The 72,089-nt window shown below is 34.4% G+C and overlaps 3 protein-coding genes and 1 long non-coding RNA gene across 7 annotated transcripts in view; all 4 read left to right on the forward strand.

Moving 5' to 3' along the window:
• The first annotated feature begins 5,849 nt into the window (after nucleotides 1-5,849).
• Nucleotides 5,850-51,328, forward strand: LOC127838476 (TNF receptor-associated factor 2-like). 2 transcript variants are annotated; one of them, XM_052366264.1, is made up of 8 exons: nucleotides 5,850-5,933; nucleotides 7,315-7,481; nucleotides 16,563-16,650; nucleotides 18,712-18,810; nucleotides 40,338-40,415; nucleotides 46,802-46,876; nucleotides 48,712-48,774; nucleotides 50,281-51,328. In XM_052366264.1, exons 2-8 carry the CDS (start codon nucleotides 7,318-7,320, stop codon nucleotides 51,277-51,279), a joined length of 1,566 nt encoding a protein of 521 aa, XP_052222224.1. In that variant the 5' UTR covers nucleotides 5,850-5,933; nucleotides 7,315-7,317; the 3' UTR covers nucleotides 51,280-51,328. The 2 variants fall into 2 exon arrangements, with proteins under 2 accessions (XP_052222224.1, XP_052222223.1); XM_052366263.1 differs by lacking the exon at nucleotides 5,850-5,933 and adding an exon at nucleotides 6,263-6,401.
• LOC127838487 (uncharacterized) lies at nucleotides 20,672-23,238 on the forward strand. The gene is made up of 3 exons (XR_008029825.1): nucleotides 20,672-20,894; nucleotides 21,211-21,391; nucleotides 21,749-23,238. It is a non-coding gene; the product is annotated as an uncharacterized LOC127838487 (long non-coding RNA).
• Nucleotides 51,329-55,348: 4,020 nt separating the features above from the next.
• On the forward strand, nucleotides 55,349-56,797 carry LOC127838485 (interferon-induced, double-stranded RNA-activated protein kinase-like). The gene is made up of 2 exons (XM_052366279.1): nucleotides 55,349-56,173; nucleotides 56,655-56,797. The coding sequence occupies exons 1-2, from the start codon at nucleotides 55,616-55,618 to the stop codon at nucleotides 56,757-56,759; spliced, it is 663 nt and encodes a 220-aa protein (XP_052222239.1). The 5' UTR covers nucleotides 55,349-55,615; the 3' UTR covers nucleotides 56,760-56,797.
• A 7,656-nt stretch (nucleotides 56,798-64,453) lies between these two features.
• LOC127838480 (uncharacterized) overlaps nucleotides 64,454-72,089 on the forward strand; it is a 15,054-nt gene continuing 7,418 nt past the window's right edge. For all 3 annotated transcript variants that reach the window (XM_052366273.1, XM_052366274.1, XM_052366275.1), the window contains exons 1-3: nucleotides 64,454-64,903; nucleotides 65,147-65,305; nucleotides 68,608-69,150. Coding sequence is in view for 2 of the 3 variants with exons in the window: in XM_052366274.1 (XP_052222234.1) it covers nucleotides 64,901-64,903; nucleotides 65,147-65,305; nucleotides 68,608-69,147 (702 nt within the window). In the remaining variant the exon portion in view is untranslated. The remainder of the gene's footprint in view (nucleotides 64,904-65,146; nucleotides 65,306-68,607; nucleotides 69,151-72,089) is intronic.

Here is a 72,089-nt window from a genome sequence, read left to right on the forward strand (position 1 = left end):
TTGAAATGCAATTTAGAAAAAAATTGCGTTTCACAATTGCCACGTGCAAAAACATGAAACTTTATATAACTTACGTGCTAAAGCGTCCAATCGTCAAGGATGAATATTTTTATCGTGAACTTGCTTAAACTGTAGTCGAATGATAACATTTAAAGTTTTAAATCAAAATCTTAACTCTTAACTTAGATATTCAAGTTTGAAAAGTGTTGCGTTCGAAAAGTCCCCAAGTGTACTTCTGTTTATGTTGAGTCAAGTGTATTGAACAATGTATAATTATAACTGTGTGTTTCAAGTTAAGACAGTGCCTCTATTGTGTAAGGGTATATAGCCCTGTGATTTTTATGCAATTTCGTTTTTCCTCACGAACACTAAATTCAGCTTCTGCCCGCGTTTACGAGGAAAAGTCAGTAAGACATATTTTATGTTATTGATTTATATTCTAATTTTTAGTCCGTTCTATTATTCTAAAGTCAGTTCTGGTCAATTAGTGTATTTTCTAATATTGAGCATGTGTATCCGTCGCATCGGTCCTCTTAATGAAAACATATAAGTAATTTAGGTGAAAATATTGAAAACAAACATGTTTAATACGTCAATCTACACTTAAATGTGTATTCTTGGACATTACAACAAATACTGCAAATGCAAAAATCTGTACTGTTTTGACAAAATACTGGCGAGACTAAGCTCCATTTAGTAATCAGAAGCAAATACACCGTTTCTCATAATATCGGCCCTTCTGATTGGTTGCTAATGTATGTTACTTTGCGCATGTTCTTTTTCTTTAAATAGGTTCTTAATGGAAAACGGAACTCTTGATCATGTTTCTCTTAAATTATGTAATGTTTCCACAAAGCGGCTTATAAAACATTTTATAAAAGGTCTACTAATAAACCAAAAAAACTAATACAACTATGTGTAATCATAATATTGGCCAGGAATAAACACGACCTACTTTCAAATGAAAATGAATCATTAAAAAGATCGTCGTGGTAGTTATTAACAAACATCAAATAAATTAAAACGTTTAAAAATGGAAAAAAAACATTTACTGCCCATCACTTCTTAAGGGCACAATACAGTGAGGATTGCCGATATTATGAGAATAAGGGATTGTCACTTCTAAAATCCAATCAGTCAGTTAAAAACATTAAGTTTTTTGGTGTGCGTTCTGGTATAAAGTACTTGAATTGTACTTCAAATAAACTACGTATAATGGAATTTGTTTTATGTTTTATTATACTGCTAATGTAGTTTAACCCGGGTTAACAGGTAATTAAAGGAAAAAAATAATACCGTAACAAAAGCTTTGCAATGTTGGTGTGGTCTATTGTTGTGGAAGGATAACCCGGAGAAAACCCACAGGTCTGGTGCGGTGACCACAAACCGAACTCACATGCTTCCGGATTGAGTCGATTGAGTTATCCGATAAATCGTCTTCTGAACCGGAGTGAATATGTATAAAGGGAGCCAGACAACTCGCCCCAAAGCCAACTCGCCCCAGGACAAGTCGCCCCGAAAATCTGGACAAGTCGCCCCAAATATGTTGGACAACTCGCCCCAATCGAAAGACAACTCGCCCCAATTTTGTTTCTTATATATAGTATTATAGAAATTGTGTTCATATAAAATTTGTTAAGTTTTATTTATCAATATACAAATATTCGTGACTATTGTTTTTAGGAAATGTAGTTGTATGATGTGTTTTTTTTCATTTCATATTGTTAAACTTTGTAATTCAATAATTGTTTACATACCGGATTGCTTTTAGTAATAAATTGTTACTAGCTTTTTTATGATTGTGTTTATTAAAATAAGCCCCATTTAGTTCGTCTTGTTTTGAAAACGTGTGAAATGTTAAACGTTTATTTTGACGGCATGCTTTCATTTTCTGTTCAAAGATTGTTTAATGAGACATTTTGTATGATAGTTTGGTTTAATTAAAGAATAATGGAATGTCTTTGTGTTAGTTATGTTTTGAAAACGTATGAATTGATGAAAATTAATTAAGCCGGCATGCTTTCATTGTCTGGTCAAAGATTTATTAATAAGACAAACGGTATGACAGTTTGGCGTGATTAAAGAATAAATAAGGTAACACGCTTAACCAGACAACAATGCTGTTTGCAAAGTAATTATAAGGGCTGACTATATATAAAGAGGGTATCTGAATGAGCCCAAAGTATGTGTTTGTTTGTGTCGGACAATACTATTTGTGACTTGGAATACGATTGCTATATAGTTGTGTGGGTTTCAGTGCATCTGCCATGTGTTCAAACATATATGTGCTTATTTGATGTCGGATACAATAATTTTCTAGTGTTAGTTAGTTTTGTGTTTGTGTTTCTGCAATGGCAGAAGTGGCAAATTGTATACATTGTGGAAAGACAGTTGGGCAGAGGCAACGTGCTGTTTCTTGCGATGCCTGCGAGCGATGGCAACACATAGGCTGTGATTCTGGTAAGTAAACTTATAATATAATTATTTGTTGTGTCTTACATTTTTTAGGTCAGGCAGCTTTTGTTTCCCCATAAATAATGAATCTAAATTGTTGGATACTTGCATATTATCGGGTAATCAACCAATGTCCGTTAATCCGGTGACACATAACAGATGTGTTTTACGACCTGATAACGATCATAAAACCTTTCAGATAGATGTCAGAAGTCACTGGACCGTTATCTTTGCGTTATTTGGGTGATGTATACCGCTTTAAACTATTGCTCATGGTGTAATATTGAATGTGTTTACAGTTTTTTTTACTTGTCAGTACAAATATATTTTTAACGTTTGTATAAATCCTTAGTATTGAACATTACTATCTGCTGATATGATTGAATATTATGATAAAATGTGCATTTTATATTTATGATAAGAATTTACATTAACCTTTTATTTAATATCCTCTATGTATATACATAAGTCGCATATTTTGAAAATAATTACTTTGTCAAAAAAGGCGTGAAAACTCGACACTAAATAAAGAAATATCGTATTGTTTGTTTAGTGTATGTGCTTGACATATTTTTAAAATAGCATTTTGTTGTGGTAATTCTGACGCTATTGGTTATTGAGATATCGCTGTTGACAAAAAGCCGTTCAGCTTGACATGTAAGGTTCGTTTGTCGGGATATGCTAAACTTTAAATTGAAATAGAACCAACATATTATCAAATAAGACGAATACTACCACCAATAATGTTTATTAATATTTTTTTCATAATTGATTGAGTTATTGTAAATATCGTACTCTATGTTGGCCTCTTCTTATTGAAAATGCGTGTATACTGCCAGTGTCATGCGAATATGGATCTTATTTCTTAATATCCACCTTCACACTTTATTATCGCCTCTAATTAAACTATCTCTATTTAAAGAACATATTACTGCGAACTTAATAGTACCCCATTATAATACCATTCTAGCTACCGCTACCATAGATCATATTTCAGTAAATAAGATTACTTAGGAATTATAAAATTTCGTATGCTGTGATTAGAAGATATAGAAATTTATTAACTGTACTGTGATATCCACATAAAATAATGACTTTACCTGTATTGCTAGGAATTTTACGCGTTTATAAATGCACAGAATACCTAGTGTATAACATTATTTATCGAGCGGACAGATGCATTAATCTGCGCTGGACCGCGCGTTGGGTATTTACTGTTTAGTAACATCTTAATACCATCATTTTTAAACTGATAACGGAATAATAAAAAAAATCGTTAAGACAGACAGACACACAATTTGATTGTCGAATACAATCAGTACATAGCCATATAAACATTATACATATTTCAATTAAAAAGCATGTCAAGGAAATGTGATTTATAGAATTTAGTTTACTTACGGAGAATGTTCTTAACATATTCGATGCGAGTTTAATATATGCGATCTAACTTTTAATAAACAATTATATATTAAGTTAATTTTTATTACTACTGATAAATAACAGTTAAGCTTTCCTATAAAAAGAACATTTAACATTTAAGGATTCTTATTTAAAGATACTGTGTACGTGCTTGAATTAAATCTTTTTCTGTATTAAAATGTTCTAATAAAGTATAAATTTCAGATTTGGCACGAATCTTTGTATATTGATAGATCTTCTATTAACCCCGGTAGTGTTTATTACCAATTATTGTCAGTTAGTGTAAATTATAACATCAATTAATATGTGTCATAAATAGGGCGTACCCGAGATACAAACATGAGCCGATGTTGTCTACAACAATAACGATTGCCACACTTTACCTTTAATTGAGAATTACAGACGTGTTAATCAATAAGTGTTTTCTATCAATTACTGTAATAGATAACATCAAACAGTAGGTGTCATACATATGGTGTACCCGAGATGTAAACATACAAGTCAGAAACGCGAGTCTTACACCCATATTGGCATTTTAAAATATACTTTTCACTGCTTAACTCTAATAACATGTATAACATATAAATAAAAATGTGTCATTTAAAGATACGTTTACACATGTGTATAATTGTTATAAAATATTCATCCCATATTGTCGTTGAATGTTCATACTATGAATTTGTTATTAAATCATAGGTATATCCCTGGCAGAATACAAAGCAGCAACAAGAGGCGGAAGAGAAATTCACTTTCTATGTGCAGAATGTTGCAGAAGCATTCCCACTATTCATAGTGTGCCTGAGGACGAAAGGGTATCACATGTTGACCCAGATTTAACACAGGTATTCGCTCATAACAAATGCTTTCCGTTTTCTGAATTTCAGTTATTTTTGTTGATATTGTATCACAAAGATTACTCAATCTTTCTGTTTATGTTGTTTGAACACATAAATGTTTCTCCTTTCTCAACGGCCTACTGAGGAAATGCAGTGGCATTTATGGACCAAATGCATGAACGTTGCTCATTTGATGTCTTTCTGATTGTTGGAAATGTTTCAACCCTTGTTTTTGAAAAGCTTGTTTGTGTGTGAAAGTTACTGTGTGTTTGTAATGTTTTACCATTATTATATTTTTTAAATGTTTGATAATATTCATCATTTACGGACCAAATGCCTGCCTGAAAGTTGCTAGATTGAATTGAAATAAATTATTGCTCATTTGTTGTTTTTTCTTCTGATTGTTAGAAATGTTTCAACCATTGTGTTTAAAAGCTTGTTTCTGTGTGAAAGTTTGTGTTTAATTATTACGGATGTTTGAAATGTTTGATAATATTCATCATGGCTCATTACAACCTGTGTTTGTAATGTTTTAAAAGTATTAAAGATGTTGGAAATGTTTGATAATATTTTGTGAAAGTTTGTGTTAATTATTACGGATGTTTGAAATGTTTGATATTATTCATCAAGGCTCATTACAAACTGTGTTTTAAAATTATTTTTAAAATGAGTTAATAAATGGAAATGTTTGATAATATTTTGAATTGTCTTTTCATTCATAAATCTGTGTTATTTATTTAATTTAATATGCTAAAATTGATGCTCTGTATGTTTTCAATAAAAACAAATGTTAGTATCGTGAGTCTGTAATTGTTATAAATTATGAATAAAATTATGAATATAACACATTTCTATCTTTATTTTTTCCCCCATGTATTATTCGTTTTGTGTATTCAGCATTCCTTTTAAAGTCAAAAATGTTATTTAATACATTTTTTTCACAAAGAGTATTATATATATGACAAAATATTTCGTTGCACGCTGTCATTTAATTTGGGGCGAGTTGTCTTTTATTTGGGGCGAGTTGTCTTTCGATTGGGGCGAGTTGTCCAATATATTTGGGGCGACTTGTCCAGATTTTCGGGGCGACTTGTCCTGGGGCGAGTTGGCTTTGGGGCGAGTTGTCTGGTAACCATGTATAAATCGTTTGCTGATCAAGAGTAGCAGCTTGGGTCATTTAAAAATTGTACAACAAACGGTTACATGAGGCGATAATTTAAAGTATGTTTACGTTATGAGTCCTAGTTGATCATTGTGACATGCCATCATTGTTTCCGATGTAATGATAACTTAGACTTGGGAAGAACCGGCGTTGTACTGGTACGATATAACGAGTCTCGCTCTGGGAAAAGCTGACGCTTAATGCAAGGGGACGTAATGCAATGTGCGGTTTATGACGCACGGTTTAGTGAATAAGTGTCTGGGATCCTACCATTTTGATTATGTATTGTAGAAACTCTACCTCATATGCAGGGGTAAAAAAAGATATGCTGATTTAAAATAAGACTAGGCTATCGAGTTTATTGTGAGCCTTTAGTTATAACTTATACACCGCAGTTTCAATACGTATTTTTAGTTGTATGTAACAACTAACAGCAGTAAGAACTGTACAGGAACTTATATTTGCCATACAGATTGTTTGTGTTAGTGATCATTAGAAAACCATCCGATTCTGCTAACGTACTTCAGGTAATGAATTTATTTATTCTGATTAGAAACTGAAAGAAAAGAAGCTGCTGTTCAGCCTGTTGTATTGTCCTTACATTTAGCAACTAATAATCATTTTTGGCATAACGCGAGTAATTAAGTTTCTTTACTATAGTGTTTACGTTTTTTATAATGCAAAACTGTTTGATAGAATTAAGAACATGATATTGAAGCGATATATGCGGAATGTTATGTTCGTAACATTTGAACCATATTAAACCTTGTTTGAAAGTAAAAAAAAATACTTTAAAATTAAACAAACAGATGTTTAAATCTATATGCCTATGACGACGCTGATCACGAATTCGTTGGAATTTTTAAAATATCTAAAGCCGTTCAAACGTTATCCGTTTTTAAAAAAATAACTAAAAAATACATATGTATCATATAATACAAAAAAATAATATTTTTTTTGTTTTTTAATAAAACATAAACAGTTTATAGTGTTGTTTAAAAGTTTGAAAAAACAAATGAAAAAAAAGAAAAAAGAAAAAAGTTATAATCAAAACATATTTTGCATTAAGCACCCTTTTCATAGACCGTCCCATTTACGTGCACAATTGAAATAATTAAGAATAAGCTGATTAAATAAATCACAATATAAGAGCATCAAATACAACGCTGAACATTACTGTATGCATATTTTTAACAATACAGAAGTTTTGTAACTGAAGTAAGTTCATATGAGCGTGAATGCTGAGGACCTATGGATAACCCATAAAGCTGAAAGCTTATTTTCAATGGGGTCCATAAAACACACACACTGAAAAAGCAAAGTGATTCAAAGATACATAACCATATGAACAAACAAACATTAACTATTAACAAAACTAAGACATAAATAACTCTTTTAGACTTTAATTCTATTTGACCAGTTTTGAACCATCTGTTTCAGAAAATGGCATCATGGACTGGATTATCTGGATATCCAAAAGAAATTGCCACTGGAAACTCTGTTGATAAAAAATTCATTTGCAACAGATGTGGCAATATTTTACGAGAACCAGTGCAAGCGACCTGTGGGGACAGGTTTTGTAGAGGATGTGTAGAGGTTTTGTTTCAGTAAGTGGAAGTCAGTTATATCGTCAATGTGTTATATGATATGTTTGACAGTAAGTGTGACTGTGTCAATGTACAACTTACGGAAAACAGTTAAACCCTAAGCTGTATCAACAAACGTGACCATAATGGGCATTCATCTGTTGTCAATCCTAATAATGTTTGAACAAATTATGCCATAAATTTGAAATATGAGACCAGAGTCACAAGAATATTGTATGTCTTATGATTATAATTATACATTTTTTGAACAGTTCAATTTAACTGTTGCGGTTATGAAGACAGGTAAAATGTAGAACAGTAATTTACAGTTGAACATACCGGTACACACAGCGCTCTTTTCTTCAAATGATTCCATCCATTACCGACCGTTGGTAACTGAGATAAAAGATACTTAAATTTGAGTACGCGGTAAAAACTTGGACTGAATGCAAACAATTGTTGGGTTTGTGACTGCGGTTTTGGTTTTGTGACTGAGGTTTTGGTTTTCAGACTTGGATTACTATGGGTAGGGTATTTGTGTACACACTTGAATTAAGATAGGGTGTGATAACATTTTTCAGTGAAACCGGTTTATAATTTAGAAATATCATTTGAGATAAAGTGCTCACAGGGTTGTTATGAGTTGTATATCTGTTGTCATGTGTCCTGATGAGTCTGCCCGTAAAAACTTGAATAAATATAGAGTGTTCCAACACATGACCAATTATTAATACAGTGACATGGATCCATAATTGAGAATAAGCATTTAAGCTCACATTCACGAGTGCTCACAGTGTATTGATCAGTCTGTGTCGTACAGCCTGTGTCATGTGTTTGCGATGTGGGTCATAAACTTGTTTCTTCTTACCATTTAAGAGAGGCGACAATAGAAGGTCACTTGAGTCAAAATACCTGAGCACTTAAGTTAAGAAACCATAATTATTAGGTATTCAATCTTGATTAAAATGTTTATCATGACAGTTTTCAATCCATGTTTCATGTTAGGGTCAAAAGGGGTAAAAAACTAGGTCACTAAGTCATAACCTAGAAAAAAAAATGTGTTAACACTCTAGAAACCACCATTTATGATTCAATCTTGATGAAACTAAGTCAAAATGCTAAGTTTTTATGCCATGTTGAATTTATGGTAGAGGGGTGGAATCCTAAAAAACATTGCAACATTGGTGTTAATGTTTAAATTGTCAACACCTTGGCCAAGGTTGAATTTAGGGTAAAGTGGAGGCAAAAGATACAAGTAGCTCACCAGGTAAAATCTTTAAGGAACCTTGTTATCAGGCCAGAAACATTTACATGTACCATTCAATCTTGATTAAATTTTGTCAAGATGGTAATCTTGACAATATTTAAGCCAATTTTCTAGATCCAACATGAAAGCTTTACAGTCTGAGTTTCTGAAATTGGTTTTCTGACATTGCTAGTTGTTTGATTCATGTATAGAACAAAATAGAATAAAACTGAAACACCTTACACATAACAAACATCATTACCATTGGTTGGTTTTACCAATCTCATTTTTCAACTAATGACATGTCTGTTCTGATTTTGGTTTTCCAAAATAGTTAACTTCCTCAGACACATTATCTCACAAAATTTGAATGGATAGCAGATTAAAATTGATAAACTAGAGATTAGCATGTATAATAAGTGATCATTGAAACTCCAGTATGTTTATCAGATGAGAAATTCTTGTTAACATCTGTTTGTATAGTTTTTGGCAAACGCTCATATTGCTTATACAACCCAGGACACACAAAACAAAGTTAAACATTCAAATGCCATTATAAGCTGTTTAAATGGTCCTATAGCAAATTATCAAAACACCGTTCTTTAAAACATTAAACTTTCATGCTCTAAACCAATTTATGAAATAATGTTTGTTTCTTATTATCTTTTTAAATAAATAAATCTGGAAATATGTTTTATGTAGAATATTAAGTTTCGGTAGACCACAAAAATTTGAGCGTAATGTTTGTATTTGTGTGGTGTCAGTTTTCTGTCTGCGGTTATCAGTACATCTTTTTGGTATTCATTTCTTTTCATGGTACCTCGCAATGTGAATTTGTAGTTCATCAATTCACTTCCTTCTTAAGCAAGTTATAATTGAATATTCAAATTGTTTTGTATCTCAGTAATGTTGTTCTTCGGGCAAATTAATCCTTGATTCACAAATAGACAGTTTTCCAATTTTTGCGCAGTAAAAAAAAAACAACCAAAAAACCAATGTTGACTACCTGTACTTGAGCGAGTGAAATACAACTTAAGAAGAAAAAACACACGGAAAAAATAATTTTGTTCATATGTATACTCATGATTTGGAATTAATTACTAAAGAATCTGTCAATAAGGTGGTTCTTATTTTCCACGGCATGCAAACCCATCCTGTATTCTAACATTGCTGTTAAACATTGAAGTATTCAGATTCATTAATTCAGATTTTGAAATTTCGATGACTTAAACTTTTGTGGTATTTCAAATACTTGGAACTAATTCAGGGGTCAGATTTACCTCCATTTTTGGGGGCCCCAATTCTGGCCCATTCTCTTAAAGCAAAACATATACATTTTTCCTCCCAATATTAACAGAAATCCTCTCTCAAAACTAAAAATAATTATCAGAATTTATTAAAACAAGTATTAAATGCTTTAAAATCAATCCATGTGTTTATTCTGAAAAGGGATATCTATTTGATGTTACTAAATATCATTTTAAATAAATAAAAAAGATTATGGAATTCCCCCCTTTGTAATTGTATTGTGCATACAAATGATTTCCTTAGGACCCATTCCCTGTCATGACCAGTTTATGAAACCATCAATGGATTCCCAAATGTAAAAATATCAGTGGAATCCCAGTTTTGGTATTTATAATGCGCATGTCATTTGCAATTTATATTCCTGGATAATCATTCACATAATGTGGAAAAAGCAGCACTGAACCAACCACAAATTTTCAACACTTGATTTTTAACGTATATCTACTTTTAGAAGCAAGCAATCTATTCAGGGAAAATAGTGTATTTTGGTGAAGTTCAATATAAAATTACGTCTTTTGTATTGCTTTGTCTCTTAGTTATAAGTCATCATAAGTCATCATTTGTTTGCAAATTGCTCTGAAATGGCCCTTCTGCTTCATGAACTGTAAACAAGCTACATAATTTCAAAACCTATTAAGATAAAAATATATTATTTGAAAAAAAACACTGACCTGAAACTTTTATATGAACAGTTAAAAGTTGCATTTTCATCAAAACATGAGATCTGATTGATATTGATTTTCCTTTCATACAAATATTTCTATTTATCCATATATCTGTTAACAGCTTACCAGTAATTTTTATTCCGTAAGAATTTATTTTTTTGATAATGGTTGTAGCTAACAAATTATTATTCAGAGTAAGTTTTTTGTGAAAATTTAAGAGCAGTAACTCTTCCTTTCATGTGCTACTTCAGACTACCTGTAAATGAGTTGTCTCCCATGTCATTTACACTGCTTATAACAATGCAGTTAAGAGCTGGTGAAATAAATGCTAGTAAAATTTCAGTTAGGTATTCGTTCAGTCTAGTGCATATTTAAGCTCTTTACTATGAATAATTAATTGATAAATAATAATAAGAAATAAAATAAACTGATAAGTTGATAAAGCAATTCAAGTGATTAAAAGTTTATAGTACACAGGTTTAAAAAAATATTATTATACACAAATAACATGTGCATCTCTTCAAGGTAGTTAAGCTTCCCATAAAGCTTCATTGAATTCCAGTCAGTAGTTGGGGGGACAAGAATTGCACTATATGTACAGTTTATAGAAAATTTCAAAGGGCCATAACTCTGTGAAAATTCATCCGACCAGAACCGGCTGATAATATGCACATCTCCTCTTGGTAGTGAAGCTTCCCATAAAGTTTAATTGAATTCCGGTCATTAATTGCTGAGAAATAGCCTGGACAAAAATTGTGCATTGACGGACACACGCACGGACAGTCGAAGCAGCGACTATATGCTCCCCCCAAAAAATTTTGGGGGAGCATAAAAACACCTGTTTTGTTCTAAGTCCCTGGCTACCTTGAAAATATTACTCACTACTCAAATTTTTATAGAGAACACTGAATATTGCTTTTTCATAATCTATATATAGAGAACATTATGTGAGTTTTGGATAAATATCAAGTGTATCATGCGAGGCTTAGAACCATGTTAGCGCGAGGCTTGCCGATTTCTATTTATCCTATTATTTCCTCCCTTTTTCCATTAATAATGATAAAATATCGCATTTTTTGACGATTTTATCTCTCCGTAGTGGACAAAACCATATTCTCCAATTTTTGGAAAACCCCAAATCTGATCTAAGACTAGCTATAGTATAAAGCTTAAGTTTATAAGATCGTTGTTTTATTTATCGATTTTCATCTGGTAATAAGATAAATAGACATTCAAGTAAACCAGCTCAAGTTGCAACATTTTTATTGTTTGTTTATAAGTTTTGTCGTTTAACGGCCTTAAAATGTTTCTTTGAATGCTGCTGTCCATACAAAAAAACAACAGTTATCTTAAAACAAATCATTTCCTTATTGAAACTTTCTCAAGTGTTCTGCAGTAAACTGTTAGGGTAACATATAATGATAAATAAAATATCCGAACCTGTTTGCAAACAAATCCTTTAGGCTTATTGTTCACAGTTACTTTTAAACACTGTCATATCTAATCCAACACTGGTTATAATTGCACAACACAGCTTTAACGGGTTATGAAACCGTCTGTAGTAGGTGTATAAATTGGGGAGCCTAGAAGTCATGGTTTACATTGGTTACGTGAACTACGTGAACTACCGGTAGTCTGACTGGGACCTTAGGTGACATCAGCAGTCTGGGCTGATGGTTTATTATAATCTCTGAAGACATTGCATAATTAAGCTGGGTACCATTTTTTAGCTGGGGCCATTGCATGAGTGATGTATTTATTTGCATGAGAGCTTTATTTGATTGTTTAAGCACCATTAAAGTTGAGTTTTTCACCACCTTGATACTTGTAGGGGGTTTCTTGTGGTATTTGGAACTGCATGTTTCAACAGTCAGTGCAATGTGGAATAGGTTGGTGTTGTTGTTGTTTATACAGTGCAAAAAAATTAAATGATAAATTTAATTTTAATGATTTTAATAGGTATGCAATTAGGTCATATTTCTAGAATTTTATCAACAAACTTGCAAAATTTGATCCACATTTGCCCCCCCCCCCCTTCCCCCCACCATACATCCCCCCCCACAAACACGCCCGAAAAACAAGAACACCACATTTCAAAAAGCAGGGCTTTTCACCCTTATAAAACTGGGGCCGCAATTTGGCCCCTTCCCAATTGAAAATAAGGTCATTTTTTCCCAAAATTGATAGAGGAATTTCCCTTATTGTAAAAAAAATATTTTTTTTTTATATTACATATTGGGCATCTCCCAAATTGAAAGCAATCAGCTTTAATATGATTCAGAATGCACCACAATGTGTCTTTTAATACTTCTGCACAATGAAAAAGACCCTGTTTCAAAAACTTTTTTAAACACAGTCTTCCCAAAATGAGCAGTTATCGCGCATGAAATTCCCAATTTGAAAGGCTTAAGGGCCTCTTCCCAATTTCCTGACGAAAAGCCCTGAAAAGTTATATTTTTTGTTCTGATTGATGTGGTAATTGGATACAACAGTTATTATATATATATAATTATGCTAGCCTTTTTTCACCAATTGGGAAAAGTACCAGTACCAGTTTAAAGGGATCTTTTCACGGTTTGGTAAATTTACAAAATTGAAAAAAAGTTGTTTCAGATTCGCAAATTTTCGTAATAGTTATGATATTTGTGAGGAAACAGTATTACTGAACATTTACCATATATTAAGTCCAATATAGTCATTATATGTATCTTTTGACGATTTGAAAACCTAAAAATTATAAATCGTTGCAACGCGAAACGATTGAATGATTTTGAGAGTTCTGTTGTTGTCGTTGAAATTTACGAAACTACGAAGATTGCTTATATAAGGTATAAAATACTTTAACTGTGTATACCCGGCGGAATAGCCGAGAGGGCTAATGCGTTTTTACTTCAGACTAACTCCAGGACTCCGTGGGTCACTGGTTCGAGCCCTGGTGCCGGCTACTTTTTTTTCCTTTTTTTAATTTTATTCTTGATTTTTTACTGGAGCTTTTAAGATCCAATGTTTACATTTATCAATATAAAGCATTTAATGACAAACTTCAAAATATGCCAAAATCTGTGAAAAGGCCCCTTTAATTGGGAAAAATGGGAGCGAAAAAACATGCAATTGGGAAAAAATGGGTCATGAAGTCTTCATATTGGTAAATTGGTGTATTTGATTTTTTTGCACCCAAGCCATATAGCTGCATAAGGAAATTAACTAAATGTTGCATTTGTTGTTGAAACCTTCAATTGGTAATTTGTTTGACCGCAATTTGGAAATTTGTAGTTTAGTTGGGAAAGTGCCATTTTCCGGTACTTCATAAAGCAGGAAAAAAATCGCTGAATTATGCATATTTGGTATGGATGGCATGTCCATTGGTGAGTGCAGGGCGATTCCTAGGCCAGGTGTTTAGTGGGGCCAAGGCCCCTGGAAGGTCTTTTTTACCAAAGTCGGACATTTATTTGTTTGATATTGTCCGTCTGTCACAAACCTTTCTGGGCTATATCTCAGAAAGTATGAAAGATTTCAACATGAAACTTTGGGGTTTATAATTATATATCAATGAGCAGAAGTGCAGTGCATAAAAACAATTATAACCTTACACTTTGTTATTTTACAGGCAATACCCTGTTCATCCATCTGCACCCATCAATAAACAAAATTTATTTGGTGCAGAATATCAACACAACAACTTTGCTTGAGTTTTTTCTTTTTTCAGAGCTAGATCAAGAAAAATGTTTTATTAAGATATGGCATTGTTTTTATTATAAACAAAATGTTGCCAGGCTGTTCTGTAAAAAAGTTGATAAAGAAGTCAAAGCCTTTTGTTAGATCGAATGTAAAACTTTGTTTTCCATTTTGTCTGTAATACTTATGTACACTACAGTTTTTCATATAATGTTATCTTAAATGATGTTGTCTTAAATGATGTTGTCTTAAAACATTAAACAATGACTGACTCCATCAGAGATATTTTTTTACTTTTCAGAAAATATAAGTTATACATTACTAAAAGTGTACTACATCTACATGTACAAATGAAGGTGTGATTTACAGTAAAGTGCACACGTTTTCCCCAGTTTCCCTCACTACTTGGCGGACACACCCATGGAGGGAGATTAAGAATGTCCCGCGATTCGCGGAGTTTGCATGATTGGTGCCGCCGAGGTTAAGGATCGGCAAATTGATAAGCCGACGCGGCGGCCCTCGGCGTTGGGCAATGCGGAGGAAACTCCGTGTTTAACGAGATAACGATCAATTTAACTTTGTTTGACTTCCTGATTTTCAAATAAAATAACATTCATTACAAGTACATATGTATATAAAATAATGACACTCAAAACAATGTATTACTGGTAATTATCATTTTGACCAGTCTCCAAATACGAGATTGCTCGCCCGCTAAGTTGTGTTTTCATAAAACGCTTTATCCATTACTCTGACAGTCTTTGTTTGTCGGACCATGTGGCCGCAATAAACGAAATCTAATTGATTATTTCGTGAGTTTGATTGGTCAATTATGGACCAAATCGGCAGAATGACATTCACACATGTTACTCCCTTTTGTCAAAACACCAGAGACAGCAGTCTACACAATAGGTCAGTAGACAAGCTTTGCGTGTTTTCATAACGCCAAACACTTAATCCAGTTCCGTCCAGATGTTCTCTTTAATCAGTATACAGTACAATAAGTGTTTCAATAATTACTCTACTAAAATACCTTAACCATAAAGATACAGCGTGTTTGAATTTAAATTAATTTGGAGGAAATATCAAATTATTCGCGATATAATTGTGTTAAAAAATACCAAAGAACCTTTTAACCGAAATCAACAGAATTCAGTGTTCTCTTCGCTACAAAGTTTGTATAAAAAAATCAATACACGCACACTTTCCAGGCATAAACCTTGAACTTGTACATTGCAGCATAATTTTCGCGCGCTTTTGTCGGGAAATATATGATGACTGTATATTTGAAGCATTTGTATGCGTCGTGTTAACATTAAAAATCGGAAGCGTGTTTCGGATTACAAACTATTATTCTCATTTGGAAATTTAACGGAACGTTTATTCTTGTGTTATATGTGTTATGAATTAAATATTAATTTGTCAAAACGCTTTAGGTGTCGTATATTCATTCATATTGTAGAGGTACCTGTGAATAAAAACATATATTAATTTGTTAAACAATTGTCTTTATTTTTATAAGCCACAGTATTTAAACAATTTTTAATTACAAAGTTTTTATTTTTGGCATGCACAGTAGCACACTGCTACCGCGATGTCGCGCGGCGGTGTCCTGATAAGAACGGAAATTGTCTGCATTTACCGACTAGTCTTAAGTAATAAGCGCCGCGGGTATGAGCTAACTCGGCGGAACACACAATAAAATTGAGCCGCACTCTGTGAAAAGGGGGTTTAATGCATGTGCGTAAAGTGTAGTCCCAGATTAGCCTGTGCAGTTCGCAGAGGCTAATCAGGGAGGACATTTTCCACCTAAACTGGATTTTTGCTAAGAAAATACTTTCTTTAAATGAAAAATATCATAAAAGTGGAAAATGTCGTCTCTGATTAGCCTGTGCCGACTGCACAGGCTTATCTGGGACAACACTTAACTCACTGCATTTAACCCCTTTTTCACAGAGCACGACCCAATTCTTTTAAAATACGCTCATGGACAATTACACCTGTCAAACTGATATCAAGCCTCGTAAATCTGCAAGTATTGCCCTGGGTGCAATTGTTGGGATGTACTAGGAAAAAAAATCTAGATCATCAATCACATTTTCTTGCATAAAAAAAAAAATAAACCAACAAATAACTTTCTTGCATAAAAAGAAGGATATCTATTAGTACCTGAATTTAAATCACTGATTGTAATCGTAAATGTTTCAGAGATGGGGCAGAACAAAAAGAGTGTCCTAGACCAAATTGTATGGATGAAGATGACAGCACTCAGAGGAGTGTTATCAGTAAAGCAGAGGTAATGATATAACATCAATATTTTTTTGTCATGAAATTCCCATGTTCAATCAAAAATTAGCATTTTAATTTATTTGCAATCATATATTTGCGTTATCAAACTGACATAAAATGACAAATTTCAGGTTAATTTACCTTAAACTAAAAAATTTGAGCCATGCTCTGTGAAAAGGGGGTTTAATGCATGTGCGTAAAGTGTTGTTTCAGACAAGACTCTGCAGTCCGCACAGGCTAATCAGGGACGACACTTTCCGCTTTTATGATATTCTTCGTTTGAAGAAAGTCTCTTCTCAAAAATCAAGTTTTTGTGGAAAGTGTCGTCCCTGATTAGCCTGGGCAGACTGCACAGGCTAATCTGGGACGACACTTTACGCACATGCATTAAACTCCCTTTTCACAGAGCACGGCATTTTATGACTTGAATGACAAATTTAAGGTTAATTGTTGTTAAACTAAATATATTTGTATACACTTAAAATTATCTTTTCATGACTTGAACTGGCAAGTGTGTCTTTTTGCATAGTGAGAAGAAGATAAATACACATGAACAAATGGCTCTATATTGTGCACTTTTTCAGGTTAATACTTAACCCTTTAACACTTAGATACGTATTTTTACGCATTTGTAGTCCTTTAGAAAGTTAAATTTAATTAAAGGCCTTTCTTACTAGATTCAAGTTTTAAAGGCTTCATTTCCAAATCTTAGATACTGGTGAGTAACAAACAGCATAAAACCTGAACAGACTGTGAGTTACTCGTAGGTTGTTCTGGTTTTATGCTGTTTGCACATAGTCATTTTCACTTTGCTTCTTATAGGTGGGAGGGTTAAAGGATTTTAATAATATTGATAAACATAACAAATATTGAAGTTAGAGTAGCAAATGTTGGAATCCTAAAATTCAGTAAGACACATGTATTTTGTGCTTAAACACAGTTTTGAAATCACAAGGAAACAATTACACACATGTTAGCAACCTACCAATTGACACAACTTTCTGAATGAGAATCTGCATCAAACTAACCTGAACACCTGTGAAATATGATGAGCAGCTGAGAAAAACTTTTACTGCGAAAAAAAAGTCGCCTATGCTTTTTTTATGCTCCTTACAACAGCTCCAATACAGTGCTCAAGCTAGGCCTAGATTGAAGGGCGCCCCGCCCTGCCCTTCCGAACCTCCCCCCTGCCCTTCCTAGGGCCCCCCTGTCCTTCCGAAACCTCCCCCTGCCCTTCCGAACCTCCCCCCTGAACCCCTAATAACATATAAATAAACATGTGACAGGAAGCATTCCAGAAACGCCAACGCGCTCGAAAGTGTCTTTTTGACAAAAAAGCCCCTCCCTGCCCTTTTCAAATCCCAGCTGGAGCACTGCACTATATATTTTGACTTCAAGACAGAAGTCAAATTTCAAATACAATATTTATTATTCATTATTCAGCAGACGTAAAACTTGAATGTTGTCGTACTAACTCATCATAGTTAACTGTATACATCAACGCTTGCTGCCATTGTTCTTATGCTGTATAGACCAATAACATCACATCTTTTCTATGATCCAGATTTTAGCGAGCATGTGTTGTTTAATATGTGAGTTACATTGGTAGTTTCAAACCAGTGTTGTGGAATATGGAAGCAACAACAAGCACTATGTTAAATAACTAAATTTCAATATCTGGGCACTCATTCTCATTCTCTGAACCCCAATTGTAAGGGGCTTGATATTTGGTTTGTAACATTGTATGTTGGCCCTCTACAAAGTTTGTGCAAATCATTCCCATGGAATCAAAATTGGCCCTTCATTAGGGGTTACTTGTTTCTTAATATTTATTATATTAATGAGTTAGAATTGTTCCAATACTGTCTCAGACCATATCAAAGCTGTGTCTTACAGAGTAAACACTTTTTATTCCATCCCTTTATTGCCCCTTTGAAAGTAAAAGTATATACAATTCACATACTTTAAATATTAACTCATTCTGAGTTCTACACTGATACTTCCTGGCACAAAGTTCCCAGTTTGTTTCACGTTACTTGCGTGACAACAGCATTTTGTTGTCTTACAGATTTTTCCTGACAATGCTATAAAGCGCGAGATCAACCGCATGAAAGTACATTGTATCAACAAAGACTGTAAATGGAATGGAAAGTTCAAGGAATATGAGGTAAGTCATATTTATAATTGTTTTAAGCTCACCTGAACACAATGTGCTTATGGTGAGCAATTGTGATCTCCTTTTGTCAGTCGTGCGGCGTCAATATTTGCCTTGTAAACACTCTGTAGGCCACATTTATTTTCCGATCTTCATGAAACTTGGTCCGAAGTTGAAATCTTCCCAATGATATCTTGGACCAGGTCAAAATGGGGTCTGGTTGGTTGAAAAACATGGCCGCCAGGGGGCGGGGCTTGTTTCCTAATATGGCTGTAGTAAAATCTTGTAAACAATCTAGGGATAACATTTATTGTCTTATCTTCATGAAACTAATTTAGAAGATTTGTTCAAATGATATCTTGGACAAGTTTGAAAATGGTTCAGGTCGGTTAAAAATATAGCCGCAAGAGGGTGGGGCTTTTTTCCTTATAGGACTATAGTTAAACCTTGTTAACACTCTAAAAGTTACATTTATAGTTCAATCTTGTTGAAACTTGGTTAGAACTTTTTTGTTCTATTGATAACTTCGGCTGCACAGAACAGGTCAGTTCCTTTGTATCTCAGGTGAGTAACTTTGGGCCTTTCAGGCCCTCATGTTTAATTTTTATGCCCCCCTTAGAAGAAGAAGGGGGTATATTGCTTTGCTCATGTCGGTCTGTCGGTCCGTCCACCAGGTGGTTGTCAGACGATAACTCAAGAACGCTTCCCTTCTCGAAATAAAATACGCTTTTTAACAAAATACACTTTAAGAAGTGCATTTATTCTGCGCTTTCTCCAAAAAAGTGTATTTTTTCTGCGTCTTTCGTTTTAAAAGTACACTTAAGTGCATTAAAGTGTATTTTTCGAAATTAGAGCGCGTTTTTTCATAATCTTTTGAATTGCCAAGTGTATTTTTTCTGTACTTTTATATGATTGAGTGCGTCTTTTCAATGGAAGTGTATTTTTAACTATATCTTTTCCAAGACAGTGTGTCTTTTCAATTTAAGCGTATTTAAGTGTATTAATAAGTGTATCTTTTCTGGGTCTTAACATATTTTATACTTTTCATACATTATATATTAGTAGTAAAAATTTTGTAGTATTTACAAAAACAACACAAATACAAGTGTTATGTATGACATTATCAAATGTTTATTGATTATTTGAAAACATCAAGAAAATAATACTATTCATAATAAATTTTTTAACAACAATGCTTAACAGCTTTAAAAAGCACAAGTTCAACTAAATCAGGCTGTGGGTCACATATTAAAAATATTGAACGTGTCAAAAATATTATGTGGGCTTCTGGCAAGCCCACATAATATTTTTGACACTTTCAATATTTTTAATATTTAAATTATATTTTCTCAAATTTCTTATACTGATATTTAACCCAAATAAAATTAATATCTACCACATTGTCTACTAAACACATTTTTTAAAGGCAATTAAAATAATATTTATAATAGAATTATAATTTTCTAACACCTTTCAGTATGTCAAATTGAAATATTCACAAATAAATATAATATGCTAAGGGTTATGTGCATGTATTGTAATTTGTGATTTCATAAACAATAAACAGATTGTCATTTCTCAGTAATGATATTCAATTTAAGGTCACAAAGAGAAGAATTGTTATCAGTGATGTGTATTATTCCATTAATATTTTGGTGCTGAAATTTGCCTTTATCAGTAGATATATCTCAAGCTGACACAACAGATAAAAGATCAGCTCTCCCCCAATTAAATCAAATATGCATCATAAACACTAATCTCTTACCAGTGATGCAGCAATGCCTAACAAAGGGGTGCATATCATCTGCATACTTTTGATTGGTTGATAGTTTTTGTTTTGAAAAGAAGCCACTTTTGATTGGTTAAGGGCACAGGAAGTAAATTTGTTTAAACAAGCAGGTGTCAGCAACTGATAATGAGCTACATTTTTAGACATGATTTAGCAAATTAAGATTTTAAATTGTACTTGTAGTGTCAAATGTCTTGAAATACTGTCAGCATGAAGTATTGTGTGATGAAAACAAAGTGTATTTACTACAATGTAGTAAATCAAAGGAGGTCCAAAGTGGCTGGATACTGAAGAACAGTTGTAACAGGTTTGTATTTTTATTTCTGCATCCCTTTTTTAATTAAGTTCATTGAATTAATTATGATCATTATCATGTTTATGTATTGTCTCTGGTATAAGGATAAGTAAATGCATTGTAATTTTAAGGAAAACTAACACCAATTGAAACAAAAATAGATAAATATACAAATTAAAAAGTGTTAATGTTGTGTACAGTGAATTATTATGGCTGTGTTTTATGGTTATTGTCATCTTAAACTTTATTTATAGCTAAGTCTGGTCATTATTGAATGGACTTCTTTCCCTCATATTTCAATGAGAACTTTTATATTTTGATTTTAAAGGTAAAACTCTTGCCCCAAGGAAAGAATGTGCATTATCACCTGCTAAAAAAGGAAGAAACAGGGGGATACTGACTGATGTATGGACTTTAACACCAGGTTTTTACCCTTCAAGAGTTGGCCAACTAGAGTGAAGCAGGAGAGTGGGCTGTGCTTGACTAAGAAAAGCTGGATTTGTTGAGAGGTAAAACTATACAGGTTATTGCATTTAAAATGCATCACACTTCCAGCCAGTCCAGACAGCCAAATGAGACCACGCATCTTAGTTCATTTTCAAACTGTATTGTCTACAAAACGCTATTTCTTTGATGATAAGAGTTTAGTCACATGTGATCACAGGATTAAAAAATTGCAAAAATAAACAAACAAAAACAACAAGCAAACAAACTTGCATTGATTTAAATTTCTAATTATAATCGCAACAAGATTACCATTACAGCAATATTTCATAGTTAAGTGAAACAAAAACCTTACAATTTAACAAGTATGAAGAATGCCTCGCCCTTTTTATAGTGTGTGATATCATGTTTATCTTTTGCAGATCAATACGCATTCAAGATCCTTAAGAAGAGAAGGACACAAGCAACATCAGTGGTAGATGTCACTCCAGCCCCTGCTTTTCCGGTCTCGCCTGCTGCTTTCCAGGTCCCTCCAGCTGCCAAGATCAGGTCTAGGCACTGGCTGCAATCCAGGTCCCCCTGGCGGTTGCGGTCGTGTTCTCAAATGGCTGCTGTACTGGACTACTGGTTCCACCACCATATTCGGTCAAGGTCTCTCCAAATGCTGAAGTCCAGGTTCCTCCGGCCACTGCGGTTCAGGTACCCCCAACAGCTGTGACCTAGTTCTCTGCAGCAGCTGCGATCTAAATATATTGACCCACTGCGGAACACTGCGGTTAATCGTTTTTTCCATACAATCTTCCACAAATGCCTCATTTTATAATGAAGTGTACAATTCTTATGTTCATATTTGTTTGTGTTATAAAGATGATTTTCCTGCACATTGTGTTTTTTTTCCCTTAAAACTGCATGGGGCTATTACTTTTTTACTGAAACATATCAGCACAAAATTGTAAAAGACTTTAACATACTTTAATACAAAAAAGTGTTTAAACCCACAGGAAACCACCTTGCAAAAAACCCACAAAAACTTACTGAGCAGGTTATTGTGTGCCAAAACCTAGCGAGTGTGCGTTTCATTGTCCATATGCTTATAAATTTAATAATTAGAATGAATTATCTTTAATGTATTTTTTTTAGATATATAAACTCAAGAAACTTACATAATTTTTGCGCCACATTACAAGTTTATTTGAATTTGTGTCACTCCTAAGATTTTCCCACGGCCTCCGAATGTCTCTCTTACCCTCTGAAAGTGTTTGTGTTTAGAAATTATTTATAACGTTATTTTTAATAAATAAATCTATTTCAGACTATAAAATACTGTTCTAGCTGTTGATATGTCCCCTTTATAGTTAAAACTGAGATAACTTGTGAGTAAATAGTTGTAAATGGTTGTATATATTTCCAAGTTTGGAAAGTTATGTAGATCTCAAATGTGCTTTCATGTCCATAGTGCTTATATATTTAATAATAAGAACGAATTATCTTTGATGTCATTTTAGGTTTTTTCATATAAACTCGAAAAACTTACATAATTTGTGCGCCACATTACAAGTTTGGCAAGAAAAAATCTTTAACAATATTAAAAACCATGTGAGGATTGAGAAAGATTTAAAAAAAACTATTTTGCTATTTGACAATTTGGTAAGCCTACATGTATGTCTTTGTCTTTCAACATATTTTATTTGCCATTGTTATTTATTGTGATATTGTTTGAAAAAATTGTATATTGACATGTTTTTTTTCAATGCATTCTTTGTATGGAACAATGTAAACCAAAAAGTATAGGGACAGGGGGAAGCAGTTGCAGAGGAAAGCGGAAAAGCTTTTAAGCACCCATAGAATGGCCTTAACTACTTGTTTATTTTAAAATGATTTATGTGAATAAATGTGTTTATTTCAAAGTTTATTTGCTGTTGTTCTCTCAGATCATATTTAAACTGGCCACTTTTCATATCCAAATGAATGTTTTTTTTAATAGACATTTTCAAATATACACTTAAGTGCACTTTATACACTAAAAATACACTTGAGCGTTTTTTTTTCTTCAAAAAATACACTAGAGCATATTTAAAAAAAATACACTTGAGCGTATTTTTTTCCCCAAATTTTTCAAAAAATACACTAGAGCGTATTTTTTTCAAAAATACACAAGAGCGTATTTAAGTGTATTTTTTCATGTTTTCCTAAGTAAATTAAAACGCTTAAAATACGCTTCAAGTGTACTTTTTGGGGAACAAAAAAAAACGGTAAGCGAATTAATACACTTAAATACACTTAAGCGTATTAATTCACTTAAAAACACTAAAGTACACTTTAAAATACACACAAAAGTGCATTTATACACTCAAAAAGTGTATTATTTGAACAGAAAAATGCACTTGTTTAGTTAAATGCGCTTTAAAGCGCATGTTATTGGCACCATATTTTTTTCAGCAAAAAATACGGTGCCAATAACATGCGCTTTAATGCGCATTAAAAGCGCATTTAATGCGCATTAAATGCGCATTTAGTGCACTTTTTCGAGAAGGGTTGGGCCTAGGATCATGAAACTTCATAGGTACATTGATCATGACTCGCTGATGACCCCTATTGATTTTGAGGTCACTAGGTCAAAGGTCAAGGTCACAGTGACCAGAAATAGTAAAATGTTTTTTGAATGATAACCCAAGAACGCAAACGCCTAGGATCATGAAACTTCATGGGTAGATTGATCATGACTTGCAGATGACCCCTATTGATTTTGAGGTCACTAGGTCAAAGGTCAAGGTCACGGTGCCCGAAATAGTAAAATGGTTTCCGGATGATAACTCAAGAACGCATACGCCTAGGATCATGAAACTTCATGGGTAGATTGATCATGACTCGCAGATGACCCCTATAGATTTTGAGGTCACTAGGTCAAAGGTCAAGGTCACGGTGACCCGAAATAGTAAAATGGTTTTCGGATGATAACTCAAGAACGCATATGCCTAGGATCATGAAACTTCATAGCTACATTGATCATGACTTGCAGTTGACCCCTATTGATTTTGAGGTCACAAGGTCAAAGGTCAAGGTCACAGTGACCCGAAATAGTAAAATGATTTTCGGATGATAACTCAAGAACGCTTTTGCCTAGGATCATGACACTTCATAGGTACATTGATCGTGACCCGCAGATGACCCCTATTGATTTTCAGGTCACTAGGTCAAAGGTCAAGGTCACAGTGACAAAAATCGTATTCACACAATGGCTGCCACTACAACGGACAGCCCATATGGGGGGCATGCATGTTTTACAAACAGCCCTTGTTCATTTTAAGAAAAACAACAACACTGAAGCATGTTGAAAACCATGTTGTAACAGAGTAAACTTGGTGCATTAATGCAGAGCTCCAGATAAGGTTTTGGGTCAATTAGTTTTCACTACAAGATTTTTTTCGCAATTAGTTTTTTCCGAAATTCATCATTTTCAAATAGTTTTTAACCAGGTTTTCCGAAGGAAAAAACTGGTTATTAGATTGGCGAATGCGGGCGGGCTGGCTGGCTGGCTGGCGGGCTGGCTGGCTGGCGGGCTGGCGGAATAAGCTTGTCCGAGCCATAACTATGTCGTTCATTGTCAGATTTTAAAATCATTTGGCACATTTGTTCACCATCATTGGACGGTGTGTCGCGCGAAATAATTACGTCGATATCTCCAAGGTCAAGGTCACACTTTGAGTTCAAAGGTCAAAAATGGCCATAAATGACCTTGTCCTGGCCATAACTATGTCATTCATTGTGAGATTTTAAAATCATTTGGCACATTTGTTCACCATCATGGGACGGTGTGTCCCACGAAAGAATCACGTCAATATCTCCAATGTCAAGGTCGCCACGACTAAAAATAGATTTAAAAAAAAAAAAAATACTTACAAAGGGGGTTAATTTTTTTTGGTCATTTCAAAAGTTCAGTTTGAGTTTTCTCCCTTTATCAGATTTTTTTTTCACAATGAAAACCTGGTTTTGTGACAATTTTGTCCCTTGTTTTTTCTTACAATGACATTTATATAATAACAAACTAAACTTTTAACTCCATTAACCTTTGCATGAGCTACTGTGTGCATACCGGTCCCTTTCTGGATTAAAAAACCCTCTCTCGCCCAGACAGACGCCACATTGTGTTTAATACAAGAAGAACATTTCAAATGAATATCTGCATCCGAGCCTTCAATATTTAACCAGGGAAAGTCATTTTTCCATGCCGAGATCTGTTATTGAGTGGTACCGCAATGTTTGGGTTTGAAGATCGTCAATTCCACCTCATCAACCGCTTTTGACACTATATAAGATAATAGACTGCCAACAATAGACTTTGGACTTTGTTCTCGCCACGAAATGAAACTATGTATACTTGGCGCTGTCGCAGAATTAAGTTTCTTTTGAACTTGTCCACGCTTTGCAGCCGCCATGTTTAATTTTGTAAACAGAAGAGTGGAAACGGAAATGCGAATATTATTGGTTACAATCAACTAATTTACCAATCCAGTATCGGAAATCTCGTTATCATTTAATTTTTGCAGCACAAAACTCGGAAATTCTATACGATCAAACGGCCGGTCATAATTCGGATCCGTCTGTCTCAATTCGTTTTGATACGATGGATTTTGATTTTCTTTTCGTTTTTCTTTAAAAACAAATCTTAATAACGATAAAACGATGCTTATCTCCAGGAGCTCTGCATTAATGAGTGTATTTGTTACTTTATAACACAGTTATCTTTAACGTTGTAAAATCAAAGTTGAAAAGTGATATTTTGAAGAACTTTTCAGGTCTCAATTAATCTTGTTCTTTGATAAAAAATAATAGATTATTTTTTTCTCAATTCAGTATTTTACTTTAAATATTCTGTCCATTTTTAATGCAAAGGTACAGTCTTCATTGGGTCACAATGTTTTTAAACCTTTGTTGTGGGGATCGCATGATGGTCATTCTGAATAAATAGCCGATATTGCAATATTAAAAAGTATGAAAAAGTTATTTCCTACAGTTAATCAGTTCATGTAAAAAATGTCATGACAAACATAATTTATTATTGAAAAACCTTAACAAAGAACAGTTAAGTGTTATAAAACTTGAACTTTACATTGACTTGCTTTACCTGCAATGAAGAGATCAACCAGTTTGATCAAAGGGAAACTGAAACCTACATGTAGTAGCAAAAGTCCAACTCCCAGCTTTATAACCCTCTGTCCAGACAGTAAGCATGTACTCATACATGTTCAAAGCATTCAAGAAGTAATAAGTTGTAACTTAAGAACATGAGTGGAATGTATTTCTTTTTAACCCTTTAACCCTTATAAACACACTTTGATGCATTTGTATTCCCTTAGAAAATCTTATTAAATGTAAAATCTTATTAACTAGCATCAAGTTAGAAGGCTTTATTTCCAACCTTAAAATACTGATGAGCAGCAAACAGCACAAAACCTGAACAGACTGTGAGTTACTCCCAGGCTGTTCTGGGTTTATGCTTGTTGCAAAAGCCATTGTCATTTTGCTTCTAATGGTGAATGGGTTAACAGTAAAACCCCGAGTAATTATTTTGCACGTGCAGAATTGCCATGCACTATCAATTTCTCCTTTTAGTAAAGACAGTGTGGCAAGTTAAATAACTACAGTCTTTTGCCATGTTTCCATAGTCCCAATGTTTGTTCACCACTATCAATCCCCAATCACATGAAGCCACATCCCAGGCAAAGCAAATAATGCCCAGAAGGTGTAACTTTCTTTTCGGGAGCATTTTATCAGCAGGCCAGACTGCACTGAGTACTTACTGGTGTTAGTTGTTGAATGAAAATATCAGCTGTTCCGTGTTCATTTTATAAATCATCAATTGAAATTTTGTTAACTTGTTGGTAAATATATAATTCTGCTTTAACTGGAATTTCACTAAGAAGAGACTTCCTTTAAACAAAAAATTCCATAAAAGTGGAAAGTGTGCAGGCTGCGCAGTCTAATCTGGGACAGCAATTTATGCACAGGCATAAACCCTGTTTTCCCAGAGCGAGGCAATTTGTTAAATGATAAAGTCCTAATAATTGATGTTTATTAGACTATTACAGCTTTTAACAACACTTAGGGAGTGACTCACACACTTTTAGTAAGAATGCAAAGTCAATTCTGAATTTGAAAAAAACCTTTGATAAAACCCGCAGAGTTGTCTTTGTATCTGGCAGTATAAGTTGTTATCTTTGTACCTTTGTATCTGATGGTGGATCTAAAAACAATTTTTGTCTTTATCACATGAAGCACTTAATTCTGTTGATTTGCGCATAATTTGTGCAGCATGTGTTTAGCTCCATTAAGGAGTGTGTGTTTTGTTCAAATTTGGGACCATTAAAGGGATCTATTTCCAATGGAAAAAAGGCATCTAATTTTCCCAAAAGGGACCTTAAAATTCCAAATTGAAAGTTTCCAACAAATTATTATTTTATAATAAATCTCAATATTGAGTTAATAATTACCTTTATATCCAGCTTTATAAAATGAACATTAATATAATATTGAATACACTTTCATTCTCAATTTTAAAGTATTTGTAAGCAACAAAACAACAACACTCATTCCCAAATTTTGGTCTGAACAAAGCAATTTTTCCCAATCCAAAGTGACCTGGCCCCATTCCCAAACTGGTGAAAAAAACACTTTATTGACTTGGCAGGCATGAACTCACTGAATGTATTTACTAACAGATTCATGCAGAATTGCATCCGCTTTATGATAAAAAAAGCAAGCAAAATTTGTGTTAGTTAGCCCAGATTCAGAGAGCAGTTAAGTCCAGAGTGGTTTATTACAGTTATGAGGCCTCACATATGGGAGTTACCTGTTCTAATTGTTATCCGCCGCCATAGGCGGAGGGATATTGTTTTTGCGTTGTCCGTCTTTCTGTCCGTCCGTCCGGCTCTTTTGTGTCCGAAGCCATATATTGGAAGTGCTTTGGTGGATTTCATTGAATCTTGGTATGAGTATATATATGGATAGGAGGATGATGCACGCCAAATGGCATTGTACACCATCTGTTAATAACGGAGTTATGGCCCTTTGTATCTTGATAAAATGCTTTTTTGAGTGTCAAATATAACACTTTTGTGTCCAGAAGCATATTGGCGTGCGATATCAATTCAACGAATTTGCTTGTTTGTATTGCAAGAATGTCTTTTTAAGTCAACATAATACATTTAAATGAAAAATTCTAGGATTTGTGTGCATCTTTTTTATTGAATTATACACTTCATGTATTTGCTATACATTTGGCAAACAAACATTTGATAAAGACATTGAAAAGGATATTAAAGTGGACTTAAATTGTTGATGCCTTTGTTGTTAATTGCATTATACTCAGGCAATAAGTAATAAGAATTGCGTCTTACTTCGAACTACACAACAAATACTTCGAAGTACACAACAAAATGGGAGATACCATCATAATACCGTTTCATGAATCCTTTCCAACTCAGAAGCAAAGTGAAAATGGCTATGTGCAACCAGCATAAAACCAGAACAGCGTGCGAGTAACTCACAGTCTGTTCAGGTTTTATGCTGTTTGCAGCTCATCAGTATCTAAGGTTTGGAGACGAAGCCCATACAACAATAATCTAGTAAGAAAGGTCTTAACTTTCTTAGGGACTACAAATGCTTCAAAATAGTATCTAAGTGGTAAAGGGATAACAGATGTACATTGTATAATGGCCTGTTGTGGTAAGCTTTCATTTTAGTAGGCTAAGCTGTTCCTACCTCTTGAAAAAGCCAAGTATGCCTTGTTGTTCATGAAAAAAGTTCCATTTCTTTAAAATTTTTGTTTAGAAGTATTCATGATGAGAAATCAATAATACCAAACCTCTTTTGGATAGAAATGTTATTTCTGTTTAAATGGCAAGGATATGTTATCTAGCAAGCTATAGCCCACAATTAATTGTTTAAGAGGTGTTTGCATTAATTTGGTGATTTTTTCCTAAAAAAAAGCTTTTATCAACCAAGAATACATTTGAAAATTAAAATAATAAGATAGAGTTACCAGGATTGTTTTTCTTTGCAGTAAAACATTACATACACTTTGCATTAAATGTGCTTCAAAGGCTAAAATGATGGTCATTTTACCATGAACTAGTCCAATTACTTATTTGACCATGACAGTTCATGGCCAGGTTACCCTGTTCGACCATGTTTTGTTAATCAGGCACCAAAGGATTTTTATCACCTACTTATTATAGTCGATAAAAAAGGAAATACCATGAAAAAACATGGGTAACCTTGATCACTTTAACCATGTTCTACCATGTTCTCGCGTGTTAATTCATGGTTGTTTAGTGACCATGATTAGCCTTGATAAACTGTGCGTACCATTTCACAATATATGGTATATCATGGTTAGATGGGCATGAATGATCATAATTATAATAAGTTGATGGGCATTTTGATAAATAAATCTTTTATACTGCATTGTTTGCATTAATTCAGAAATTCTTTTAATTCTTTCCTAAACGGCTCGATACACGTTAATCGGAGGATACACAAACTTTCACTCCAATACCTCTATCAAAATTGAAATAATTGAACCCTTTCCCCCATAAGAAGCAAAGTGAAAATGGCTTTTGCACTCAGCATAAAACCAGAACAGCCTGCGAGTAACTCTCAGTCTGTTCAGGTTTTAACTTTTATGCTGTTTGCTGCTCATCAGTATCTAAGGGTAGGAAATGAAGCCTTTAAAACTTGAATTTAGTAAGAAAGGTATTTAATTAACTCTAACTTTCTATGGGACTACAAAATTAATGCTTCAAAATACCTATCTTAGTGGTAAAGGGTTAAATAAAATAGCAAGCTAGGACTATATGCTGTCAATAAACTTGCTATATCATAAGTGCCATCAAGATAATTAATGATATCTCTTAGACTGATTACATTTTGCATAAAAATGCAGGTTAAGTGTGAAACAGTCAAATCTCACTTAACAATGTTAAACAGATAAAACAGTTTGAACTCAACCCTTGATTTCTCAAGCGAACAAGTAAAAACTTTATTTCATATGTCAGTGGCTTCAAACTGTAATTTATGTCCTATGTCTGGCCAGGTTTTAATTAATTAAATTAATAATTAATATGTGCATTGCCAGACTTGACTTCAAATTAGCTATAATCTAAATGTTGATTTCGATTAAATTGTGAGTTAAAATGCTCAAGGAATCCATTCTTTGATCATGTTAATCATCCCTTTGGCCCAGTTCATAATCAGGGCGGGGAATAGGTGTATCCTTGCGCGCAGTACTTCATGATTACATTGTTGTAAGCTGTTAACCCTTTGAGCGCTGGAACCGGATTTTGAAGGCTTTTGCAAACAGTTTGGATCCAGATGAGACGCCACAGAACGTGGCGTCTCATCAGGATCCAAACTGTTTGCTATTCTGATAGTATTCTTTGGAAAAAAAATCAAAGAAAATGCTAATTTTATAAATTTAGCAGAAACATTTTTGCAGACGACAAATTTCCCAGCATGCAAAGGGTTAAATTCAGTGGTAGTCTTGTTGAAGTGGCAAACAAAAAGTGGGCAAAATGAGATGGTTGAGTGTTTACATACAATATCTGAGTGATCTAGAGATTAAAGTCAAGAAGATAAAATAGTTTCATGCCCAACTCACAAAATGTCATAGTGGCGTTAATTCCTTTATTTTTACCAATGCAGGAGTCCACAGTTATATCTGGGACCCTTTGTTGAGAACAAATTTATATGACATGTCAAAGAAATTAATTGATCATACAGAGACTCAAAATAACTCAGGATTTAAAAGTAAATCACTTTAAATTCATGTATGTAATAATTCAATTCAATTAAATTCATTTTATGCCTTAAACTTATTTTAGTACTATTGCATTTTATATATTCAGCACAATATAATATATAACAACTTGCTAGATGTTGATTAATGCCGTTTTTGTGGCTATTTAAATTGATCTTTTCCCCAGAGTTTGCATTTGTGAATATTGTCTTTGCTAAATGCATGTAGTTACGAAAAAACAAGTTCAATATTGACAATTTTAAACATCATTAATGTTATTCTCCAATAACTGTTTTAAGTTTAAAAATTATCAACAATTTTGAAATTTATATATATATTTATATATCAGTAAAATAACCACAACACATAATTATTATTCAAACACGTTGATTTGTTAAAACTTAACCCTTTCCCACTCAGAGCCAAAGTTAAAATGGCTACCGTATTTTACCATGTATAGCGCGCTCCCATGTATAACGCGCATGCGATTTTTTAAAGCCAAAATGGAGAAAAAAAAGAATTCAAGACCAAAAACCTGAAAATTGGGCCGAAAATGGCCGCCGTTCTTATATTGCGCAATCATTTAATCTAAGTTTTTCGGGCGCTTAATATTTTGTTTTAAAGTAGGGAGCGTTTATACGATCAGGAGCATGGGTTGCAGGGCACTATATTTTCAACAATTTTTAAGATTATTCTCTCAAGAACACCGTACATGTCCTTATTGCTGCGCACTGTGCGTGTTTTTTCAAGACCCCTGCGTGTTAAATTCGACCACTATTACCTATTCCTCTTATTTGAACAGTGTAACATTTTTATTACCTGCCGCTCACAAAATCGTATGACATAGTCTTCTGCAGACCCGCAACATCGCAATGTCCAATTTTACGCAAATCGTCCGTGGATCCCATTTTATTTTTCATCGACTTAAAATATTTCCCCATTAAGAGATGCTCCCATTAAATCCATTTTGACCCGGTATTTCGCGCCTTCACTGCGTCTAGTTAATTAATTTATGGTGAGACAAACAATACACCCGAACGCTCAATTCCATACAGTTGGCGTTATCAGCGTAAAGCAATTAGACAAATATCATTTGTTTGTCTCTATTGAAAGAAAATAAAACGAGTCTATATCTCTATTGTTGGTTTGTAACCTACGTAGTATACTCGCACGGTAGCATATTAATGCAGAGATCAGAAAATCATTGATAAATGTATTCGTCGTTTCAATGCTTAGGGCTGAGTAATTTCGGCAAATCGGAATTCAACTTACGTAAAACACTTGCTCAATAAACAGTTAAACTCCACCTCCGTTCTCTGCAAAAGGTTTGAAGGCGGAGCTTTGCATGTGCTATTATTTAATTGGACGATTGCCATTGAGGAACAAACACAGGATTGGTTCGGCATGTTTATTGCTAGACAAAGGAAGCCAATTTTGTCGGCGAGAAACTTGTCGCTTTATTGCTTCAGACAGGAAGCGGCTTTCCTTTGATGACGGCAAACTGTCAATTCACATAGAGTGTCAATTTTCGGAATTGCTAACATTAAACTTTGGATTAAATTATCAAAATAAAGCAAAAGCGAAGTTGAGAAATATGATGGAAATAATTAGCGTCATTTCAAATAAGACGAGTTTTTATGACAACAAAAACTTTAACAAACAATACCACGACGACGCGGGGATCGATATACTTCGATTTTTTTAAATGAACAATCAATGAAGAAGTGTGAAAACACCAACAAAGACATTTTTTTCATCTTTTAATTTTTGTCAAAACTGTTACTACCCCGTTCATTCCTACCGTTTCCCGCTATTTGTTGTTTCGACAACGGCCCCTTCAGTCTATAACATTATAGGGTGTAGTTTTCTGCAATAAAAAAATGGCGGCAATTGTGAAGATTTACGATCACGAAATGGATTTTTTGCAATTCAGCAACCAGGAAAGCGTTGTGTCAATGTATTACGCGCACTGAATTTTTATTTTGAAATTTGAAGGTAAAAAACTGCGCGCTATGCATGGTAAAATACGGTATGTGCAATTAACAGCATAAAATCAGAACAGCCTGCGAGTAACTCGCAGTCTTTCTTGTTTAATGCTGTTTGCTGCTCATCAATATCGAAGGTTTGGAGAAGAAGTCTTAAAAACTTTAATCTAGTTAGAAAGGTCTTAAATTAAATATAACTTTTTAAGGCACTGCAAATGTGTGAAAATAAGTATCTTAAAGTGGTAAAGGGTTAATCATTATAGTTTCTCATTATGGAATTCGGACTTTGCCAAAGAACACCTGTTGCTTTATAAGTCTGTAGCCTTACACAAGGTTATTTCGCAATAAGAATGTGAAACCAACACAAAGGGTTCTGGTTATTAGTCTTGAGATTATGCATTGGCCTGGCAGTATCTGGGTTCAAACCTGTAAACAGCACAAAACTCATGGAAACAAACCCAAACACTATTGCACAATTGTTGCATCCACAGAGTATAACCAAATAATTATGTTGAAATTTAATATGCACTCATTTTCACAAATATTATTAGATGCTTTTTCAACCAGTTTTTAGGATTTGAATTCGAATTAAAAATAAGTTTTAACTTCCTTTTTAGTGATTTGACGCATCATCTTTCAACTCATGTGCACTTTGAGTATCTAAAACACTGAGTGCCTTTGCTGTGGTATTTAACCCATTTATGCCTAGTGGACTCTCCCATCCTTCTGAATTGGGTCAATTTATTTCCAAAATTAGGGATGTATAGTATATTTATTTCTATATTTAGAATATTTCTTACAGAAATTCCTTTAAGTAAACAACGCAGACCCTGATGAGACGCCGCATCATGCGGCGTCCCATCTGGGTCTACGCTGTTTGCCAAGGCCTTTTTTTCCAGACGCTAGGTATAAATGGGTTAAACTTCATCTGCGAAAAGAGATTATGAAATGTTCACAGTGATGCTTTTTCATCATTTGGGGAATTTTTGATGTTCATGGGACTGCAGGCTCAATACATTTAGCCCAATAAGTGCAAAAGGGTACCATGTGACATTTAATTTCAATATCACATGGTACCTTTTGCACTGAACGGGCGATTTATTCCAATGATAATTTCTTCAGCTTAGAAATTGTTTCGGAAACATCTTAAAAGCTCTCTTAATCCTATGGCCCACTTTGTTTTAGAATAATTTCCAAATAGATATAAATGTTTCATAAAGCACAAGTTAAAGCAGTGTTTTCCATAAAAAATAATTAAAAATAGTAGCACAGTAACCAATAATAAATGTGAGTGTATTATTACCCAATTCATCATTTCAAGTATTTGATTCTACTAAAAAATAAACTTTAAAGAAATAATTTTCAAGCCATTAATTCAATATGGCATGAAATATTTCTTAGGATAAAAACAAACGTTTAATCAAATATGCCCTATTTATCAGACTCACAGCCCTGCACTAAATTTGCTTGATTAAATAATACCAGTGTTCTCTGGAAGCACCTGCAGCAGTTGATGATTTCACCTGTTACATTCAATATAATGGCCGACTACTTTTCCTTCCCAAAAATTCAATTGAAATGATGCAATAATTGAGTCATCGGCTACTTTGAAAATATAACTGGCTACTCAATTTTTTCTGGAGAACATTGTAATACTAGGACGTTTATTATCATTTGACAAAAGAAGTAAGGCGTACCTATGTGACCCTTAAGACTAAAAGGAATTCATGACTTGTTCATCAAGAAACAAGTCAAAGTTAAAAGACGTCTTCTCTCTATCATAATTTTGTGCAAACATCTTGTTTACCATACAGTGTGTTTGCATAATGGAGTGAATGTTTTAACCTGAACATCATCCATTGTGGTTTGGTATGCCCATTTCCTGACACTTATCATAGAGAGCTTTTGTTTCATGACCTTATGGGTACATGACAGATATTGTTACATGACGGTAATTGAATGGGAGGTTCTCTCATCTGTTGAAGCCATCCTTCGGTATCTCTATATTGTTTTCAATTGTGACCCCTTACTGCTATTAAGTGTTGAGGCCTAAATAAATCAGTGGTGTCATTTTACGTAACAACATAACTTTGAACCTGAACATGATCTGTTGTGTTTTCTAGGGCTTTTGTTTGGGTGGTGTAGCTAAACATGCTCCTGACACTTATAAACTTGGCTTTTTGCTTTTATGAGGACAATGGTTACATGATGGTAGGTGAGTGGGATATTCTTTCATCTATCCAAACCAGACACAGTACCATATTTATTTCCTGTTCAATGTTGACCCATTTGCTTTCCAGAGGTTAATAGCTACTTGACAGTTATAAGTGGGATATTATCATCTATTGAAAAAAATTCTTTTAGGGCAATATATTTCCTGTTCAGAGTCACTCCTTAGTACTTACAGTTCAGTGTTGAGGCCTAAAATACTAAATACATCATGTGATTTTACATCACAACATATGCACCAATCAAATGCAGCTGCATCCATGGGTGAAAGGTCAGATTTGTCTGCTATATATATTATCGTTTGTCATGAGCTCAAACTTTATTAGGAAGGATTGAAAGGAATAAGAATCATGGGCTGTCTACACCCCAAGGTACGATCAAATAAAATTTTATGAAAAAGAAAACATAAATAATCTGCCAGTGGAAGTGACAATTTGCTTTGGTGATGAAATTTCTTGTGTGTCATGAATAATGATTCATAATTGATTTTAAACTTATAGAGAATTAACAAGTTATGTATGTAAAGCATTTGGTGTAAATTGGTGAATGTAATAATTGAACACATACTATTGGATTTCATCTTTTTACAGTCACTATTATAAAATACAAATGTATTGATGTATGGTAGTAAAGGATTGTGTGCAAGTTGACTTCTAAGACATTAGTTCATTATTTTCCATATGTAGTTTGTATCAATTTTATGTATCATGATCATAATGCTGTAACCTTTAATGCAATCAATTATTTATAAAATGTCCATATATTTTTTGCTCCGAATTCTTATTATAGTAGTTTTTTTACTCAATATTCTTATAATAATAGCATTTAATCTATACAAGTAAGAAATTCAACTTGTTGTGCGTTTAAGGAATTATGTACTAATTGGAAAACAAACTTTTGTGAATTTATTCCGTGTCCAAGTTTAAGCCAAGTATATTAACCAGCCAAAAGACCCCAGAAGATATAGAATAAATAATTGCCATTCATTTATTCTGAAATGAAATACATGTAAGCTAGGATCTTCACCAGACTTACTAGGTTTATGTGTTCACACAAAATGGAAGTCAAGTTGGATAACTTGAGAAAGCATTATGGAATCCCTTGAGATCAGCATATATTTGTGCTCATGACCTTGTTTAGCAAGTGTTGTTTTTTATCACAGAGGTTATTGTTTGATGATAGTTAAATGAAAAAAAATACTTAGACAGAAACATGATCTATTCTGTATTCAATATGACTAGGTTTATCTGAGGATATAAAAAATAATTCCTTGTATATATCTTAATTTAAGGGCATCTCAGAAAATATGCACAGCAAAACATTCAGATAAAAGTGAACAAAATCTTTCACGTAAAATCCATCAAATAAAAATTATTGATACTTATTGTTTTTTCTTCATCATTAATTTCCTGTTTAAAAATGTGCAATCAGGGGTGTGATTTTTCCGCGGATTGGTTTGTCCGGGGTCATTTCCGAGAATTGCGTAAATTTGGAAAAAATGGTTCGACCAATGCCGCGTGCGTATTTCATAAGTGGCCCGAAAAATCCGCGTCCAGCTAAAACTATCCTCATATTAAATACATTGATTTTGATTACAATTAACACTGGTGACTTTGCATATGTTAAATGTGATTTTATAAAGGTTTTCATATATAAATCTTGTTTATAAGTTTAAGATGGTGTTTATTGTCCCCAACCGGTGAAACCAGAGGGTACTTATGGTTTGCACTCCGTCTGTCTGTCAGTCTGTCTGTCAGTCAGTCCGTCACACTGACGCGATAACTTTATAAGTTTTTCATATTTTTTCATGAAACTTAAAACATGGATAGATGGCAATATCATGAGATTATGCACGTCATTTCATTTTGTTCCTACGTCAAAAATTCAACAAATTAATAAAAAAAAATTGTTTACTGACAATGGTGGAGTTTCACCGGTAGGGGACCATATTGCTTGGCAATCTCTTGTTTTATGTCTGTTTTAAGGTTTGTCATTGCGTCATCTGCACGCTTCCCGTAGTCAAAATCATTATACAGAATTTTCCTCCCCTCAGACTTAACCTCAAATTCACACCCCTGGCAATAGAGATCATGGTCTTGTCACTATGTACATATATCCAAGTCACAACCTTTGTCACCGAGCCTTCCCCCAATCAAATGCAGCCCAGACAGATTACGTCTAACTATTTCTTCTTGGGAGCATTTCATGATTAGGCCAGACAACTCTGAGTACCTCCTGGTGTAAGTTATTGAAAATGTTGAAGATAATATCAGCGGCTTTGGGTCGTGTTTATAAATCAACAATTAAACTTGTGTTAAATTGTTGGATAATATGTTATGTAAGTATTATTATTTGATTGACGTTTATGGATATTCAGGATTGCAAAATATAGTATTAATATATAAGTATTATTATTTGATTGACGTTTATGGATATTCAGGATTGCAAAATATAGTATTAATATATAAGTATTATTATTTGATTGACGTTTATGGATATTCAGGATTGCAAAATATAGTATTAATATATAAGTATTATTATTTGATTGACGTTTATGGATATTCAGGATTGCAAAATATAGTATTAATATATAAGTATTATTATTTGATTGACGTTTATGGATATTCAGGATTGCAAATTATAGTATTAATATATAAGTATTATTATTTGATTGACGTTTATGGATATTCAGGATTGCAAAATATAGTATTAATATATAAGTATTATTATTTGATTGACGTTTATGGATATTCAGGATTGCAAAATATAGTATTAATATATGTAGCACAATAATATAGTTTTATAGTAATGAATTATTTGATTTGAAAGATTCATAAATTGTGTATATGCTTGGTATAAAGTTTGTCTTGTAAAGTTATAATGAATGGTTATGTTTATAATTGAGTTATGAGTTGTACTGATATTTAAGCTGATTTAAAGTTGAGCTGTCTTTATGCCCCATAAAATAAACATATAGCAGATGTGTCACATGTAACACCAGTCTGGCTACCTAAGGTCAGCTTGTTTTTGACTTCAGTAGAGTTTTGCAGAGACAAAGTGGAATATGAGGGCATCCATGCCGCATGGTCATATGTCTTTTTATTTCATGAAGATAAAAAAGGCAAAAATTTAATATTAATTGTAGAAAATGTATTTGTCACAACCATTACTTCTACCCTTCCCCCATCCCCCTCCCTCAACTTTATGACCAAGGCTGAATGGGTGTTCATAAAATATCGTCTGGTAATAGCTATTGTATGGGGCGGGGAAGATTTAAGAGTTTAAGCTTACATATGTGTGTCAGTGCTCCAGCTAGGATTAAAAAAGGGCAGGGGGGCTTTTTTGTCAAAAGGGCACTTTCGACGCGAAGTATTTTGTCAAAAGGGCACTTTCGACGCGCAGTATTTTGTGAAAAGGGCACGTTCGAGCGCGCGGGTGTTTCTGGAATACTTCCTATTGCATGTTAATTTATTTGTTACAAATAATTGTTTTATTCCCATTATTATTAAACCATTCAAATATAATGTCTACAATGAGGATTAAACTAATAACAATGTAATGAGAGATTTATGAATAATCATATGTAAAAAAAAAACAAAACAAAACAAAAAAATTTGAGGGGGGGGGGGGGGGGGTCAGGGCCGAGGTTCGGAGGGGGGGGGGGGGGGTCATGGCCGAGGTTCGGGAGGGCAGGGCGCGGCGCCCTTCGATTAAGGCCTAGCTGGAGCACTGATGGTTGATTTGAAATATGATTGTGTTCTGAGCTGGAGTAAACTGTTTATGTAAATTATCTTGCGTGGAGGTTAATTTGTTCTTGTAATGTTATTTTCTGATTATTTGTAAACTTATTGAGAATTTAAAGGTTATGTTAGTGAATCATTTCGTATATATTGGTGACTGCAATAAATAAATAAGTACTTTAGGGGTACATATTTTTAGCTCATCTGAGCACAGAGCTTATTGTGATCGCCTTTTGTTTGTCGTGCGTTGTGCATCGTGCGGCGTCAACATTGGACTTGTTAACTCTCTAGAGGCCACATTTATTGTCCAATGTTCATGATTTGGTCAGGCAAAGTAATGTAACTCTGACTGGCATTTTGACGGAATTATGGGCCCTTTATACTTAGAAAATTGAAAATTTGGTTAAGTTTTGTGTTTTGGTCCACTTTACCCCTATAGTATCATAGATATTGCTTTCATACTTGGAACTATCGCAAACTATCATAAGGGGACAGTAAAGGACAAGTTGCATAACTCTGGTTGTCATTTTTACGGAATTATGGCCCTTTTTTGACTTAGTAACTTTGAATATATGGTTAAATTTTGTGTTTAGATCCACTTTACTTCTAAAAGTATCAAGGCTATTGCTTTCAAACTTCAAATACTTTCATTCTATCATGAGGGTACTGTACCTGGCAAGTTGAATTTTACCTTGACCTTTGAATGACCTTGACTGTCAAGGTCAAATTATTAAATTTTGCTAAAATTGCCATAACTTTATTACTTATGATTAGATTTGATTGATACTTTGACAAAACAACTCTTACCTGACACCACAATAGACTCCACCCAAACCATCCCCTAAGCCCCCCCTTCCGAAAAAAAAGTTTGTTTTTTTAAAGATCATGTAATAAATGACCACCACAATCTCACACTATACCCCAACCCCCCCCCCCCCCCCCCCCCCCCCAAAAAATTTTTTTTTCCCTCTCCACTCCACCCCTCCCTCCTTTGTGATTGAAATTGAGATAGGTCCCTTCACCTATAAAAAGAAAAATAGATGAGCGGTCTGCACCCGCAAGGCAGTGCTCTTGTTAAGTTGTTAAAACTGCAATCTGGCTTTTAACACCCTGGGTGGCCATGACATCAACCTTAAATTGAACACATGAAATTTGGAAGACAACCTAATGCGATATTAATCATGCCAATTAACAGTAGATCAGTTGAAAACAAATAGTGATATAAGATAACAGCTCATATTTGTTGATTTATCTCTTGCAGAGCCATTTCCCCGTCTGTGAGTTTAGAATGGCCTTGTGTGCTGCCTGTGGAAGTGAAGTCAAGATGAATGAGATGGAGGTATTTATATGTCCACATTTGAGCCTTATTTTGAGAAAACTGGGCTTAAAACATTTGTGTAAAGTGTCATCCCAGATGAGCCTATGCAGTCTGCACAGGCTAATAAGGGAAACACTTTCTGCTTTTAAGGAATGTTTTGTTTCAATGAGGTCTCTTCTGAACAAAAATCCAGAGTAGACAGAAGGTGTTTTCCCTGATAAGCCAGTGCAGAATGCACAGGCTAACCTGGAACAACACTTTGCACACAGACATTCAGCCCAGTTATTCCAGAACTAGGCTAATATTTATCCAAGTTTTCAACTTGGTTTAAAATCTTGGTTATTAATTGGGCTATGGGGGGCAGGGGGTTTCCAGTGAATAATTTAAGTTTTCATGAAATGATCATCATACAACTTTAAATACAGCCAGGTTTTTTTTATCTGATTTTGGGGAAAGAGCCTGGCCTTTTTTGAGGGGAAAAAAATTGCCCGAAATGCAGGATTTTGGGGAGAAAAAATCACATGAAACACCAGATTTTGGGGGAAAATAAGGAAAGTCTTAAATAATCAATTAAGCATATTTTACTGTTTCAAGTTCAACAAATTCAAGGAAATTTAATTATGCAATATTTTTTCTATTTTCTACACTGGATCAGGTTAACTTATATATTTAAAGGTTTTTTTTTGGAGGGGAAAATGAAATCTAGGGGAAAATTTACCAGCTGAGGGGAACAAAAAATCGGAGGGGAAAGGGCCGATTTTAGGCAGGTTACAAAGAAGGAAAAAAACAACCTGATACAGCAATCTTGCATTGTCATCAAATTTTACATTAAATACAGCAGCCTTGCATTGAAACCCAGCTTGGAATTGCCTTTAGGTGTGTTTGGTCAAGGTCACTCATTAAAAAAGAAAAACAGTTTCTGCTGAATAACTTAAGTTTGATGGAGATATTGCGCTAATATGTTCTGTTTGGGTAGCTAACATTAAGCTGGGGATTGCTTTTTGATGCAGATGGGTCAAGGTGAAAGACAAGTTGTAACTTAAAACGGAATAATAGCTTGCATGTGGTTTCTGGTCAATAACTTTATTTGCACAAGAAAATCTTTATCAAACTTAGGTTATAGCAAGCTGATGACAGATATTTTATTGGGCGGGTATATGCTGTTCCCAGGGGCAAAAAAAAATATTTGCATTTTAAAACTCAATAATATAACAATTTGTAAAGGTTTCCACATGGCTAATGATTGTATGATTATGCAAATTTATGCAAATTTTTGATGATTTACTCTTTGCTGAATGTCACTATATTGTTAGATTTTTTTACTAAGGTGAAATACTGTTTAAAAACCCGTGTACATCGCGCAACAATATATAATGCGCACCCGGTTTTTAAACGCCAATATGGAGAAAAAAAGATTTAAAAGCAAGAAAATTGCAGCCAGTTTACTATTATGCAATCAAATAATCCGCCGTATCCACATTAAAACTACTCCTTCAAGAATATGGGGGCCCTTAAAAAATATTGTTTCTAATGCCACTAAACCTAGTGTACACAGTTACTGGACATTAAATACCTTGTTCAAACATAGCTTTACCAGCTATCTGTTGTGTGGACAACAGCCAACAGTGTTAACAAAATATTCTCTATTCTTTATGTGTGATAAATGGCTGTGTATTGCGTTTAAATCAGAACGTATGTAATAGTTTGTAAAATCTTGAAATGAGGATAAATCAGAAGTGATGTTGGTAAAATAAATACTCTTTGGGCTGTTCTTTCACGAAATGATACTTCAGTGAAATGGTTTCCTTCCAATGTTGATTGCAAAAAACAAAGTAATAGACTAGCAAAGTAATTTCTATTCTGTAAATCAGTTTTGTAATTAGTAAAATAGTTTAAAACTTAAATGAACTTTCGGACCAGCAAGATTCTAAAAGTATTAAGAAATTTGATAAAGGTAAGAAAATAAATTAATGCATAGAAGATTTGTCAAGACTGCTTTTTATCCCCCGCCAGAGGCGGATGGATATTGTTTTGGCGTTGTCCGTCCGTCCGTCCGGCCGGCACTTTCGTGTCCGGAGCCATATCTTGGAAGTGCTTTGGCGGATTTCATTGAAACTTCGTATGAGTATATATATGCATAAGAGGATGATGCACACCAAATGGCATTGTTCACCATCTGTTAAAAACAGAGTTATGGCCCTTTGTATCTTGAAAAAATGCTTTTTACTATAGGCACTTTTGTGTCCTGAGCCATATCTTGGAAGTACTTTGGCGGATTTCATTGAAACTTGGTATGAGTATATATATGCAAAAGAGGATGATGCACGCCAAATGGCATTGTACACCATCTGTTAAAAACAGAGTTATGGCCCTTTGTATCTTGAAAAAATGCTTTTTACTATAGGCACTTTTGTATCCGGAGCCATATCTTGGAAGTACTTTGGCATATTTCATTGAAACTTCGTATGAGTATAAATAAGCATAAGAGGATGATTCACGCCAAATGGCATTGTACACCATCTGTTAAAACCAGAGTTATGGCCCTTTGTATCTTGAAAAAATGCTTTTTACTATAGGCACTTTTGTGTCCGGAGCCATATCTTTTTTGACATAACAGATGTTGTGTTCACTCTGCAACACTCTGAAAATTGAGTGTATGTAAACATTGAATGTTTTTGTGGAAAACGCACGACTTATTAATTCACCTAAATAAATTTTGAAGGCTCAAGAACCTTCCTCTGTCTTAGTTTTGAGTTATTGTCCTCCGTCCGTCCGTCCATCTGTCAGTATGTACATCCGTCCGATTTGCACCCATCCTCAAACAAAGCATATGTTGCGGGGGATATCAATTCTACGAATTAGCTTGTTTGTGATTAATGTATTTGAAACAAACATAGCAATATTTGATTCATAAATGTTAACTCTATTATAGTGTTATTTCATGATTAAATTGTGATCATAACATTTTTTATATTCAACAATTTGAATATAATAATCACACTTATTAGTCTCCTACCGGTTTCACCGGAGGGGACTTATGGTTTTGTCTCCGTCCGTCCGTCACACTTTTCTGGATCCTGCGATAACTTTAAAAGTTCTTCATATTTTTTCATGAAACTTGGAACATGGATAGATGGCAATATGGACATTATGCAAGTCATTTCATTTCGTTCCTACGTCTAAAATTCTGGTTGCTATGGCAACAAATAGACTAGAAATACTGCTGAAAATGGTGGTTTTTCTGGATCCTGCGATAACTTTTAAAGTTCTTAATATTTTTTCATGAAACTTGAAACATGGATAGATGGCAATATGGACATTATGCACGTCATTTCATTTTGTTCTGACATAAAAAATTCTGGTTGCTATATGGCAACAAATAGACTAGAAATACTGCTGAAAATGGTGGTTTTCTGGATCCTTCAATAACTTTTAACGTTCTTAATATTTTTTCATGAAACTTGAAACATGGATAGATGGCAATATGGACATTATGCACGTCATAATGCATAATCACTGTTTGCGGTTTGTAAAATAATAAAGTATTTCTATTTCTTTTCATGGGTCATTCGAAAGCAAAACAATATTGGTATTAAATTCTGCAAACAAGCAACTTGAGTCGCTTATAAACATCTTGTTTTTAAATATTGTATCACTTCAATTAGAAAAGAGCTAATTGTACTTTATCAGTTTTGTTTAGGTAAAATCTATTTCAATGGACAATACAAATACCTGAAAACTTAATGACAAGTTGGGTGTTATGTGAGCAATGTAGTGTATTGTGAGTGTTATCAATGAATGCTGTGTCAAATCAAGTCAAGTTTAACTACCAACGTCAGAGTTTTATGCACATCACAGTTAATCGTTTTACATTTAATTGAAATAAATATTTTACAATGTTTTCATTGCATTAATGATTTTGAATCAAGTTAAACATCACTAATACCTTTTTCAGGAGCATTGTAAAATATGGCTTATACCTTAATAGCTCTGTATCCAGGAGAGAAGTAAATTTTTTAAATCCACAAAATTCCTATTTTTTAAAGTGCCTCTTCATTTAAAATGAATTTTGTATCATGTTGGTTTATTCTAAGTATCAACACAAATTTTGCCATAATTCAAGTAAAAATCAAAGTACAAATATTCACAAATACTATTAAAATGGAATATTTCCCCTTAAATAATATTTTGTTTAAAAATTTGTTTGGAGAAACATAAGTTTGTCCTGGCTTGTATTAAACAGCTTTGTAAGAAATCTTTTTTTTTTTTAAACTTTTATCAGTAGCCACTGTTTGCAGCACAATATAACTCAAAAATTAAAATCAGTCAACATTTATTGGCTAGAACTTGCAGCTGTATGAGAAACTTTGTTCAGCCTGTCACTCCAGGATTTGTGTAGTGAAGTCAATAAGCATTTCTATGTGCATTTAATACTTTCCTCCATAAGAAGCAAATTGAAAATGGCTTTTGCAAACAACATAAAACCAGAACAGCCTGCCAGTTACTTGCAGTCAGTTCAGGTTGTAAGCTGTTTGCTGCTCATCAGTATCTAAGGGTTGGAAATGAAGCCTTTAAAATTTAAATCAAGAAAGGTCTTAAATTAAATATATACTTTCCAAGGGACTACAAATGAATACCTATCTAAGAGCACTGGAAAATGCTGACAAAAATATCTTTTTACAGAAAAAAGGTGTATTTTTCTGGGGGTTTCCAGTATATTTACACTCAGGTGTATATAAAATGTATTTCTCCTATTGAAGAATACATTTCAACATAAAATAAGTATGCTTTACAGCATTTTAAGTGTGAAATAAGTCGATGTGTGATGTGTGGGTTCCTTAATTAAAAGATGCGGAAAAGGACAGAAAAAAATAATAAAATGTATTTAATGCACACTTAATGTGCATTTAATACAGTGCTTATACCACTAACTTTAATGCTCATTAAATACACCTTTTTAAAGAATTTTAGTTTTACTACCAGCTTTTGTGCCCCTTTATTGACAAATCATAGATATGACTTCATGGTTAGCTTTTTACATCATCCATTAGTCTTAGAATCAGTGGAACTTATGTATTGCAAATGTTGTTTGTCTACAATGGAAATAAAGAAAACTACTAAACACTCATGGATACTTCATGCAAACCAGTTTTCAATATATATTTTGTGTATGTATATATTAATTTACTTTGTAAACAACAGAAATGTCATGTAAAATGTTATTGGAACAGACTATAATTTCATTGACATAATTCCATATCAAATGAGGTTGTCTCTTAAAATAGAGTTAGTGCTATATTTAGCCTTGGGATTTTCCTAAGTACATTGTATGTGTTTTTATTTAAAGTGTATGCTTTATTGAATAATTCTTAATTCTGGACATAAAAATGTTATAAGAAATGTTCTGCATTGTATTGTTGCATCCTGGAGTATTGAACTATACAGAAAATGAATGTTCTTAACAAATCTATTCTATCTTTAGAATTTCCTGGTTTTCCCTTGGTTTTCCCAGGTTATTTATACAGTCCAAAAATAGCAAATGGAAATTTTACCTTCCTGTCTTGTATGGCCTATTTTACTCAACCATGAGAAATGTTTAGACAGAAAATTTTGCAAAATAAAATCTTGTAAGGGGAAATAAACCTGGCAAACTTGACTTGAGTATGATTTTGCTTGTTGAAAATATGGTTTTACATTGAGTCTCTCAAACATAATAAAAGGCATACAATAAAATGTTGGTTGTTCCCACTTGCTTGACCCTAATTCTGTGTACTGTCCCTTAAATTATTTTTGTTTAAGTTACAGTTAGCGGGAAAAAAATCGACCAATCTACCCTAATATTTTTTAGATTTAAGTGGAATCAAACATCTTATATTTTTGGTCAAACTGCTAAAAACATTGTATTTACATTGAATCCTAGAAGACAGGTGCCAAAAGATTGTTAATTACAGTCAATAATGATCTGAAAAATTAGTAAGCAAATCACACATGTCCCCCACCATCACCACCAACACTTATACACTGAAGTTACAGTTTACAGCAGATATTTATAATTTATCAAACATTTCTTCTTTACAAACATATTCAGGACACCTCATGTTTCCTTATAGATGGAACCGGACATGCATGACAGTGGATAGCTGGCTCATTTTTGGGAAAAAACAACCACACAACTAATACAAACACGGAATTTTTTCATAAACATACATGCAAGATCAACATATTGTTCATTTAAATTAAAAAGAAGACGTTAATTGGTTTTACAAATGACAAATGAAGCAGACAAATTAGCATCCTTCTGTTCATTTCCTGGCCATGTCACCCAGCCTAAACTTGACCTTAATTGCATTTTTGTTGGATTAATAAATATCTTGTTTTGACTTATATTAATTCTGTTTTTGTTTCAGAGACATCTTAGAGATGTCTGCCCTAAAGCCCAGCTACCTTGCAGTGACTGTGGGAACTTGATAACAAGAGAGGACGTAAGTGAAACATTGCCATTGAATATCACTTTTATAAGATATACTGTAAAATCATTTTCATTCATGGGACATTAATGTTTTTAGTTGATTTTTGTGGTTGACCCATACAGGAATTTAACACAAACACATCACAAAATGACAAACGCAAATTCCCTTTTTTTTTCAGAATCAGAAATCTACGAATATAAGCGTCCAATAAAAAGACATTTGTTTTGAAAAACGACAACATGTCATGCAAACTAATATAAATTATTTTACTGTATATTATCAAAAACATTTAACTGCTATGGAAATAATAAGTAAACAGAAGTATGTATGCATATTATTTATTAAGAACTATCCATTTACATGTATCAGGGCTTTATTTCCTGACTTTGTGAAGCGGCCCTGGCCCCCTTATTTTGTGAAAAAATGAGTCGCGAACTTTTCAAAATTGTGAAAAAATGAGTTGCAATCTTTTCAAAATTGTGACAAATTGAGTCGCGAAACTTTTCAAAATTGTGAAAAATTGAGTCGCGAACTTCTTAAAATTGTGAAAAACCGAGTCGTGAAATTATTAAAATTGTGAAAAATGGCCCATTTTGTAAAAATTCACGGCCATGTTAGGTTTGTGAATTGTCCTTTTCAAAATTGTGAAATGTCCTTCCACGGCCACTCATAAAGAAGGAAAAAAAGCCCTGTGTATAGAAAAACACATGTGACTGATATGCTGAGAGGCTCATACAGTAACTGTATGCAGTACACAATGTATATGGTCGGATTCTGTATTGGCATGAAGTTTTATGGGGGTTTTTTAATGTCTTTTCCATGGATTTCTGATTTTGGATTTGAGAAAAGAAGGAATTTGCATTGGTCATTTTCCAATGTGTTTGTGTTAGATACATGGATTAGTCAATCCCTGAAATCAGTGAAAATTAATATCCTACAAATAACAATTATTTTTCAGGTTTATCTTTTTTATTTCTACAAGCTACTGAAGTTTTACTTGAAAGTAATTTAAAAATAATATATATTGGCTTGTATATATATCACTGCCGTTATTCACACGTGCCACCTCTTTTTTGAGATGCATTAATAAATGATCTAATATTACTTCCGAGGTGGCGCTCAGACCCGGATGTTTTGAAATTAAACGGATAATTTTACAGGGTGATTAGGTTTTATATGTTTGTTCAACATATTTCGCACTATTTTTTAAAATCGGCCAATGTAGTGCGATTCAGCGAAGATTAATTCATCCAAAAATGTACAGAAACATACATTCTCAACCCATTTAAAAATGTGAGAACCTTTATACATGTAAGTTGTGGCATGGTGGAGTTTTGGCTCATTTATTAATGGTTAATGCATCTCAAAAAAGAGGTGGCGCGTGATTAAGCCGTATTTATAATTTTCCCAAGTTCATCGAAGTGCATGAATAAACAAATGTATAGTGTTTTGTCACAGTAAAGCAAAAGCACGAAAAATGGGTCAAAATGACTTGAATTACAGATCTATTTAACCATTTAATATTTTATTAACATGATTTGATAATTGATAGATGTCTGACACTTTTGTTTATATGTTAATGGAAATATTCATTTTTATTATAAAATGTAAATGCACATTAAGTGTGTGATTGTGATTTACCAAGTATATGAGGATTTACCAAAATGATTATATGACAATGCCCCATCCTGTTTAGTGTGTGATTGTGATTTACGAGGTAAATGAGGATTTACCAAAATGATTATATGACAATGTCCCATCCTGTTTAGTGTGTGATTGTGATTTACGAGGTATATGAGAATTTACCAAAATGATTATATGATAATATCCCATCCTGTTTTTTCCAGTGGGAACAACACCAGGTCTCCCATAGAAGCGTTTTGTGCCCAGCCTGTCCTTCTGGGACTACTGTAAGTGTGACATAATTTATTAATGCTTTACCACTGATACACACTTTAATGTGTCTGTTCCTTAGAAAATCAAATTAAATTTATGACCTTTCTTACTTGATTCAAGTTTTAAAAGCTTCATTTCCAACCAAAAGATACTGATGAGCAGCAAACACCATAAAACCTGAACAGCCTGCGAGTTATAACTTGCAGGCTGTTCTGGTTTTATCATGGTTGCACTTAGCCATCTTCATTTTGTTTTTAGTGGGAAAGAGTTAAGCGACTGATTTAAGCCCTCTTATTTGACACCCTCAAAATTTGTGATTTTGTTAGCTTGCCTGAGAATTAGGTTTACCCTTTCCCACTCAGAGGCAAAGTGAAAATGGCTATGTGCAATCTAATAGATTATCTTTATCTGTGATCGTTTGTATCGGGTGACCAACTGAGAAATCACTTAACCCTTTACCACTTGGTTACGTATTTTGACGCATTTGTAGTCCCTCAGAAAGTTAAATTTAATTAAAGGCCTTTCTTAGTTTTAAAGGTTTCAGTTCCAATGATTAGATACTGATAGCAGCAAACAGCATAAAATCTGAACAGATTGTGAGTTACTCGCAGGCTGTTCTGGTTTTGTGCTGTTTGCACATAGCCATTTACTTAGCTTCTAAGTGGGAAAGGGTTATTGCTGTCAGCTGAGAGAAAGCTGATAAGAGATTATATTGTGAACCAATAACCTGACTGGAATACCCCTATGGATAGGTCTGACATTCCTTGAACTAGGCCTTAAAGGGTCAGCCATTTGTTATTTACTACAAACCTTTTAATCTGTTGATTCTTTTACAGTATGCTTGAAATTTGGGTGCATGGTGATCCATATATTTAATTGAAAATAATTGCTTATTAAGCAAAATATCAAGCTTTATATGAGACTCGAAACTTGGATCTCCTCCAAATAAAAACACTTTTGTCCTTAGCTTCTTGGTAACTATATGAAATCAATGATTAAGATTGTTAACTCTATAGAAGTCATATTTATGTCCAATATTGTATAACCAGCTCAGAACATTTGTTTTATTAATGATATCTGAGGTGAAACTATGTCAGATCTGGCCAAAATATAGGTTACCAGGCAGAATTGAAGAAAAAACTTTGGAACATGTCACATTTTAAGCCTTTTTCAGAACCTATGTCCCAATAATATCTTGAAAGATTATAAATGGCTGCATGGTTTCAAAAACTAGGTCACTAGGGGAAATAAAAAAGCTCATGAACTAGTTTAGAGTCACATTGTTTAGCAGAATCCTTATGAACCTTCCTAATAACAATTTAATAGGTATGGTTAGCTATCTAGGTCATTATGGCCCTCATTATTTTACCATAAGTATTTGCGTAAAACTCACTTTGCCTTTGAGATGAAAGGATGTGCAAAATTGTGCGTACTGCATGATGGTAAGCCTTTCTTTTCATACAAATATCACCTATCATTGTGTTTAAGTATCAAGTTAAAAAACCTATTGACATTTTCAGGTTGATAGGGAAGCTTTTCACGACCATTTCAACAGGGAGAGGCACAGCACATACGTGTTCCACGCTTTACATAGCAGTTCTACTGAAATACAGCGCGTGGCGACTGAGCTTGCTTTAATCAAGGATGATATCTTGGCAAGAGTTCAGTTACTGGATGAAAGGATTGTAGCTATTAACGCAGGAGGTGGCTCTAGTTCTGGTGTCCTGAATCCAGACCAGCGTGTGAGACAACTATTCGAGCAGATGTCCAAAAGCTTGAATGACCGAGTAGACACGAAAACAGGCACATTTGAAGGCATAGCGAATACCTTACACAGAGAACTGGACAAGGTCATCTCAGCTATAGAAAAGCTAGAAAATCACCGTAGAAACATGAAAGATGTGGTTGACTCTAGCGCACAGAGGATTAATGCTTTGGAGCAGACATTGAGGGTTAGGGAGTCAAAGATTATCGAGTTAGAGCAGAAGTTGATGGACAATAATCCCTTGGTGACCTATAATGGGGTGTTCATATGGAAGTTCACGGACTTCTTACGAAAACAGCAGGAAGCACAACAAGGGAGAAATGTAAGCCACTACTCCACTCCATTCTTTACGAGCAGGTTCGGCTATAAAATGTGTGCGAGACTGTACCCAAATGGAGATGGAATGGGCAAAGGCACTCACTTGTCGGTGTTTTTCGTTGTTATGAAGGGGGAGTATGATGCTCTGCAGGAATGGCCCTTTAAACAGCGGGTTACATTTTGCCTGCTGAACCAAGAAAGGGGAAGCCATGTAGTGGATTCCTTCCGACCTGACCCAACCAGTTCCTCGTTTCGTCGTCCACAAAACAATATGAACATTGCCTCCGGATGCCCTCTGTTTGTGAGACTGGATGCACTCGTAAGCCCTGGAAATGGACTGTTAAAAGATGATACCGTCTTCTTGAAGATTATTGTGGATAGTACAGACATCCGTGATCCTTCATCCCCATTGGATAGTACGGCAGCAAAGGCCTAGTATAACTATCATCACCTTTTTAATGGAACAGTTTTACTTTATAATTTTCTTTTCTTTCTTTTTTTATAGTTAACTTCTGTGCTTATTGTTCATCAGTTGTGTGTATATTGGAATTATATTGTGTAAATAACATAAATAAAGACTTTTCTGGATCAAGAAGATTCAACTAAAGTAATTATCCCAATCCAGAAGAAACTGGATGCAATGAAGCACATTGAAGGGAAAATATTTTGAATATATGATTTTGCAAACAGGACTTTTACCTGGTATGATTTTTTCAATCAGCACTTTCACTTGGTTTTTATGTGACAGTGTTGTTGTTGGTGTTGATCATGCTGATGAGAGCATTCATGATTGGGTGTTTTCTGACTATCATCTTAGATATATGGATTACTATGGCTGGAAAATATGCGTCATCGATTCCTTTAATTCCATATCAATGCGACTACTGATTAAATACTGTGCTTAAGGTCCAGACGTGATGTAGTGGCAGTAAATCATGCGACTACAAGAAATAAATATTTGAGGGATAATTCGTAAATACTTAAACATTTATCATCATTTGTACATAGGCATTTATTATATATATTATTACAAGTGTTGAATTTGAGAATTTGCTTCAAAGTGACTGACTCCCTCAAACTGAATTGGGCAATCTGATTTAAGATTTCAAACAAGCAATTGAGCGTGCATAAGATGCAGCTGAGGAAAAGGCAAAACATACACTGGAAGAAGGTTTGAACACAATAAATGAAGCTTTGGAGGATGGTGTTGGAATAATGAAATAACTGAAAAGATGACTGGGGCTACTAAGCAGATTGGTACAAGTGATTGGAAAGACATACAAGAAGCTGATAATGAAATACGGAAAAGATGACTGAGGCTACTAAGCAGATTGAACAGAAGAATGATGCAAGGGCTCAGACACTATATGACAGGGCAGAATATTGTAAACAACAAATAGGAGATCAGACTGAAAATGCTGAACATACAATAATGATGAAGACATGCATCTCAACAACACAAATAAACACTCTGATGAAAAGCTGTTTTCAACTTATAGAAGACCACACTAGAGATAGCATGGAGTGCATTCGCCAGAGAGTTGCTGACAAGGCAAAAGAAGACTACAAAAGAGGCGTAGAATGTGAGTTAACTGTATAATTAAGCTCATGTGTATGTTTTAAGCTGTCCTGGGTACAACATGCTGATGGTGAGCTTATGTGATCACCTTTTGTCTTTCTTGTTTTGCAGAATAGGCGGTGTCATATCGATTATCAGGTTGACAGCTCATTTATTGGCAAAGAAACGTTAACGAGTTCAAAAGAATAGCAAAAACAATATTAAAAGCTATTGACAAAAGCATCATGATGATATGATGTTTATAATTTAAACACCAAACTATTAATAAGTAAAGTGTGTTTCCATATATATTGTAACAGAGTTGCCATGAAGTTGTACTCACATACTGGTTGTGATAAAATGAAAGGCATTAAGTTAATGTGGTGGGTTATTTATATGCAACATACATGTATGGGTTTTTAGCTCACCTGATTGCTCAGGTGAGCATTTGTGACCGGTCTTTGTCCGTCGTCTGTCTTTCCGTTGTCCGTCTGTCCACATTTGTTCGTAAACACTCTAGATGCCACATTTATTGTCCGATCTTCATGAAACTTGGTCAGAAGATTTGTCCCAATGATATCTCGATCGAGTTCTAAACTGGGTCATGCTGGGTCAAAAACTAGGTCACATGGTAAAAAAAAGAAAAACATTGTAAACACGGTAGAAGTCACATTTCATGCCCAATCTTCATGTAACTTTGTCAAAATGTTTGCCTTAATGATACACTACGCGTTCCGCGATTTTTGCCTAAATCACCGACACTTGGTGGTCATTATTTATTTTGGGTGAAAAATCATCGCGATCTCGCGCGTTTCATCACGCTAGGCCGAGCATGATCACCGTGTATGCTATAAATATCATCTTCGCGGTGATTCACCGCGATTCACCCCGTTCACGGTCAACGCAGTGAAGAACGATTTTCCTACGTTACATGTACATGTCTAATCTTCACAAAGATTATAGCAATATGGGATTATTAGCATTGTTGGCAGATATAAGAGAGTAGCCTTTTTAAAATTTCAACATTTATTTCACACCCATGTCCCTGACAGGTTATTTTTGCGGTGAATCGTTTGATTTGGTGGCATTCTGTTTCATTTCGGACCCCATGCAATTTTTCAGATCATAATCTCTTTGCTTTAGTACTCGAACTTGTTAGTTTCTGACCACGTGTGCTACTAAACACTACGCGTCCCGCGATTTTTGCCTAAATCACCGACACTCGGTGGTCATTATTTATTTTGGGTGAAAAATCATCGCGATCTCGCGCGTTTCATCACGCTAGGTCGAGCATGATCACCGTGTTTTAAGAGGTCAATCCATTTTTAGGTCAAAGGTCACAGAAGATTATAACATGAAATTATAAAGATTTAGTTGTCCGTTTTAGTTCCTGTTATACCCATAATAATATTATAAGCAGATTTTCAATTATGATAAAAGTTATATTACAGTACTGCCATTATTAAATGCATTTAATCATTGAATTTTAAGCCATTTAAGACAACTGCATTAATGTAAAAAAATTATGAAGAAACATATGGAGTTGCACGAGTTTACCTGACAATTAAAATGTCACGATGACTCAACTTAGAAAAATGGTTTTCGGATGATAACTCAAGAATGCTTACGCCTAGGATCATGAAATTTCATAGGTACATTGATCATCACTGGCAGATGACCCCTATTGATTTTCAGGTAACTAGGTCAAAGGTCAAGGTCACAGTGACTCGAAACAGTAAAATGGTTTCCTGATGATAACTCAAGAATAATTAGGAACATTTTGAACAAACCAAAGGAGTTGCACACGCTAACCTGACCATTCAAACATTTAACGTCTTTACTTTTCCACAAATAGATCACATGACAACAACAAAAGCAAAATAATCACAAGAGGTTAAATAACAACAACAAATATTGGGAAATAGTAGACCAGGTTGCATGTCATAAGTCGCTCATCACAGGCTAGACTGTACATACTGAGTTTGGGAATAGACATTAAATATACGTCATGCTTGTTTTTGTGTGGGATGGAAGAGCATTAATGATCTTTTCTTGCATGTGTTATTATGGATAGTGTGGTCAAGGTGTACAATGATACTAAAACTGAAAACAATATAAACTACTAGAAATGTATTCTTAGTACATTGATACCTCTACAATCCAATTTGTCCCACAACTGCACAAATGTCTTTAAATTATGAACAAACATATGGAGTTGCACAAGTTAACCTGACAATTACTATGTTACTGTAGAAGTATCCCTCTATTTGAGTAACGCTTCTCGCAATTGAAAAAAAATTATCGTTTGGTTAAAGGGATTGTCACATAACTCTTCTTATGTAAACAAAAAAAACTTAAAAAAAATATCAAGGTGCATAATTTCACATGGTGGGTTATATTTTAAGAATAGTTCATCCATCTATCAGCTGTACTCTTTGAGTTACTCACAACACAATTTTAAATGTGATTTCTTTGCTAAACAGGGCCGTAAGTCTGGGTATGTTGAAAAAGACATATCAAACTATGCATGTGGGTAAAATTACACAATGATAAATATTTATGTAAAGTGTTAGTCCTCTTGTAGCAAGCAATACTGTTTATTTTACACTGCACATATTTTAAAATGTCATTTTTGTATAAATATGAGACACTACTACAATTATGATGAAAACAACAGAAACAACATATAGAAGTGCGCATTAGCTCACATGCCTGGTTACTGTACTTGTTAAGTTGCAGGAATACATGTTGAGTTATATACAACAGAAAAGTCACGCAGATGGATGGAAAAGTGCATATCTATGAACCCCCATATTAAGCCCAAGAAGTGTTAATTTAGTGTTCATGTATGTTTTTATTTGACACTTTATACTTGTTTGAAGCATTACATAATATCACTGACTATTCCTTGGTATGTGCATGTATTAATTGTTTATTTCAGCCAGTGCAGAGAAGTGACCCAGATTTCGGAGCTGACCAACTCGCAGCCCTCAGGCCTAGAGGGGCTGTCAGTGGAGCTGGAAACTGTCCTGGGGGGAATTAAAACCCTGCAGATCAGTCAGGAGGCCAGCATTCAGTCATTGCAGAGAACATACAATGAACATAGAGAAGTTATGATAGAGCAAATGTGTGCAATTTAAATACTTATATAGATAAATGTGATAATAATTCTGTGGGAACATCAGGCAGAAATGAGCAATATTTAAAAGAAGAGATGTGTAGGAATGTTGTTTCTATCTTGAATGAATTCGATAATATTACTGCGAAGGAACTTAACAAGGTGAAAGATGAAGTTATAAGCATAAAAGGGTCAGTTACAAGTTCTATTCATAAATGCACCAGTGTTCACAATGACTTGTCACAATTCCATGAAATTGTTCAGAAAATTGGAGATCATAAGCAGCTCTGCCTTATAGCCAGCATAAAATGTAAACTTGGTCAGAAGATTCATCCCAATAAAAAGGAGGATAAAGACGATGATGAAGTTATGGTGGACTGGTTGGTTAATACAAACATTCGTCTTCCTGATGAAATTTCGAAAATTCTGAGAGGAATTACTTCTGCACTGGCATACATTCATGATAAGAAATACATTCATAGAGACCTTAAACCGTCAAATATATTCTGTGCACTTGACAACTCTGTCAAGCTATGTGACTTTGGTTTGGCAAAGATAATGGCGAAGGACCATGTGGGAAGTTTGAACGCAGGGAGGGTGGCTAAAAGTCATTCTGCAGAAGTTGGCACCTTGTTTAATATGAGTCCAGAACAGGTATGTGGGACCAGAATTGCATGCAACATTTAAGGGGTTCTGCATTTAAACTAAAACTACTTTTACTGTTTATTTAAGACTGAATTTGATTTGATATTACAAATTCAAGTTATTAAACTGCTGTTTCGAAATATTTATACATCATTTTGATTGAACAAATATATGTAAATTAACTGAAACTTGAACCTTGTTACGCTGTTCAGTTCATTTAAATAAAAATGTGTAGATAAAAGTTAACTGACGTCTCTAGTTTGGAGACTGTTTCATTATACTGTTGTTAGTTATGTTATGCGAGTCATTGCCAGTTGCATTATTGTTTTGAAACGCAAAATGTGAAAGGCGTACTTTTAAGTTGTAACCAAACACCAAATCATATGACAATAATTGAAAATTTCACTTTTTAAACAAGTGCACGTGACGTTTTTTTTCTAACTAGATAGTATAGTACACAAAAGAATTTACCAGACCATTGGTGTTTCAGAGAAGAAAACATTATACCAACAAAGTGGACATATTTGCTCTCGGGGTGATTGTTTTTGAGATGTTCCACAGTTTTGACACTGAATCAGAGAGCAAAGGAGCTTGAGAAAGCAGGGAGGCAGGACTTTCCTGAACAGTTTCGGGTCAACCATGTGCAATGGGTAAGTCTGTGAAAAACATGTACTTGGTATATGTTGTCTCTAGGCAAAGTTAAGCTACAATTGTTTCCTGCATATCAGTAAAGCAATGCCCTCTTGTTAACAGGTATATTGGCTCTTGATGTTTTGCCATACGGTGAGCATATCTTTCAAAAATAGATTTCCTTTACTTACTTTGTGAATTATAGCTTCATCTAAATTACTTTAAAATATTAGACTGGTATCACAATTTTTGTGCTTTTCGTGTAGTAAGAGTTTCCATTTGCCATGATTGTTTACATCTAGGAATCGTTTAACCCAGCCTGCTTTAATAGCGTTAAAAGATAATTAATGTCTATAAGTTATAGGCCTCCATTTCAAAAGGTTGATGTAATCGTTTTCTTTTAATTTTGTCTGGTTTATCATCCCAAATAAATTTAAACATATTTGTTATTAATCCATCTATTACTTGCTGTGATGGATTTTGGAGAACTGAAAATGGATATATTAACTTTAGTAATGCGAACTTTTTAAAAACAGTAATTTTCCCATTAAGGTAAGTTTTAAATGTTGCCACTGTTTTAAGAAGGCTTCAAATTTTTTAATTTTCGGCATTAAGTTTTTTTTAGTTCATCTAATTGCTCAGATGTGCTTTTAGGATTGGTCTTTGTCCGTCGTCCGTCCGTCCACATTTGGTTTGTAAACAGTCTAGAGGCCACATTTCTTGTCCGCTCTTCATGAAACTTGGTCAGAAGATTTGCCCCAATGATACCTAGATCGAGTTTATAACTGGGTCATGCTGGGTCAAAAGCTAGGTCCCTAGGTCAAAAAAAAGAAAAACCTTGTAAACACTGTAGAAGTCACATTTCATGCCCAATTTTCATGTAACTTTGTCAAAATGTTTGTCTTAATGATATGTTGTTTGAGTTCAAAAGTGGTTCTGGTTCGTTGAAAAACATGGCCGCCAGTGGGCGGGGAATGTTTCCTTATTTGGCTATAGAGTAACCTTGTGAAACTCTAGAAGTCACAATTTTTGCCCAATCATCATGAAACTTGGTCAAAACATTGGTTTTATTGATATCTCAGACGAGTTCGAAAATGGTCCATATCGGTGAAAAAACATGGCCACCAGGGGGCGGGGCAGTTTTCTCTATATGTATATAGTGAAAACATGTGAACACTCTAGATGTCACATTTTTATGTCCCCTTTCGAACAAAAGGGGGCATATAGTGATCGGACTGTCCGTCTGTCTGTCCGTCTGTCTTTCCGTCACACTTTGCGTTTAGGTTTCGAAAAATGCTCATAACTTCTATGTCCCTTGAGATATAACCTTCATATTTGGTATGCATGTGTATATGGACGAGGCCTTTCCATACGCACAAAAATTTTCACCCCTGTGACCTTGACCTTGAACTTAGGGTCCGCGTTTAGGTTTCGAAATCTGCGTTTAAGTTTCGAAAAATGCTCATAACTTCTATGTCCCTTGAGATATAACCTTCATATTTGGTATGCATGTGTATATGGACGAGGCCTTTCCATACGCACAAAAACTTTCACCCCTGTGACCTAAACCTTGAACTTAGGGTCCGCGTTTAGGTTTGGAAATCTGCGTTTAAGTTTCGAAAAATGCTCATAACTTCTATCAAAGCGTTAATAGGGGGCATATGTCATCCTATGGTGACAGCTCTTGTTGGTCCTATCTTCATGAAATTTGGTCAGAACATTTGTTTCCTAGATGCGTGAGTTAAGTTCGAAAATGGTTCCGGTCGGTTAAAAAACCTGGCTAAGGGGGACGGGGCAGTTTTTCTTATATTTATATAGTAAAAAAAGGCTTTTTTTGCCCAATCATCATGAAACTTTGTCAAAACATTAGTTTTATTGATATCTCGGATTAGTTTGAAAATGGTCAAGATCGGTGAAAAACATTGCCGCCAATGGGCGGTGCAGTTTTCAGACATACTGGTCTTCGTCACAAGGTCAGAAAAAGAAAACCCCTGTAAACACTGTAGAAGTCACATTTCATGCCCCATTTTCATGTAACTTTGTCAAAATGTTTGTCTTAATGATATGTTGGTTGAGTTCAAAAGTGGTTCCGGTCCGTTGAAAAACATGGCTGCCAGTGGGCGGGGCAGATTTACTTACCGTATACGTGCGCTTATAAGACGCATTTTTAAGACTCAAATTAATAAGTTAAAGTGGGGGTCGCGTCTTATAAGCGAGATACTTGTGAAAATAAGCGAAATTTTTCAAAATATCGAGTTTACTGGGCTTACGCTGGCTAAGTTGGACACTTGGCAATTGTTTTGAATCATCGCGGCAGCCATTTGCATTTTCTCTAAAGTCTGTATTTGCCCGTACCGTGTATCGGAACGCTATGTTCAGTTACCGATTTACTTGAAATAAAATGTATCGTTATTGATTTTGTTGTCTATTATTTTTTATTTGAATTTTGTTATTTTGGGGTCGTAAGGCGTTATATTGTCCATGGTTATACTTGAAAAGTTTGTATCACCCGATTGTCTGCGCGACGTCGTTAAATGTCATATAAATTGGACATAATAGTATACGTGTGTAAGCGGCGACACGATGCCAAACATGCTTAAAATAACAGCAAAATCAGTTCGCAGTTTGAAACTGTTAATTGTTAAATAAACACGCGATTGCAAGTGCTTCTTGACAAATTTGTATCACCTGATCGTCTTTGTTCGACGCTGTTAATTGTCAATTAAGACATAATTGGCAATAAGGGTATCGTCTGAAAATAGTTACCAGTTTGCAACTGTCAATTGTTAAATAAACACGTTCATTCAGACGACCCCCTTATGCCGATGACACCTTATTTATTAGGGACCCACGACAGCGGGAGCAAAGAGCGACCGCATGCAATTATCCACATGTGGCTTTCCTCTTGACCCGTGATTTCACTCTATCACGCGATTGGCTAATTTTATGAAAGTAGGCATTACCTATAGATAATGGGCGAAACATTTGCATAATCAAGGTTATCTATATCTGCCTCTTAGTTTTCAATACCCGTCAAACAATACAATTATATTTACAAATTACAACTACTGAAATCGTCAAAATGAAACGCAAACGTAACTCTTATGATCTCAAACTCAATGGATGGTACACAGGACGACGAGTTGTTTGATGACCTTGTGGAAAATCGCGATCAATCTGAGGATGTATCGGCCTGTGCAAAGGTTAGTGATTGCGACGATGATGATAATGATATCGGCGACTGGGTTTACGATGACAATCTCACTAGTGAGGAATTCTACGAACTGTTCGGTGAAAGCGATGATGAGGATTTCGAGGGATTTTAAGATGACTGATACGATCAATTACGAACGTAATATGTTTGAAATTGTTATGGCAAATTGATTAAATACGCAATTGTTTGAAATTGTTTTAATTTGATAATTATTTTTACTGTATGAATACTACTTGACAATAAATTAAAACCTACTTATATGTCATGAAATAAACAAATATTATTTACTTTGATGTTTGATTGTTTTATTTTTCGGACTTGCGTGAATTACTAATTGTATGCAGCGCTAGTTTGAAAAATTCTCAATGTGTTTCTTATTGATTTTCTTCAACATTCTGCCGTTTTTCGGCCGATGAAAACGGCAAAATTTGACCGCGTCTTACACGCGGGTCAGTCTTAAATCCACCGATTATAAAGTCTGAAATCGGGGTGCGTCTTATAAGCGAGGGCGTCTTATAAGCGCACGTATACGGTATGTGGCTATAGAGAAACCTTGTGAACACTCTAGAAGTCACAATTTTTACCAAATCATCATGAAACTTGGTAAAACATTGGTTTTTAGCTCCACTGGCCAGAGGCCAGCGGGGCTTATGTCTTGGTCCTGTGTCCGTCTTGCGTCCGTGCGTGCATTACTTTTTCTTTAAACATCTCCTAAACTTCAAGTCCAATTCTGATAAAACTTCTCACAAATGTTCCTGGGGAGAACTTAGCTCTTTCAAATTTGTTCAAATTATGCCCTTGGGGTCAAATTAGACCCCGCCCTACAGTGTTCACATGTTTTCACTATATACATATAGAGAAAACTGCCCCGCCCCCTGGTGGCCATGTTTTTTCACCGATATGGACCATTTTCGAACTCGTCTGAGATATCAATAAAACCAATGTTTTGACCAAGTTTCATGATGATTGGGCAAAAATTGTGACTTCTAGAGTTTCACAAGGTTACTCTATAGCCAAATAAGGAAACATTCCCCGCCCACTGGCGGCCATGTTTTTCAACGAACCAGAATCACTTTTGAACTCCACCAACATATCATTAAGACAAACATTTTGACAAAGTTACATGAAAATTGGGCATGAAATGTGACTTCTACAGTGTTTACAAGGTTTTTCTTTTTTTTGACCTAGGGACCTAGCTTTTGACCCAGCATGACCCAGTTATAAACTCGATCTAGGTATCATTGGGGCAAATCTTCTGACCAAGTTTCATGAAGAGCGGACAAGAAATGTGGCCTCTAGACTGTTTACAAACCAAATGTGGACGGACGGGCGACGGACAAAGACCAATCCTAAAAGCACATCTGAGCAATTAGATGAACTAAAAAAAACTTAATGCCGAAAATAAAAAAATTTGAAGCCTCCTTAAAACAGTGGCAACATTTAAAACTTACCTTAATGGGAAAATTACTGTTTTTAAAAAGTTCGCATTACTAAAGTTAATATATCCATTTTCAGTTCTCCAAAATCCATCACAGCAAGTAATAGATGGATTAATAACAAATATGTTTAAATTTATTTGGGATGATAAACCAGACAAAATTAAAAGAAAACGATTACATCAACCTTTTGAAATGGAGGCCTATTACTTATAGACATTAATTATCTTTTAACGCTATTAAAGGTCAGAAAAAGAAAACCCCTGTAAACACTGTAGAAGTCACATTTCATGTCCCATTTTCATGTAACTTTGTCAAAATGTTTGTCTTAATGATATGTTGGTTGAGTTCAAAAGTGGTTCCGGTCCGTTGAAAAACATGGCTGCCAGTGGGCGGGGCAGATTTACTTATGTGGCTATAGAGAAACCTTGTGAACACTCTAGAAGTCACAATTTTTACCAAATCATCATGAAACTTGGTAAAACATTGGTTTTTAGCTCCACTGGCCAGAGGCCAGCGGGGCTTATGTCTTGGTCCTGTGTCCATCGTGCGTCCGTGCATGCATTACTTTTTCTTTAAACATCTCCTAAACTTCAAGTCCAATTCTGATAAAACTTCTCACAAATGTTCCTGGGGAGACCTAGCTCTTTCAAATTTGTTCAAATTTTGCCCCTGGGGTCAAATTAGACCCCGCCCTGGCGTCAATAAATTGAACATATGCTTATATAAAGCCTATTTTGTGCAAACTTTAAAAAATCTTTCTGTCCATAACCATTGGGCCTAGTGCTACCACATTTGGTATGAAGTGACATTTAATTGTTCTCTACTTTGTTTGTTCAAATTATGCCCCTGGGGTCAAATTTGACCCTGCCCCGGGGGGTCACAAAAATGAACATACGCTTAAATAAGGCCTATTTTGTGCAAACTTTAAAATCCTTCTGTCCATAACCGTATGGCATAGGGCTACCAAATTTGGTATATATTGACATCTAATAGTCCTCTACCAAGATCTTCATGAAACTTGGTCAGACAATATGTCCCATTAATATCTTGTTATGTCAGGTGAGCGACCTTGGGCCTTTGAGGCCCTCTTGTTTAGCTTTCTGCAAACCTGACGATGAAGCTTGTCGCAATCTTACAGCTGGAACATGGCAGCTAGCTTGCGCAAGCTTTTGCAAGCTGGCTGATGATTCTTATTTGCAAGCTTTCAATTCATAAAGCTTGCGTTAGCTTTGAATTGAAACCTCGCAGCAAGCTTGCGCAAGCGGACTGATGATTCTTATTTGCAACTTGCCGTAAGCTTAAAAATTTCCTTTGAACAGTTCTTTCAAAGTTGTATACAGCCTTCCAATCTAAAACAAGAAAACGGTACAAATTAACAATTCATATTTACAGTTAATTTTGTGTGGTTTATACACACCTACATAATTTACACAAACATTTCAATGAGTTATTGCCCTTCTAACAGTTGCACATTTACTGTTAATTACATGTATGTCCTTGAAAGCCAAATCAGACAGGCAGGGTTCACCATTGTCTTTATTCTGCTTCAGCTTCACGCAACGTGAACTTTTGTCACCAATTTCAGACGAATTCAAGGATTATTTTTGTACCTTAAGATATCGGCACAAACTGCAAGAAAAACAGTTTTTTATGCACTAAAGATTTTTACAAATGAACTTCAATTACTTGACATAAGTTCTTAATAATATATAACGTGTATAACATTTTATCCAGCCCGCGTGTAAATCCCTGAAAACCCCATTGATTTTGCAAGATGTTAAGACATCTTTAAAATGTCTTCTTATGTACCAAATGTTCTGTTAAAACGTATTTGTACCAAATACTAGAAGACTGTTGTTGGGCGATATATTTGAAGATTTTTAATACAAAGATACACGATCAATCAACAGTTTATGTAAGTTCGAGAATATAAAGTTCATATTAAATGCAAACCATCATGCAATTTACGTTATCCACTATAATAACGCCCATATTTTTTTCAGCTCGATGACTGCCAGCATCAGCCTGTTTGCTGAAAAAGAGACCAATAACTGGTTGAAGGCATGCTTAGCTCTCATTATAACGAAAGAAGGACTACCGTAATTACTCTATGTTTTCGGACACTCTAAGTTTTCGGACACCCCCTTTTTTGGCAAAAATAATTATTTTTTGTGACTCATTATTTTCGGACACACGAGTTTTCGTCCGTTATTTATGTCTCTAAGTTTTCGGACAGTATATTTTACAGCGCTATTTTACCAAATTTCTAGCCTTTTTCGATATCTAATGACACTTCGATCATGGGTTTTACAACCAGATTAACATCATAAATCATTGCGGGTGCATGCCTGAGGGCAATGGACCATTACATTTGCGTTATTGGGTAAATAACCTTGTAAACCGGTATAAAACAATGGTTTCGCCCGATAGCATAAGCGTTATGACAATTACCAGGGGTAGTGCCAATTAACAGTTCAATTATCTATCCCAATAGTACTTCTCCTTCTCAGTAAAATAACTGTGACAAATACTAAATGTTTCAAATTGTGATGCACCCTATTACAAGTTTTACATACAATGGCAGGTGTTACACAACAACTATCGGAAATGAACAAACAAAGAATTCATAGTTTGCTTATTTTATTGCGTTAATTACAGGTTCATACAAGCTTGTATCGGTACATCACATTCTTATTTTTGAACTCGTTGGTCAAAGTGCAACCTTGAAGTAACTTTCTGTCAAATAAATTAAGCATTTACAATTATTTAAAATGCAGTGCAAACATGTATAACTGTAATTTATACTATACGGCATGGTCTTTTACAAGCGCATGCTATTACCGGTAGTCGTTGATACAATTGACGCTATTTTCGGACACTTCCATTTTCGACTCTAAGTTTTCGGACACCTGTATTTTGTTAATATTTTTGGTATCTAAGTTTTCGGACACGAAAAAAAATAATTATTTTTAAGTGTCCGAAAACATAGAGTAATTACGGTATCTCACTTTATTGACACAGAATTAACGAATGTTTTTGCAAAAGTTGGTAAAAGTTGTGGTAACTGCTCCATAGAAAAAAATCATACCATGTGGAACGCAACCTTATTGTAACTTAAATAGGAATCAGAATTATTGTTTTTTTCACAAATCTCTGACTCCACAGCCATTCCCAATATGCCCAATATGTGATAAAGTAAAACAAAAGATCACATCAAATCACAGAACAAACAACCCGTTATGGTGGAACACAAATTCAAAAAAGTGGGCAAGCGACTATTGGGAAATTGGAAAATGCTTTCTCCCTACTGACGGATATAGCAACGTTTCATCAGTCCAGAAATGCGACTTCAATGGCGTGATTAGCATCTTGTGGAACTGCACACGTTTTCGTAATTGTCTGTCCTCCTCATGTCTGACAAGTCCACGAAGTGATAAGCAACCTCTACTAAAAATGGTATATTTTTTTAACTTGAGTTTCTTGCATATTAGTATTGTTCCTATTTTAATTGACTATTCAATTTCACTGAATGTTTTTATGATGAGTAAGAGTCCTTTAAAACAGCTGTTTATGCTTCATGTTATTAATTTATATAATATGAATTTTTAACACGGAATAAAGTTATTGTATGTGTACATTTATATTTGAAATTAGATAAACATATAACTAGATCATTTACCATAATGCCTTGGTGCTCAGGTCCGTCAGATAGGAAGAGATGTACGTCACACACCCGACTGCAAGGTGACAGAGTCTGATCTGGAGGACTATTTCCAGGCACTGTCCACGCTACTGACTGATCCAAACTGCTTACAACATGATCACTCAGCAATGCTTGCATGCACAAAACTAAGAGATGTAAGTCCATTATGTTAATTAACCTGTTTACCTATTTATAGATTCAAAACAGTTTTTGACCTCTTCGAAAAATAAAAGCATAGTAACCATTATAGCACATAATTATAAATGAGCAAATGACACTTAAGCAATGTAAATGTGATATGAAAATGGTTGTTTTAATTGTAGAAAATAGTATTACAGCGTTTTATGTCCTCACAAGGAGGCAAGAAGCATTTTTTTGTCGGCATTCACGTTATAAGTTGCGTAATCAACTTCTCTTAAAATGCTAAAACGATAACGAAGTAAATAGTCAAATAATCCCTCTTTTGTAAAAAACATGATTAATATGTGAATGTTCGTAATGATATTAAATCGCACTGTTTATAACTTATATTTTGGACATGGACTCAATGTTAAAGAAAAACAAATATGCTGAAACAAGATGCACAACTTATGTAAAATTTATCGTGCAATTTGCAAGTACCTTGCCAGAACATTTGAATCATGATATATCAACCAAGTTAGAAAATAGTTCCGGTTGGTTGAAAAGTAAATTTGAGATGTCATATTGTAAAATGTTGTTAACACTCAAGTGGTCACCTTTATTGCCCAATCTTATGAAATTTGCTGAGAATGTTTGGACCGATGATTCCTTTGCCGAGTTTAATATTGTAGAAAAATACCCGCCAGGGGTCGTGGTAGTTTTCCAAATATGTCTTTAATGAAACTTTTTGAAAACTCTGGAAGTCATGTTTTTTGCAAAATTGTCATAAAACTTCAGAAGATGTGTCTCTTACGATATATCGATCAAGTTTGATAACTATTTTCTTCAATTTTATATGATGGCCGGCAAAAGGGCGGGGTATTTTTTCCTACATCGCTATAGTAAAACCTTGTGAGGATTCTAGAAGTCACTTTTCATGACAAATACTTCATGAAACTTACTCAGGTTATTTTTTCTTAATGATGTATCAACTGTGTTTGAAACAAGGTACATGGGGCCAAAATGTATGTCACTACGTTAAATAACAGAAAAGCATGTGAACACTACATAGGTTAAATTCATGTTCCAGTCTTAATGAAACTTTGCACGAAGATTTGCCCCAATGATATCTCGGTCAATCAAGTTTATGATTAGATCATAATGGATCAAACACTAGGTCAATAGGTAGACATGAAAGAAAAAGGTTGTTCACACTGCACACGCCGCACTTATAGCAAATCTTGATAACACTTTTCTCTGTTAAGTTTGATACTAAACATCATTAGGTGTCAAATACCTCAACAATAGTAAATTTCACAAAATGCTGGTTAACACACCAGAGAACACATGTATTGTCAGATTATCATGAACATTATTCAGAACATTTATCCCAATGACTTTTTCGAGCGTGTTTCATGTCATGTGGGGTCTAACACTTAAGTATTTAGGATAATTTCAAGAAAACAGTTGTTTACAATGTCTTTGCCACATTTCTTGCTCAAACTTGTTCAGAGCTTTTGTTCCTTTCATAATTTAGTTACAAAATGGGTCATTTTGAATCAAAAACTAGGTTTTTAAGTAAAAGTAACCTACAAGACTGTGAACACTCTAGACTACCAATGTATTGCACAAAAATTGCTCAGAAAATGCTTCCCTAACCCTTTACCACTTACATACGCATTTTTACATAGTTGTAAACCCTTAGAAAAATAATTTTAATTAAACACATCTCTTACTAGATTTAAGTTATAAAGGCTTCATTTCCAACCATTTGTTACTGATGAGCAGCAAACAGCATAAACCTGAACCGACTGCGAGTTACTCGCAGAATGTTCTGGTTTTAAGCTTGTTACACATAGCTTTTTTGTCCCTAACCAGTTTCACCGGAGGGGACTTATGGTTTGCGCTCCGTCAGTCTGTCAGTCAGTCTGTCAGTCAGTCTGTCTATCAGTCTGTCCGTCACACTTTTCTGGATCCTGCGATAACTTTAAAAGTTCTTCATATTTTTTCATGAAACTTGAAACATGGATAGATGGCAATATAGACATTATGCACGTCATTTCATTTTGTTCCTTCGTCAAAAATTCTGGTTGCTGTGCCAACAAATAGACTATAAATACTTCTGAAAATGGTGGTTTTCTGGACCCTGCGATAACTTTAAAAGTTCTTAATATGTTTTCATGAAACTTGCAACATGGATAGATGGCAATATGGAGATAATGCACGTCATTTCATTTTGTTCTTACGTCAAGAATTGTGGTTGCTATGGCAACCAAAAAATATATATATTTCTGAAAATGGTGGAATTTCTGACAATGGTGGAGCCGGTAGGGGACCATATTGCTTGACAATAACCTTGTTCACTTTGCCTCTGAGTGGGAAAGGGCTATTACGGCTAAACCAAGTTTTAAACTCAATCATACGATGTCATTAAGTATATCACTTGGTCAAAATTGAAAGGTTATAGTGAATTCGTTTTTTCTGCAGCCATTTAGAAAAGGCTTACTATAAAAAGATACACAAGATACATTTACATTATTGGTTTGTATGGTTCAACAAATATTGATAGCAATTTAACAAAATGTATTTTAATGCATCATTTAAAATAGAGAGATGATAAATGTCATGTTTACAACAGCAATTTTATTATTTGAAATGAATGTATTGTTTCAGTTTTTACTTATCATAATTCATAACCTCAACCACCGTATAACAATTGTATAGTTTGATATGTTTACATGCTTATTATTGCTCATTTTCAAATATTGTTTTCATTCACTTTTAGAGCAATTTAATAATGATATCAGGAATCAACATATATTTTATCAACTATGGTGACGAATTTTACGCAACTAGTAATATTTAGTTTTAGCTTTTACGAAAAGGTAAAGGAAAACGTTCAGTATTTGAAAGCGATCGTAGTCCATCTTTAAGGGACAAAATGAAGAATCTTAGACACTATTAAAAAAAAAAAACATGATTGAGCATTATTTCTGTAATATCATATCGTGTCGTCATTATGACTTCACATTACATGAAATGTCATGATGCTTAAGCAAATTTCACGCTTTTAATAAATATATTATGCAAAAGAATGAAAGATAAAGAACCTTTGTTTATTTCAGAGTAATATAGCATTATAATTTCATAGTCGTCATACACAACAGATCCACCCCCTGCACAAATATGTTCTTTATAACCAGTATGGAATGATAAAATGATCATACTTCATATAAAAATATCCATAATTGAGTTAACTGTGCACTACTATATTGAGCATATAATGCATTTTTTGTGTGCAACATATAACAAAACAACATGTCGGATTTGCCTGTAGTTGCAGAATGATCGCATGTCCCTAAAAGAAGTGTGCGAGCTGTTGAAAGAGGTGTTGAAAGAGGCTGATCAGTTGAAAGAGCGGTGTGAAGAGCTATTGATAGAGGCCGATAAAAGACTTAAATATGCAAAAGAGGCCGGCGAAAGTTTTTCAAAGGAGGCTGAAAGAACCCTAGCAGAAGCTTTGCAAAATATAGAATCTGCTATACAGGCTGGTGAGCAACGAATTGTCAGCAAGATGCAGCTTGGGGAGCAACGAATTGTCAGCAAGACGCAGCTTGGGGAGCAACGAATTGACAGCACGACACAGCTTGGGGCACAAAAAATTGAAAGCACGACGCAGGCTGGGGAACAACGAATTGACAGCACGACGCGGGCTGGAGAACAACGAATTGAAACAAAGGGACACGATGTGGAACAAGACCTTGAAAGAAAAATAAAGGATGGGACACAACACATCGCATGCATGTGCAGGATGGTATTGGGAGCTTGCAGCAGGCAGCGAACAAAACTGAAGCAGAAGACTATGAACGAGGCGTAGCAGGTTTGTAAAAAAATTTCTTTTAACACAGGTTAGTCTCAATACCCTAAATGCATGAACGCATTATCATTAAAAGAACGGAACAAACCGATGGGCTAAAATTTGGAAAATCAATCCATAGTTCATTTGTTGATTGGTACGTTTTGTTATAGACTAAAGCCCTAATACGTTGTTTTTTTAGCAACACGTCTGCCTAATTCATTTGTGTGTTGTTCTAATGTTAACATCAATATAATTATATGTAACTACTTCACTTGAAACTTAACATATGTCTTATGTAAGGTAACTGAAAATGGCTCATCAATCTATTCTGCTATTGATCAGAATTGTAATCATTTTCTTCAACTAAGATAATCAATGTACAGTTCTTCGTGTAAAGCCATCATATCGATGTGGGTATGTATGTGTACTGATAATGTGTACTGATAATGAAAATAATGGATTGCAACTTCAAACTTACTAGGTGTCTTTCCTTAAGATCATGGACCAAGGACCATATTGTACAATGATTTCCATGAACATGTTTCAGTAACATTTAGAATGTAAAGTTTACAAGTAATGTATCAATTTATATAATTTTTAACCAGGTTTTCCGAAGGAAAAAACTGGTTATTAGATTGGCGAATGCGGGCGGGCTGGCTGGCTGGCTGGCGGGCTGGCGGAATAAGCTTGTCCGGGCCATAACTGTGTCGTTCATTGTCAGATTTTAAAATCATTTGGCACATTTGTTCACCATCATTGGACGGTGTGTCGCGCGAAATAATTACGTCGATATCTCCAAGGTCAAGGTCACACTTTGAGTTCAAAGGTCAAAAATGGCCATAAATGAGCTTGTCCGAGCCATAACTATGTCGTTCATCGTCAGATTTTAAAATCATTTGGCACATTTGTTCACCATCATTGGACGGTGTGTCGCGCGAAATAATTACGTCGATATCTCCAAGGTCAAGGTCACATTTTGAGTTCAAAGGTCAAAAATGGCCATAAATGAGCTTGTCCTGGCCATAACTATGTCATTCATTGTGAGATTTTAAAATCATTTGGCACATTTGTTCACCATCATGGGACGGTGTGTCCCACGAAAGAATCACGTCAATATCTCCAATGTCAAGGTCGCCACGACTAAAAATAGATTTAAAAAAAAAAAAAACTTACAAAGGGGGTTAATTTTTTTTGGTCATTTCAAAAGTTCAGTTTGAGTTTTCTCCCTTTATCAGATTTTTTTTTCACAATGAAAACCTGGTTTTGTGACAATTTTGTCCCTTGTTATTTATTAATTTCAATACATATAAATTTGAAATATTAACACATGCAGTTTTTTTCATGTAACAAATTGAACATTATATTACTTTGCACACAAAAAGTGTAGTTAGTATAATAAGTTAGCAGCATAATAGTCGATCGCGTTATTTAAGGACATTTGTTAATTATTCTTTTCACTGATACAGATAAACCGTATTTCTCACCAGTATAACCGCGTTGGCTACATGTATATACCTTGGTTAAGTTTTGCTTGAAACAACTGCAAATCTGCTAAAAATACATGTATTCAATTGAAAGTTTTAACTCTTACTATTAGTCATTATATAAGGTCCTGCCAATTATGCAGATTTATGCCCCATTTTGGTACTAAGAAAAGCCAGATTAACGTCGCACAATGAAAATACAGTTATGATTTATACACAAATGTACATTTAACTACTTCTCATATGCACATGTGCAGTTGAAATGTATAATCACATGTAGCATAGACCAAGGGCCATAACTGACTTAGAAATTTAGCTCATGTAATTATATGCCGCTTCTTACACTTAAAATGTTAAAAGTAGTTTTTAGGCAGGAAATTTATTGAGGAAATTTCAAAAAGCTAATATGTTCTGACACAAGTTAGATTTAGTTTTGCTTGATGCTTTCATTCTGTATTTTAAAACTATATATAAATAAAACTCAACACTTCTGTACAGTGTTTATTTAAGGACTTTAAGAAGTCCCATATATTGGATTTGCATTATATACTGATATCTTTCGTGTGATTTTTCATAAGAATGACAGGTTAAGGTTTGCGTGTAACACCATTTTATCTGTGTAACTATTTCATGTACTGAATGTACTCTAATGCTGCTTATTACCAAGTAGTCCACAGACTTGGGCTAATTACTCGTATCTGCAATCAAGCAAGATATTCTAATATGTAAAAATTGTATGCTCTAATAAGGGTAGATGTGTAATAAACTTAAGGCATAACTTTAAAACGTTCCATGTTGCTCTGTAACAACTACAACTTAACTTGTGTAACATATCATATGAACAGTAAAGAGCATTTGATAATGGCCACTTATCTTGTTCTTATATATTATTACACATGTTTAGAATTTAACGTACCTGTCATTCGCCGCTGATGTGCTATAATTTCAGATCTTCTGCCATATTTGATACTGCTGTACAATGACAAACTTGTTATGTGCCACTTTCAACATTAGATCAAAGTCATGATAAGCAAATAACAGACATATATGCAACGCTCAAACTACACCAAATCAATATAGAAAAAGACGGGAAACACGTGAAAACAGACAAACAAGTACTGACTTAAAAAGAACTATTTTAAACTGACGATAAAGCAAATCAACGTCTATATGTACAGGGCGAACCTGGTAGAGGAAAATCTACCAGGGGTTCTGAAATATTTTAAGAGTCTACTTGTCCACGGACAAGTTGGACCCACAATTTCACTTGTCCGTACCAAAGAAGTACTTGTCCGTACTTTTAAGATAGATAAAGGAAAAGATCATTAGTAATTAAGCAAAAAATACAAACATACACTTTTGTTAACTTGTATTTTAACTTATAAACATAGTAAACTAAAACATTCACATGAACAAAAAATACAAGCAAGATGTGCATATAATAAGAACACTTTTAAGTCACACTTGATACCATCT

The sequence above is a fragment of the Dreissena polymorpha genome, chromosome 7 (genome assembly GCF_020536995.1).
Source record: "Dreissena polymorpha isolate Duluth1 chromosome 7, UMN_Dpol_1.0, whole genome shotgun sequence".
NCBI lineage: Eukaryota > Metazoa > Mollusca > Bivalvia > Myida > Dreissenidae > Dreissena > Dreissena polymorpha.

Coding starts and splice junctions, on each gene's coding strand:
- LOC127838476 (XM_052366264.1), top strand. CDS start 7,318: ATGGCATCATGGACTGGATTATCTGGATATCCAAAAGAAATTGCCACT. Junction 7,482..16,562: donor TGTGTAGAGGTTTTGTTTCA/GTAAGTGGAAGT, acceptor TAAATGTTTCAG/AGATGGGGCAGAACAAAAAG. Junction 16,651..18,711: donor GTGTTATCAGTAAAGCAGAG/GTAATGATATAA, acceptor GTTGTCTTACAG/ATTTTTCCTGACAATGCTAT.
- LOC127838485 (XM_052366279.1), top strand. CDS start 55,616: ATGTGTAGGAATGTTGTTTCTATCTTGAATGAATTCGATAATATTACT. Junction 56,174..56,654: donor TTAATATGAGTCCAGAACAG/GTATGTGGGACC, acceptor TTGGTGTTTCAG/AGAAGAAAACATTATACCAA.